The sequence below is a fragment of the Tamandua tetradactyla genome, chromosome 3 (genome assembly GCF_023851605.1).
Source record: "Tamandua tetradactyla isolate mTamTet1 chromosome 3, mTamTet1.pri, whole genome shotgun sequence".
Classification (NCBI taxonomy): Eukaryota; Metazoa; Chordata; class Mammalia; order Pilosa; family Myrmecophagidae; genus Tamandua; species Tamandua tetradactyla.
This window is the reverse complement of record NC_135329.1, coordinates 76547853-76619941: the sequence shown is the minus strand read 5'-3', so window position 1 is coordinate 76619941 and position 72089 is coordinate 76547853. Positions and strand designations below refer to the sequence as shown.

At 38.9% G+C, this 72089-nt stretch overlaps 2 protein-coding genes across 2 annotated transcripts; both read left to right on the top strand.

The window, feature by feature from the left end:
• Positions 1-27047: 27047 nt before the first annotated feature.
• On the top strand, positions 27048-27558 carry LOC143676164 (transmembrane protein 203-like). The gene has a single exon (XM_077151899.1). It carries the CDS (start codon positions 27048-27050, stop codon positions 27456-27458), a length of 411 nt encoding a protein of 136 aa, XP_077008014.1. The 3' UTR covers positions 27459-27558.
• Positions 27559-43473: 15915 nt separating this feature from the next.
• LOC143675656 (NEDD4-binding protein 2-like) lies at positions 43474-51829 on the top strand. The gene is given in 14 exon segments (XM_077151740.1): positions 43474-43728; positions 43888-44156; positions 44257-44803; positions 44805-45266; positions 45269-45361; positions 45364-45397; positions 45400-45694; positions 45696-46708; positions 46711-47082; positions 47085-47138; positions 47183-48147; positions 51376-51583; positions 51586-51756; positions 51759-51829. Coding segments are annotated over 14 exon segments (4809 nt in total).
• The last annotated feature ends 20260 nt before the right edge of the window (positions 51830-72089 follow it).

Here is a 72089-nt window from a genome sequence, read left to right as displayed (position 1 = left end):
ATGCATCTATGTGATGATGTTAAGAATTAATGATTGCATATGTAGAATGGTATGATCTCTAAATGTTGGGTTAATTTCTTTTTTCTGTTAATTGAAAAAAAAAAGAGAGAAGGGATAATTGGAGCTGAAGGGATACAGACTGTACAACGGGACTGGATATAAAAACTCAGAAATGGACAGCACAATACTACCTAATTGTAATGCAATTATGTTAAAACACTGAATGAAGCTGCATGTGAGGTATAGGTTTTTTGTTTTTTTTTTCTTTCTATTATTGTTTTAATTCTTATTCTGTTGTCTTTTTATTTCTTTTTCTAAATCGATGCAAATGTACTAAGAAATGATGAATATGCAACTATGTGATGTTATTAAGAATTACAGATTGTACATGTAGATTGGAATGATATCTATTGTTTTGTTAATTCTTTTTTTAATTAATAAAAAAAAACCACAATAAGATATCATCTCACACCCACCAGAATGGCCATTATCAACAAAACATAAAATGACAAGTGCTGGAGAGGATACGGAGAAAGAGGCACACTTATCCACTGTTGGTGGGAATGTCAAATGAACCAACCACTGTGGAAGGCAGTTTGGCAGTTCCTCAGAAAACTGAATATAGAATTGCCATATGACCCAGCAATACCTTTGCTAGGTATCTACTCAAAGGACTTAAGGGCAAAGACACAAACGGACATTTGCACACCAATGTTTATAGCAGCATTATTTACAATTGCAAAGAGATGGAAACAGCCAAAATGTCCATCAACAGACGAGTGGCTAAACAAACTGTGGTATATACATATGATGGAATACTATGCATCTTTAAGACAGAATAAACTTATGAAGCATGTAATAACATGGATGGACCTAGAGAACATTATGCTGAGTCAGACTAGTCAAAAACTAAAGGACAAATACTGTATGGTCCCACTGATGTGAACCGACATTAGAGAATAAACTTGGAATATGTCATTGATAACAGAGACCATCAGGAGATATAAATAGGGTAAGATAGTGGGTAATTGGAGCTGAAGGGATACAGACTGTGCAACAGGACTGGATATAAAAAACTCAAAAATGGACAACACAATACTACCTAATTGTAATGTAACTATGTTAAAACACTGAATGAAGCTGCATCTGAGCTATAGTTTTTTTGTTTTGTTTTTTTATATATATTTTTTGTAATTTTTATTTTTATTTTTTCTCTATATTATCATTTTATTTCTTTTTCTGTTGTCTTGCTATTTCTTTTTCTAAATCGATGCAAATGTACTGGGAAATTACGATCATGCACCTATGTAATGATATTAAGAATTACTGATTGCATATGTAGAATGGAATGATTTCTGAATGTTGTGTTAATTTTTTTTAATTAATAAAAAAGCATATTCTGCTTACAAGAGATTCACCTTAAATTCAAAGACATGAATAGTTGAAAGTGAAAGGATGGCAAAATATATAATAAGTAAGCAATAAGCAAAAGAGATCTAGCATAGCTATACTACTATCAGTTAGGATAGACTTTAAGTCTAAAATTGTTACAAGGGATAATAAGGTCATTCTATATGGATAAAGCGGTCAATTTAACATGAAATGAAACAATTATAAATATATCTGCACACAATAGGAAAGCTCCTAAATATATGAAGTATATATTAATGGATTTGAAGAAACAAATGTTTATACATTTCAAAACACCCACAATAAGAAAATAGAAGATTTGAAAGATACTCTTACCCAGCTAGACCACATATAGAACACTTCATCAAACAGCAACAGAATACACTTTCCTCTCTAGTGCTCATGGATGATTTTCCAGGATAGATCATAAGTTAGATCAATCCTCAGTAAACTCTAAAATATTGAATTATATAATCTATCTTTTCTATCTACAATGAAATCAAGCTAGAAATCAACAACCAAAGAAAATGGAAAATTCACAAATATACGTTAATTAAACAACATATTCTTAAACAACCAATGGGTCAAAGAATAAATCACAAGGGAATCAGTAAATATCTTGAGATGAAGAAAAATGAAAATATAACATGCTGAAACTAACAGGATGCAGCAAAGGGAGTGCTGAAAGGGAAATTTATAGCTCTAAATGCTTACATTGAAAAACAACCAAGGTCTCAAATCAGAAACCTAACCTCACAACTCAAGGAACTAGAAAAAGAAAAGCAAACTAACCCCAAAGCAAGATGAAGGAAAGGAATAAGAAAGATAAGAATGGCTAAAAATGAAAATAGAGAATTTACAAAATAAAAAATAGTTTCACCAAAACCAAAAGTTATTTCTTTAAAAAATGAATAAAATCAGCAAATCTTTAGCTACACTGACAAAGAACAAAACAGAGAAGATGCAAAAGCTAAAATGAGAAATGCAAAGGTGACATTACTACCAACACCACAGAAATATAAAGCACTAGAAGAGGAAACTATGAACAACTCTACAACAACAAATTGTAAGAGGATTCTATGAAAAACTGTACAACAACAAATTAGATATCCTAGATGATATGGACAAATTCTTGGAAACACAAACTACATAAACTGACTCAAAATGAAAAAGATCTCAATAAACCAATAACAAATAAAGATATTGATACAGCAATCAAAACCCCCTGATGAAGAAAAGCCCAGGCCCAGATGGCTTCATAGGGTAATTTCACCAAATTTCAAAAATAGTTAACTACTGAACCCCTTCCAAAAATTTGAAGAGGAGGGGATATTCTCTAACTCCTCCTATGAGGCAAAAAGCACTGTAGTAGTTAGGTTCAGGCATCAGCTTGGCAAGGTGATGTTGCCCAGTTGTTCTGTTGCTGTGGACTTAAATCATCAGCATGTGAATTCCATTTATGACTGATTATATCTCCAGTGGGCTAGGGAGTGTGCCTTCAGCAATGAGTGGCATTTAATTTATTTAACATTGGGTTTAAAAGAAAGAGGTCTCAGCACAGTCCAGCACAACTTAGCTCAGGGCTCAGAAATGGCTCAGACCCATATGTTTGGAGATACAGAAGGGAAGTGTCCAAGAGAAAGCTGTTTGAACCCAGAAGCCAGGAGACAGGGCCAGCAGACATCACTGTGTGTCTTCTCAAGTGACAGAGAAACTCAGATGAAAGCTAGCTGTCTTTTTTCCAAGTAACCATACATTTGTAACTAAATAAATCCCCTTCATAAAAGTCAGTCTGTCTCTGGTGTATTCCCTTCTGGCAGCCTTAAGAAACTAAAACAAGCACCCTCAAACCAAAGCCAGGTAAAGATACCACAGGTATAGAAAAGTACTGATTGTATGTTATGGATATAGTTGCACAAATCCTCTAAAAAAATCCAATATGTTAAAAGAATTATACACCATGATGAAGTGAGATTTATCCCAGATATGCAAGAGTGATTCAACATAAAGAAAACAATTAATGTAATATATACCACATTAACTGAATGAAGGGGAAAAAATCACCTCAACTAATGCTGGAGACACATCTCAGAAAAAACTTAGAAACCTAGGAAAGGAGGAAAACTTCCTCAACATGATAAAGTAGATATGTAAAAACCCAAATCCAATATCAATTTCATTGTTAAAAGACAGAAACCTTTCCCAAAAGATCAGGACCAAGACAAAGATGTCCTCTGTCACCACCATTATTCAACATTGTGCTGGAAGTCCTAGCTAGAGCTATTAGGCAAGAGAAGGAAGTAAAAGTAAAAGGCATGTAAATTGGAAATACATTGCAGAAGGCATGATCCTATATACAGAAAATCTGAAAAGGAAAATCCACAGTAACACTACCTGAACTAATAAACAGGTTCAGCACTGTGGTGGGATATAAGATCAACACCCAGGGGCGGGCCGCGGTGGCTCAGCGGGCAAGAGTGCTTGCCTGCCGTGCAGGAGGACCCCGGTTCGATTCCCGGCCCCAGCCCATGTAACAAACAAACAAACAAACAAAATATAATAAAACAAGAAAATGTTTAAAAATGTTTCCCTTTCTTCCTCCCTTCCTTCCTTCTCTGTCTTTCCTTCCTTTCCTCCCTCTCTCTTTAAAAAAAAAAAAAAAAAGATCAACACCCAGAAATCAATACTGTTTCTATATATTTGTCATTAACAGCCTGAGAGAGAAGAATTTTTTTTAAATTCTATTTACAATAGCAACTAAAAGAATCAAATGATGTAAAGCACTTGTACACAGAAAACTATAAAACATTACTAAAATAAATCAAAGGCCTAAGTAAATGGAAAGCTATTCTATGTTCATGGATTGAATACTAAATATTATTAAGATGCCAATTATTCCCAAAGTGATTTACAGATTCAACATAATCCTAATCCACTAATCAAACTTATATGGAAGCTGAATAGCCAAAGCCATTTTGAAAAAGAGGAACAAAGTTGGTGGACACACACTTCCTCAATCTTAAAACGTATTATGAAGACAGAACAATCAAAACAGCCCAGTGTTGGCAAGAATGCACATATAAACAAACGGAGTCAAACTGAGAGTTCAGAAATAAACCCTCACATTTATGGCCAACTGATTTTTCACAAGGGTGCCAAGTCTGCTCAATTGGGAAAGAATAGTCTTTTCAACACATGGTGGTGGGAAAATCGGATTAGATATGCAAATAAAGAAAGTGGATCCCAACCTTATACCATAAATCAACTCAAAGTGGATCAAAGACCTAATTATAAAAAACAGAACTTTAAAACTCCTAGAGGAAACCATAAGGAAGCATTTTTGGAATTTGCAAATGTATAGTTTCTAAGACTTTATACCCAAAGCATAAGCAACAAGAGAAAAAATAGATAAATGGGGCCTCATCAAAACTAAAAACCTGTATGCATTAAGGGACTTTATCAAGAAAGTTAAAAGATAATCTATACAATGAGAGAAAATATTTGGAAACCACATATCTTATATAGGTTTAAGTATATAAAGAAATCCTATAATTTAGCAATAAAAAGACAAAACCAAATTTACAAATAGGCAAAAGACTTGAACTGACATTTCTCCAAAGAAGATATACAAATGACAAAAAAAAAAACACATAAAGATATTCCACACAGTTAGCCACCAGGGAAATGCAAATCAAAACCACAATGAGATACCATTTCACACCCACTAGAATGACTGCTATTAAAAAAGGGTGGGGGAGGATTACAAGTTTGGAGAGGATGTGAGAAATATGAACACTCATTTATTTTTCATTTTTGGTGGAAATGTAAAATGGTGTACCCACTGTGGAAAACAATTTAGCAGTTCCTCAAAAAGTTAAGTATAGAATTACCATATGACCCAGCAATCCTGCTTCAAGGTATTTCCACAAAAGAATTGAAAGCAGGGGCTCTAACATATATTTGCACATCAATGTTCATAGGGAATTATTTACAAGTGCCAAAAGATGGAAGCAACCCAAGTGTCCACCAACCAATGAATGGGTAAATAAAATATGGTAATGCATACAATGGAATATTACTCAGCTGTAAAAAGGAATAAAGTCCTGATACATGCAACACATAAATTAATCTTGAGGACATTATAGTTGAGTGAAATAAGACAGACCCAAAGGACAAATAATTGTGTGACCATATTGGTATGAAATAATTAGAATAAGCAAATTGACACAGTCAAAAACTAGAATACATATTTCAAAGGATTAGGGTGGGGGTAGGGAATTGGGGGGTTAGTGCTTAAATTGTACAGAATTTCTATTTGGGTTGATGAAAAGTTTTGGTAATGCAAGGTGGTCATGGTAACACAGCAGCATTAATTTATATATTGAAATGTGGTTGAAAGGGGGAAATTTTACATTGTATATATGTTACTAGAATAATTTTTTAAATAGATACATAGGACTTGTCACAAGGAAACCCATTGTAAACCACGAATGAAGGTTAATAGCATAATTATGAAAATATCCTTTCATCAATTGTAACAAATATACCACACTAATGGAAGGTGTTGATAATAGGGCAGTACATGGGACCTCTACATTTTATGAATTGTTTTTCTGTAAACCTACAGTTTCTCTAATTTAAAAAAAGAGCAATTTCATGAACAACCTTATATCTGTAGGAATGGGGGAAAAACAGAAAGGAAGTAAAACATAAGTTTTTTTCTTATACCTATAAGGTTATTAATGAAATTCCTTAATTTTATCTAATTGATCAATTTCTTGAAAGGCATAAAATTCCAAAACTCACTCAAGAAGAAATAGATAGTTTGGATATTCTTATATCTATGAAAGAAATTAAATTTGTGGTTAAAACATTGCAATAAAGAAAGCACTGGTAAATTCTACCAAATGTTACAGGAAGAAATAAAAGCAACTTTACATAAACTCTCAAGAAAATTGATCAAGAGGGAATACTTCCCAAGCCATTTTCTGAGGTGAGAATAAGCTCATACACAAAAGCTAAACAAGGAAATTACAATGTAACAAAACTACAGGCCAAATCTCTCATGAAAAGAGATGCAAAAATCCTAAACAAAATTTCAGTAAAATGAATCCAGCAGTACTGAAAACAACAACAACAGCAATTGAATATACTAAGAGCACAGCATGGTTTATCACACATACAAAGCTAGTTCAACATTTAAACACTAACTCTGTAGTTTGCCATTTTAATAGATTTAAAAAGGAAAAACACCATATTATTATCCCAAAAGATGCAGTAAAAGCATTTGACAAATTAAAAGTCTACTAATGAAAAAAGCTTTCAGCAAACTAGGAGCAGAAGGAAACTCCCTAGAATTGATAAACGGCATCTACAAGAAACCTACAGTTGATTTCATACTTATTGAGTAATAAGTGAGTATTTTCTCCCTAAGATCAGGAAAGAGTCAAGAATGTCATCTTCCCTGCTCCTATTCAACATTGTACTGGTGATCTTAGCCAAGGCAATATATATATATCTGAAAAATAAATAAAAGCCAAACATACTAGAAGGAAAAAAGGACATAAGGATTTCTCTATTTACAGAAAACAGGATTCTCTATGCAGAAAATTCCAGAGAGTGCACAGAAAAAGTTAATAAATCTATTAAAAGAGCCTAGCAAGAGTCAGATAGTAAGTCAATGTACAAAGGTTTATTGTATTTCTCTGTTCTAGCAATAAAAAAATTGAACCTTGAAACTTTAAATAGGCCTATCTGCAATAGTACAAAAGGTCTAGAAAACAAGTTGAATTTTAAAATTTTAGATTTTGAAATAATTTCAGACTTACAAAATAGGACAAAGACCTTATGTGTATTTATTTCACCAAGATTACCCAAAAGTTTGCATCTTTCATAACTACAGTACAATGAAAATCAGAAAAATGATCTTGATATTGTTTTCAAATCTACAGACTTCATTCAAATTTTGCCAACTGAATGCTAATATAATTTCTCTTCCAAGTTCTAATCTAAGATATCTTGTCAGACTTAATTGCTATGTCTTCTTAGTTCACATGAATCTGGAATAATTCTTCAGACTTTGTCTTTCATAACCTTGATATTTTTGAAGGGTAATGATCAATTATTTGTAGAATGTCTCTCAAAATGAGTTTACCTACTATTTCCTCATTACTGAACTGAGTTTATACACTTTTTGTGAGATTACCACAGATGCGATGTAGTGACTTTCTCAGTTTCTCACAAACATGATGTCAGTTTGTCTCATTACTGTGATGCCTTCCAATGTTCTTCTTTATGAAGTTATTATTTTCCATTGTATCTTTTGCAGATACTTTGAAACTATGTAAATTGTGTTCCTCATCATGCATTTGCCACCTAGTTTTAGCACTCATTGATCATTCTTTCCTGAAACAATTCTTATTGTGGCATTTCTGTTTCTATCATTCCCACTTTAATTATTAGTTGCAATTCTACTGTGTTAAGTTTTCTGTCCCATTCAAATTTATTTATCCATTTATTTATTTATATCAGTAAGGACTCATGGATTCTTATTTAATTCTGTAGATTATAATGCATTTCATATATATGTATAAATTTTTTTATTTCCTTACTCAATATGCCCATATTTGGCCATTGGAAGGTCACTAAAGTTGGCTCCTGTATTATTTTGGCATATACCAGTCGTTTTCAGAACACTCCCTTACTTTCTGGCACCATAAGGTGTCCTATATTCATCATGCAAATTTCCTGCTCTTGTCACAGAATCAGCCATTTTTCGAGGGAGCTCATGTTTCTTTTGCTGGAGCGTGGTATTTAGAAACCAAGAGGTAGTTGAGAGATGATCTCATTCACACTGGAGTGTCATTGCTTCTAGAGTATTTCAGTAGACAGAGTAAGAAATGTATATTTATATGTATCAACAAATAGTTCCACACTGATTCCTCCACAGAAAGGGAAAAAAATCAGCCCTTCATGACACATGGAAACTGGCCTAGCACTCACAGAAAGACCATGTTATTCTCCTATTGAATATAAACAATGTCACAGACTACCAACATCAGACAAGGTCACAAGACCACATGAAAACAAAGACACAACAAAGCCACTGAGTAATTTTTTTCTAGGCACAGAAAAATAAGGTCACTGTGCCACCAACAAAACATGAAACATCCCTCACTTATAGCTAAACTCTATCAATGCTACTTGACTTCATCAATTACACATTTAGTCTCCCTCTAGTCTGCCATCATGTAGATGAAATTTACTGAGATACCAAATCACAGAATTATCCTGCTTTCTGACAGCATGCAATCTAGAGTGAACACCCACATCCTTAGACCTTTGCATGAATCACCCAACCAAAAGTCCAAGGTCTGCACAAGTTTCCATTTAACATCCTTCTGCTGAGACACACCACAGTTCCCTAGGATACATAATCTCACTCACAACAATGAGTAATAAACCAAACTTGTTAAATTAGTAGTCTTTGGTGGAAGGACATTTACAGCAAACCATTCCCTTATCTAACACCTTTCTTGGTTATATATCTCTTTATATTCACCATATATGTATTTAATTGCTAAATTCTAGAATACAGATAAAATGGTTTCAGAATTGCAAACCCACACGTTTGTGAAAAGCAGAACTAGTAACTAGAACTCAGTTTTTGTGTACAAGTCTTTTCGTCTCTAGCCTAGTTTATTTGGTTAAAAGACTGTCCCTCTGTTTCTTAGGTCCTTGCTTTATTTTTTCTCCCTCATTCCCCTCAATGTGATTTTGTTATCAATTTGAAGAATAATTTGTTTCTATTTGTTTTTCCATGTTAGTTTCCTTGTATTTGTGTCCATTTTAATTACTTATTTTTGAGGATATGAAACATTAATATTGTTCCAAAAGTCAAAACTAAACAAAAAGGCTAATTGAGGGTTTAATGCCCAAACCTTCTAGTTTATTCCAATTGCTCTTCCTTTCCACTCACTCCCACCTATTCACTCTACTATAAGGCCTTTATCATTATTTTATTTTAATTATTTATTATCTGATATATATTATATATTCATATACCATGTAATCATCCAAAGTGAACAACCAGTGTTTCACAATATCATCATATAGCTGTGAATTTATCACCACACTCTTTTCTTCTTTTTTGTGAAAAATAACATATACAAAAAAGCAATAAATTTCAAAGCACACTGCAACAATGAGTTGTAGAACAGATTTCAAAGTTTGGTATAGGTTACAATTTCACAATTTTAGGTTTTTACTTCTAGCTGCTCTAAGATACAGGAGACTAAAAGAAATATCAATAATTATATATTTATTTAATTATAATTTATAATTATATAATTTATAATTATATTGATTTATCAATATCAATAATTCAGCAATCATACTCATTTATTAAACTCTACCTTCTCTGTATAACTCCACCATCATCTTTCATCTTTCTTCCACTCTTTAGGGGTATTTGGGTTATGCCCATTCTAGTTTTTTCATGTTGGAAAGGGCTGTTGATAACATGGGATAGGGGGATGGAACTAGTTGATGTTATGAAGAGGCTGGCCTCTGTGCATTTCAGGACTTATCTGGGCAAGGGACCTATCTGTAGGTTTCTGGAGAATTACCTTAGTGCATGGATTTTTTATTAAACCCCTTTACTTGTGATTGGTTTGTTGAGATCTTCTGTTTCTTCTTGAGTCAGTGTAGCTTGTTCATGTGTTTCTAGGATTTTGTCAATTCCATCTAAGTTGTCTAGTTTGTTGGTGTAGTTGTTGATAGTACTCTCATGACTTTTTAAATTTCTTCAGGGTCTGTGGTAATGACCCCACCCTGATTTCTGACTTTATTTGCATCCTTTCTATTTCTTTCTTTTTCATCCTTGCTACTATTCCATTAATTTTAATTTTAATGATTTTCCCAAAGAACCAACTTTTGGTTTTATTGATTCTATTGTTCTTTTGTTCTCCCATTCATTTAACTCTGCCCTAATCTTTGTTATTTCTCTCCTATTTGCTGTTGTTTCTCAAGTTCCCCCAGGTGAACAGTTAAGACCTCGATTTTTGCTCTTTCTTCTTTTTTAATATAGGCATTTAGAGAAATAAATTTCTCCTCAGAACAAGCTTTGCCACATCACATAAGTTCAGATATGTTGTATCCTCATTTTCATCTGTCTCCAGATAGCTACTGATTTCTCTAGAAATTTCTTTTTTGAACTACTGTCTTTTTTAGAATGCATTATCTAATCTCCATATATATGTGAAAGTTCTCATTGTTTGGTAGTTATTGATATCCAGCTTCATTCCACTGTGATCACAGAAAGTGCTTTGAATAATTTCAGTGTTTTTAAATGTATAAAGACCTGTTTTGTGCCCCACTATATGATCTATCCTGGAAAATGTTCCATGAGCACTAGAAAAGAATATATATGCTGGTAATCTGAGGCCTAATGACTTATATATATCTGTAAGGTGAATTCATTTATCTATTTCCTTGCTGATCCTCTGTCTCATGGTTCTATCTATAGAGGAGAGTGGTGTATTGAAGTCTCCTACTATTATTGTTGAAATGTCTATCGCTCCCTTCAGTTTTGCCAATGTTTGTCTCATGTACTTTGGAGCTCCTTGATTGGGAGCATAAATATTTATGATGTTATTTTTTTTGAATTGTCCCTTTTATTAATATATAGTGTCCTTCTTTGTCTCTTATGATGTCTTTACATTTAAAGTCTATTTTGTCTGATATAAGTTTATTACTCTGCTTTCTTTTGGTAACAGATTGTGTGGAACATCTTTTTACATCCTTTGTTTTCAATCTATTTGTATCTTTGTGCCTAAGATGAGCCTGTTGTAAGCAGCATAGAGCTGGATAACATTTCTTAATCCATTTTGTCACTCTATATTTTTTACTTGGTAAGTTTAGTCCATTAACATTCAAAATTATTACTGTAAAGGTGTTTCTTGAGCCCACAATCTTATCATTTGGATTTTTTTGTCAGATCTGTATATTCTTTTCACTCTTCCTCTTTTTATCCTCTAAGTTACCCTTACTTGAATTCTTCAATTCTGTGCCCTCCTCCAGACCTCCCTCCTCTGTCTTTTCCTTTTCAAATGGCAGAACCTCATTTAGTATTTCTTGTAGGGCCAGTGTCTTATTGACAAATTTTTTCAGCATTTGTTTACCTATGAAAATTATAATCTCTCCCTCACTTTTGAGGGACAATTTGGCTGGGTACAGAATTCTTGGTTGGGAATCTTTCTCTTCCAGGATCTTAAATATATCATGCCACTGCCCTCTTGCCTCCATCGTGCCAGGTGAGTAATCCAAAGTCAGTCTTATGTGGTTTCCCTTGTATGTAGTAGGTTGTTTTTCTCTTGCTGCTTTCAGGATTTTTTTTTTTTGCTTCTCTTCAACATTTGACCAACTGATTAGTATGTGTCCTGTGGAAGGCCTATTTGGATTTATTTTATTTAGAGTTTGTTGGGCTTCTCTGATTTGCATATGTATGTCCTTTATAGGGGTTGGGAAGTTTCCCCCATTATATCCTCAACTAATTTTCTTAGCTCTTTACTCTTCTCTTCTCCTTCTGGAACACCAATGATTCTTATATTTGTGTACTTTGTTTTGTCCTTTACTTCCCTGAGAATGAATTCAAATTTTTCCATTTTTTTTTTTTTTTTTTTTGCCATTTACCCTCTGTGTGTTCAAAAACAGTTGTCCTGTCCTCTGGTTCACATTTTCTTTCTTCTGCCTCTGTAAATTTGCTGTTGTTGTTTCTAGTATATTTTTTATTTGGTCTACAGCATCTTTAATCTCTATGATATCTGCTATTTTTCTATTTATTCTTTCAATTTCCTCTGGCTCTTCTAGTGTCTTCATGATCTCCTTTATGTCATCCCATTGATTTTATTTAGTAGAGTTTCATGAACATTTTTTATTAGTTGTTCCAAAGTCTTTGTCTCCTCCAGTTCTTTAATTTGGTCACTAGGCTGGGCTATATATGTCTGCATCTTCAAAAGATTAGTGATCTTTTGTTTTATGTGAGGCATATAAATTTCTTGATAGAGTTGCTTTGGAGGTTGATTTCCTTTAGTAGTCTAAAGCTTTGATTTTGTGGAATGGATGTGGAGCAGGATGTGGGGAATTGGGTGGGGCACAACAATGCAGTGATGGGTTACAGTGCAAGTATAGGCACAGGTCAGGGATGCTACATTTGGGCCTATGAGCATGAGGTTTGGGGTGGGGTTGTGGATGTATGGTACAGGGTCTGTGGGAATGGGTTGCAGCTCAGGCAGACCTTGAAGTTCAGAAGCAGAATGCAGAGTGGAGGATACAGAGGTAGGACATGGTGGGAGGTGCATGGGTTGGGGGGCTGTGTGGATGCATGGGGGCTTGTGCACAGGCAGGATGTGGGTGGGTGTATGAGGCACACAGGTATGAGGGTGTGGGGTATGGGGCACAGGGAGAGCAGGGTGCAGGTGTCTTGTGCAGAGCAAGGGGTCCAGGGGGGCTGGATGCAGATGTGCAAGTGTGTAGGGGCAGGGCACAGGTCATGGGAGTTGCAGGATGTGGGTCAGTGGCAGGTGATGTCTGATGGGCAGGGCCATCACAGGGATACACACATGTAGAATTTTAGGGCAGGAGTGCATGTGTGCAGGGTGGGTGCTATATAACACAGATGTGCAGTACCTGCGAGGTGTGGGAACAGGGCACTTGTGCCAGGGGCTGGGGCAAGGGTGTACACATGTGTAGGTCAGGGGATTGGGGTGCAGAGGCCAAGAAGTTGGTATACAGATGCACACATGCACAGAGGTGGTGGGAATCATAGCAGGGCTGCTTGAAACATGGTGGGGGGAGGGTGATGTGGTTCAGGTCCATGAGCTGTGGAAAGGTAAGGGGCCAAGGAGCACATGTGAGAGTATCACATTCAAGGAATGCACCTTGGCTTCCTTCTTTGTCCCCATCTCCTTCTAAGGGCTCTGGGCTTCCATTTTAAAAGGGGCACATTAGGCTGCTTGCACTAGCTGGTTCTCTGCATCTCATTACATCTGTAATCAACTAAGGTGCTTCTCTCACCAATGAGATAATTCAATCAGTTGATGGCTTTTTAGGAGGAAAAAAGACTTTTTTTACTGCTTCTTCAGCCATCATTGAGATGCAGAGAACTTTTACAACCAGAGCCTCTTTATGTGGGATAGAAGACATCCCAGGTCACTTACACTCTGGAATCACCATCCTAGTCACCTTTCTGTCACTTCTCTAGCTGTTCCTTGGAGCAGGGATGAGCTCAACCTAACCTATTCCATCATCTTCTCAGAACTTTCTCTCATTGTTTTTTGTTTCATGTCTTCTGGGTTTCTGTCATGATGAATAACCTTACAAATATGTATTTATGTATTACTGTAGATGATTCTTCACTGTAAAGTCTTATAAGAGATTTAATGTCAAAGGCAAATAATTACATAGTTTTGTTAGATATTGTAATATCCCTCTGTATTGCTCTGGGTTGTATAGAGAAATAGAATCAACAGGAGATATTTGTAAATATGAGATTTATAATATGTCTCACATAACTGTGGGAATGGAAGAGTCCAAAATATACAGGACAGGCTGTGAAGCTGGCAGCTTTAATGAAGGGTCTCAACTAACTCTGCAGGAGAGACTCATTGGCTGAAGAAGCAGTAAAAAAGTCTCATTTCCTCCTAAAAAGCCATCAACTGACTGAATTATCTCATTGGTGAGAGAAGCACCTTAGTTGATTACAGATGCAATCAGCCACAGATGCAATCAACTGAGTGATGATTTAATACATCAACCTTCAGCTTATCAACCAGCCATGAAACATCTTTGCAGCCACAGTCAGGTTAGGGCTTGCCTAACCAGGCAATTGGGCAGTCATTTGGTCAAATTGACACCAGAACCTAACCATCACAGTTCACCCCTTGTCAACTTGGCAGCTATACATATCACCTTGAAACATGGTTAAGTTCCAAATAGAACACAATAACAGGCATTAATTATATTCAACTGTCCTGTGTACAACCAGAAACATACTAGATCTCTCCAGAATAGGGTGCAAGTCCATAGGTAATATTCACAATTAAACTTCATATACTATGACTTAAATATTATAACATGAACAACACAACTTATTTCATGATAAGAGGAAAACAATGTATTTGCTTATGTACAAATGCAAGCATAATCAGAACAAAACAAGGAGGAAAGTCATACAATCACAGTCCTCATTTCTGTTACTGGGCATGTGGTCACAGTTCATATTTATCACTACCTTCTTCTACTACCCATTCCATGTTCCCTTTACCATCAGCAAGCACTTCAGCTGGCCATGGTTCTTTGCCAGGTGAGTTGAACCAAACCTCTGTTTCTGAAGTTTCTGGGCCATTGGTAGTCCTGCCTAGAGTAGGTTGTTGCCATTTTCCATTGACTTTAATCACAGGGCATGGTAGTACTAAGAGATGGCCTACAAGAGCTCTTGTATTCCAGGAAAACTCTCCTTGACTTCCATAATGTAGTTGCAGACATATTGCCTCTTGATAGTAAGACAAGTAATCTCCTTTCATGCCTGTTGATTCAGTGGCATAAGAAGCCCAAAGTGGCCAGGTGGCAGTCAAAACTTCCAGTTCAATGGAACCATTACTGTGTCTCCTGGTAGGAGTGATAGTGAATGGTACTACTCCCATTTCCATCCCTTGACTCCTGGACTCATGAATCCTGGCTATGGGAGAAACACCACCATAGAGTGGACTATGATGAAGAGAATATGCAACATCCTGGAGAACATTGCCCCAGCCCTCAAGGTATTGCTACCTAGTTGACATGATAATTGGGTCTTCAGCAGGCCATTCCACCATTCTATCAACCCAGCTGCTTCTGTATGATGAGGAACATGGTAAGACCAGAGAATTCCATGAGCATGTACCCATTTTTGCACTTCATTTGCTGTGAAATGGGCTCTTTGATCAGAAGCAATGCTGTGTGGAATACCATGATAGTATATAAGCCATTCTGCTAAGTCCACGGATGGTAGTTTTTGTGGAAGCATTGCATGCAGGGGATGCAAACAAATATCTAGAGTATGTGTCTATCCGAGTTAAAACAAACTACTGCCCCTTCCATGATGGAAGTGGTCCAATGTAATCAATCTGCAATCAGGTAGTAGACTGATCACCTTGGGGAATAGTGCCATACTGGGGACTGAGAGTGGGTCTCTGCTGCTGGTAGATTGGGCATTCAGCAGTGGCCATGGCCAGGTCAGTTTTGGTGAGTGGAAATCCATGTGGCTGAGCCCATGCATAACTTCCATCCCATCCCTACAACCATGACCACTTTGTTCATGAGCCCATTGGGGAATGGCAGGAGTGGCTGAAGAAAGAGGATGACTTGAATCTACAAGACAGGTCATCCACATGGGACACACATATCTTCAGGTTCTTTGCCCTCTCAGAAAGGTCTATGTACAAACCTCTTCCCCAGATCTTTTTGTCACCAGTTTTCCAATCATGCTCTTTCCAAATCCCTGACCATCCAGCCAGACCATTAGTAACAGCCCATGAGCCAATATAGAAATGCACCTCTGACCAGTTCTCCTTCCAAGTAAAATAAACAACTAGGTGCACTGCTCAAAGTTTTGCCCACTGGAAGGGTTTCTCCTCACCACTGTCCTTTAAGGATGTCCCAGAAAGAGCTATAGTGCTGAAGTGGTCCACTTCCTGGTGGTAACTGCATATCATGCAGAACCATCTGTAAACCAGACCCGAGTTTTCTATTCTTCAGTCAGCTGACTATAAGGAACACCCCAAGAGACCATAGCTTTGGTCTGGGAAACAGAAGGTAATGTGGCAGGAGTTGTGGCCATGGACATTTGGCCCACTTCTTCATGTAACTTACTTGTGCCTTCAGGACTGACCCAGGCCCTATCTCTTATATAAATAACATTTCCATTTTATGATAGAGTGCTGCTGTGCATGTCCAACTTTATAGCTTAGTGAATCAGACAACACCCAGGTGATGATAGATGATTCAGGTCTATGGTAACAGACAACTCAGGTCTCATGGTAACTCGTTGTCCTGTGGCTAAGCATTCAGTCTCTAATAAGGCCCAGTAGCAGGCTGAAAGCTGTTTCTCAAAGAAGAGTAGTTATCTGCAGCAGATAGTAAGGCTTTGTTCCAAAATCCAAAGGGTCTGCATTGTGATTCCTCCTTTAGGGGCCTACCAAAGGTTCCCGACAGCATCCCTACTTGCTACGTGAAACTTCCAGCACCAGTAGAGCTCCTGGATTGTATGGCCCAAGTGGCAGAGCAGCTTGTACAGCAGACTGGATATGTCGCAGAGCCTCCTCTTGTTCAGGTTCCCACTCAAAGCCAGCAGCTTTCCTGGTCACTCAGTAAATGGGTGAGAGTGCACATCCAAATGAGGAATATGCTGTTCCCAAAATCCAAAAAGGCCAGCTAGGCATTGTGCCTCTTTTTTGGTCATAGAAGGGGACAAATGCAACAGTTTATCCTATACCTTAGAAGAGATACCTTGACATGCGCATACCTAGAAATTTCATTGAGGTGGAAGACCCCTGTATTTTTATTGGATTTGTCTCCCATCCCCTGGCATGCAAATGCCTTAACAACAAGTCTAGAGTAGTTGCTACTTCATGCTCACTAGGTCCAATCAGCATATCATCAATATAATGGACCAGTGTGATGTCTTATTGGAAGGAGAAATGATCAAAGTCCCTGAAGACAAGGTTGTGACATAGGAATGGAAAATTAATATTTCCCTGAGGCAGGACAGTGAAGTATACTGCTGGCCTTGCCAGCTGGTTGCAAACTGTTTCTGGTGGTCCTTACTGACAGTTATTGAGAAAAAAGCATATGCCAGATAAATAGCTGCATACCAGGTTCCAGGCGATAGGTTGATTTGCTCAAGCAATGATAACACATCTGGAGCAGCAGCTGCAATTAGAAGCATCACCTGGTTAAGTTTATGATGATCCACTGTCATCCTCCAAGTTCCATCTGTTTTCTTCACAGACAAAATAGAGATTGATGTGGATATGGTAGAAATCACCACCCCTGCATCCTTCAAGTCCTTAAGAGTGGCAGTAATCTTTGCAATCCCCTCAATAATATGGTATTGCTTCTGATTCACTATTTTGATAGGTAGGGGCAGTTCTAGTGACTTCCACTTGGCCTTTCCTACCATAACAGCCCTCACTCCATGAGTCAGAGGACCAATGTGAAGATTCTGACAGTTGCTAAGTATGTCAATTCTAATTATGTATTCTGAAACTGCAGAAATGACCACAGAATGGGTCCAGAACACACTGTGAGATGGGCCTGAGCTAAAATTCCATTGATTACCTGACCTCCATAAGCCCCTATTCTAACTGGTTGACCAGAGTGATCTTTTGGGTCTCCTGGAATTAGTACCACTTCTGAGCCAATATTTAATAATCCCTGAAATACCTGATCATTTTCTTTTCCCCAGTGCACAGTCAACTGTGCAAAATAGTGATGGCCATAGGTCTCCTTGAGGAAGGCTGAGAGGAAGGTTAACAGCATAAATTTTGGACAGTGTAAAAGGGTCGTTCCCCAAGGCCAGCTCTCCCCTTATTCGAGAGGTTCTGTGTCTGTAAACTGTCTCAAATCTGGGAATTGATTAAGGGGTCATGACTCTCTGCTTTTGTAATTCAGGTTAGACTTCTGTTGACTTGACCTAGAATTCTTCTGCTTATACAGCTCAAATAAGAATATAGTAGACTGCCCATATATTTTACTCCTAAGTAGTCCATGATCTACTTGCCAATGCCATAAGTCTCTGTGAGTCAGATTATTTTGACTGCTGCTTTCAGTCTACAGTCTATTATGGTGGCCACGCCCACCCTGTCTATGGTGTTTACCTATCACTATATGACTTCTGCCAACTAGGGATCCCATCATCCCCATTCTGTTTAAGGATTCCAACTCAGTGATAGCAGTTCCTGCAGTAATATTTGACCTACAGGGAAGGGCAACAACAGAGCTCTTCAGATATGATGAAGTTAGTCTCACAAATTTATTTCTCAAGGTTCTGGTGAAAGATGTGTCCTCTGGTCATTTCTGGGGCATGTGAACAGATCTTCCATGATAAATTCACTCTTAGAGATATTCCATATCTCTAAGCTTCTGGATTCCCTCATCTACATTATACCAGGGCAGTTCTGGCATTTTGACCTCAGGTAATACTGGCCACCTGTTGATCCATGTTTTAGCCAACTATCCAAACAAACTATTAATACCCTTTCTAACCCCTTGAGCTACAACATTGAATGCAAAATCTCTGCCTAGTGGGTTCATATCAATAAATTCAGCTTGATCCAACTTTAAATTCCTTCTACCATTATCCCACATCCTTAATATTCATTCACACACATATTCCCGATTTCTGTCTATACAGCTTGGAAAATGCATGCAGCTATTTTGGAGTAGAGCATACCCCCTCATGGGCCACACTTTGTACCTCACCTTTCAGGGCCTTTTTGGACTTTAATTATAGGTCTTGAAGAAAAGAGGGTGGATCAGGGTGGGTCATGAGAAGAAACAGAAGTGTCTTTCAAGCCAATTAACTCAGGGCATTTCATTGAAATTTCCTCTGGTGAAACAGGATTAGTTGCTCCAGACAGAAGAGTGAGGGCTGTTTCCCCAGGAGTGGTGGGTACAGGGTTAGCAGGCACTGAAGGGTTAATCTCATTAGGTAGAGACTGGAGACTGGGAAGCTGTTCCCTCAAGACAGACTGGAGGTTGGTAAGCTCTTTCCTCAGAGAAGTCCATTAGGGGTCTATCTAGCAAAGGCTCAGCAGATTCCAGGGATTCCATCTCCCCGTTACCATCATAAGCTTTCAGCTCATCCCTTTCCCTCATTGCTGTATGCAGCATATCTAACAACAACCAGCCAACATCATTATATTTCTTAATTCCACAAAACTTCATAAAGGTGTCAAAAGCACTCACACTCAGAGCCTTGCCTCATATTAACATATAATTAGCAGAATCTAATGGTGATATTTTGAGTATCTCTCTGGCTAACTCACACTATGGGCTGTCAGTGCTATCTTGATTTTTGGAAACACAGTCAGTGCCTGAGTCTAATCAGAGTAGAAAACCAATTATAAAAACACAGTTTGCAAAAAACCTATATAAAGAAAACTACAAAAAACTGCTAAAAGAAATCACAGAACACCTAAATAGATGGAAGGGCATACCGTGTTCATGGATTCGAAGACTAAATATAGTTAAGATGTCAATCCTACCTAAATTGATTTACAGATTCAATGCAATACCAATCAAAATCCCAACAACTTATTTTTCAGAAATAGAAAAACCAATAAGCAAATTTATCTGGAAGGGCAGGGTGCCCCGAATTGCTAAAAACATCTTGAGGAAAAAAAACGAAGCTGGAGGTCTTGCACTGCCTGACTTTAAGGCATATTATGAAGCCACAGTGGTCAAAACAGCATGGTATTGGCATAAAGATAGATATATCGACCAATGGAATTGAATAGAGTGCTCAGATATAGACCCTCTCATCTATGGACATTTGATCTTTGATAAGGCAGTCAAGCCAACTCACCTGGGACAGAACAGTCTCTTCAACAAATGGTGCCTAGAGAACTGGATATCCATATGCAAAAGAATGAAAGAAGACCCATATCTCACACCCTACACAAAAGTTAACTCAAAATGGATCAAAGAGCTAAACATTAGGTCTAAGACCATAAAACAGAGGAAAATGTAGGAAGATATCTTATGAATCTTACAATTGGAGGCAGTTTTATGGACCTTAAACCTAAAGAAAGAGCACTGAAGAAGGAAATAAATAAATGGGAACTCCTCAAAATTAAACACTTTTGTGCATCAAAGAACTTCATCAAGAAAGTAGAAAGACAGCCTGCACAATGGGAGACAGTATTTGGAAACGACATATCAGATAAAGGTCTAGTATCCAGAATTTATAATGAGATTGTTCAACTCAACAACAAAAAGACAGCCAACCCAATTACAAAATGAGAAAAAGACTTGAATAGACACCTCTCAGAGGAAGAAATACAAATGGCCAAAAGGCACATGAAGAGATGCTCAATGTCCCTGGCCATTAGAGAAATGCAAATCAAAACCACAATGAGATATCATCTCACATCCACCAGAATGGCCATTATCAACAAAACAGAAAATGACAAGTGCTGGAGAGGATGCGGTGAAAGAGGCACACTTATCCACTGTTGGTGGGAATGTCAAATGGTGCAACCACTGTGGAAGGCAGTTTGGAGGTTCCTCAAAAAGCTGAATATAGAATTGCCATATGACCCAGCACTACCATTGCTGGGAATCTACTCAAAGGAATTAAGGGCAAAAACTCAAATGGACATTTGCACACCAATGTTTATAGCAGCATTATTTACAATTGCAAAGAGATGGAAACAGCCAAAATGTCCATCAACAGACGAGTGGCTAAACAAACTGTGGTATATACATATGATGGAATATTATGCAGCTTTAAGGCAGGATAAACTTATGAAGCATGAAATAACATGGATGGACCTAGAGAACATTATGCTGAGTGAGTCTAGCCAAAAACTAAAAGACAAATACTGTATGGTCCCAATGATGTGAATCGACACTCGAGAATAAACTTGGAATATGTCATTGGTTACAGAGTTCAGCAGGAGTTAGAAACAGGGTAAGATAATGGGTAATTGGAGCTGATGGGATACAGACTGTCCAATACGACTAGATACAAAAACTCAAAAATGGACAGCACAATAATACCTAATTGTAAAGGAATCATGTTAAAACACTGAATGAAGCTGCATCCGAGCTATAGGTTTTTGTTTTGTTTTGTTTTTTTTGTTCTTACTATTATTACTTTTATTTTTTTTTCCCTATATTAACATTCTATATCTTTTTTGGTTATATTGCTAGTTCTTCTAAACTGATGCAAATGTACTAAGAAATGATGATCATGCATCTATGTGATGATGTTAAGAATTACTGATTGCATATGTAGAATGGTATGATTTCTAAAAAAAAAAAAAATGGACAGTACAATACTACCTAATTGTAATGTAATTATGTTAAAACACTGAATGAAGCTGCATCTGAGCTATAGTTGTTTTTTTCTTATATATTTTTGTATTTTTTATTTTTATTTTTATTTTTTCTCTATATTATCATTTTATTTCTTTTTCTGTTGTCCTGCTATTTCTTTTTCTAAATCGATGCATATGTACTGAGAAATGATGATCATACATCTATGTGATGATATTAAGAATTACTGATTGCATATGTAGAATGGAATGATTTCTAAATGTTGTTAGTTAATTTTTTTAATTAACAAAAAAAACAAATACTTTAATACTTTAATAAAATTTAAAATCAATAATCTAAAAAAAAAAAACCCAGTTTGAAGACTCTGTTTTTCAAGAACCACCCCATTTCTGGTACCACACTGTATTAGTCAGGGTTCTCTAGAGAAACAGAACAGGAGATATCTGCAAATATGAGATTTATAAAGGTGTCTCACACAACCATGGGAATAGAAGAGTTCAAAATCCATAGCACAGGCTGTGAAGCCAGCAGCTCCAATGAATGGTCTAGATAAACACCACAAGAGAGGTTCACTGGCTGAATAAGCTTCAGCTAACTGCATTATCTCAGTGGTGGGAGGTGGGCCTTGGTTAATAACAGATGTAATCAGTCACACATACAATCGACTGACTGATGATTTAATACACCAGCCTTCTGGTTCATCAATCAGCCATGAAGCATCCTCACAGCAATGGTCAGGCCAGTGCTTGCTTTGCAGACAACCAGAACCTAACCATCACATCCTCCGACCCCCAATATAATTGTATTTATTTACATTCCCATAAACAATATATAAGAATGCTGGTTTCTTCACAGCTTTGAGAACAGAATGTCGTTACACTTTTCAATTTTCAACAGTTTGGAAAGGTGATAAATGATATTTCAGAATAATTTAATTTTCATTTTTCTAATTATATCTGAAGTTAGATGTCTTTTTATGTTTAACAACCACTATAATCTTATTAGAATGATTTATTCATGGCTTTTACCTAATTTCTACTGTTTCTTTTTTAATTACCACCTGAATTTTTTAGAATCCATTATGTATAAAGATAGTGGCACTTTGTAATAATATTAAAACCATTTCCACTAAATTTGTCAATTGCCATTTGATTTTGCTTAGTATGTTTTCTTTAATGCATTTTTTAAATGATGTAGTCAAATGTATCTTTTTCTTCCCTTTATATCATCTTCAGTATTATGATTGTTAAGTTTGGGCCAGTGGTATCTGTCAGCCAGAAGTCAGGTGCAGGACTTGAAGGCCTGAACAGAAAGCACAGGGTAGAGAAGAGGGAGGGATCCAAATGAGAAGGTGCTGAGCAGGCAAAAACAGCAAATACCCATTACAGAAAAACTCATAGATGAGGAACAGCCATTATACTCCAGGGATCTCCAGCTCCCCTTTTCCTTCTTCACCCCACATCCATTCTTACTCCTGTGATTTAGTTCATTCTTCACCAATAAAGGTTTCTAAGACCAACGTCCCATTTATGTCAAATGGCAGATTATCCCTAGGGCAAAACTTTAGTGAGGAACAAAACCAAATCAGAATTTATATTAATGTTTTTATTACTTTGAGTGTTAAATAATGAAACAGCCAGTGAACCCAGAGCCTTTGATTTCTTCAAAAAACCTACTGGGGATTGAATCACACCCCCACAAAAGGCATGATCAGGTCCCAACCCCTAGTCCTGTGGGTGTGAACCCATTTGTAAATAGGACCTTTGAAGATGTTATTAACATGTGCTGAAACTGAATGAGAGTGGGTCTTATTCCAATATGGTTCATGTCTTTAAAAGCAAAGACAATTGGACACACATGAGAATGCATAGGAGAATTGAGAAGTGGGAAGTCCAAGAACACAGAAGAGAAAGGAAAAAGTGCTGCCACATGCACTGCCATGTGATGGTAAAGCCAAGGATTCCTAAAGATTGCCATCCACCCAGAAAAATATCTACTTGGAAGTAAGCAAGTCTTCTAGCCTCTGAAACGTGAGCCAATAAATTCCTGTTTTAGGCCAACCATTGTAAAGTATTTGTTTCAGCAGCTGAGACACTAATATACTACCCCTGAAAAGAAAGTGCCCTCAATTTTTAGTTGAGGCCCAATTTCTCTATCTTTTGCATAGTTTTATAATCACAAAAATTACATCCAGAAGAAAAAATGGTGCAACATCAATTTGATATCTGAAAGTAGAAAGATACATCAGACTTGTAATGGCTAATAGCAGTCTAAAAAGTAAAAGAGTATGTGTGTGTAAATAGCGGTCCTTTCAACGTTTCAACTTGTTAGTATTTCATTTCTCTCTTTAGATTAAAAGACTGCAAACCAAAAGCAAAAGAGAATGAGTGTTCTGTAAAGAAATGGCAGCTCAGAAGATATTGAAAACAAAATTCAAAATTATCATCAACAATATGCTCATTATAGCAAGTGAAAAGAAGTAATAGATTTGTTTTTACATTAAATCTTTCCAAATATCATAGAAAGGAGAATTAGGATGCATTACCTGGAATTTTAGCATAAAAATTAGATAGCAGGCTGATATTTTTCTCCTTTCATATAATTTTTCAATTTGCCTTTACTTAAATGTCAAAATTCTGCATGTGCATCCAATATTCTTTATTTAACTTAATGCAACGTTATATCTCTTCTATTCTATTTCTCTTTGCTGATCCAAGTCAACATATTTATCTATTTTCTATTTAAAAAAGAATTAAATTGGAAGGAAGGGGAGAAGGAAGGAAGTAAGGAAGGAGTGAAGCAAAGGTAAGGAAAGGAATTGAAAAATCAGAATTTTAAAGAAAATAAATGAAAACTAATCATTGAGTAACTATTCCATGCCTGGTATGTGTGTGTTCTATAATTCTTGCAGTAATGCTGTGCTTGTTTGAAATGATGTATGTACCCTAGAAAAACCATTTTAATCCTAATCTCATTTTGTAAAGGCAGCCATTTCTTCTAATCCCTATTCAGTGTTGTATGTTTGAAACTGTAGTTAGATCATCTCCCTGGAGATGTGATTTAATCAAGATGGTTATTAAACTGGATTAGATAGAGGCATGTCTCCATCCATTTGGGTGGGTCTTGATTATTTTATTGGAATCCTATAAAAGAGGAAATATTTTGGAGAAAGTGAGAGATTCAGAGAGAGCAGAGAATGCTGCGGCACCACAAAGCAGATTCCACCAGCCAGTGTCCTTTGGAGATGAAGAAGAAAAATCCCTCCTGGGGAGCTTCATGGAACAAGAAGCCAGGAAAGAAAGCTACCAAATGGTGTCATGTTCACCACATGTTCTTCCAGCTGAGAGAGAAGACCTGACTGTGTTCACCATGTGCCTTCTCACTTGAGAGAGAAACCCTGAACTTCATAGGCCTTCTTGAACCAAGATATCTTTCTCTGGATGCCTTAGATAGGACATTTCTATAGAATTGCTTTAATTGGGACATTTTCTCAGCCTTAGAACTGTAAAACTTGCAATTTATTAAATTCCCCTTTTAAAAAGTCATTCCAATTCTGGTATATTGCATTCTGGCAGCTAGCAAACTAAAAACAGATTTTGGTACCGGAGAAGTGAGGTGCTGCTGCAGTTTGTAAATACCAAACATGTTGGAATGGCTTTTTAAATGGGTAAGTGGAAGAGTTTGGAGGAGTTGTGAGGAGTTTGACAGAGAAGACCTAGGATATTTTGAAGAGACTGTTGGTAGAAATGTGGACTCTGACCAGGCTTTACACAAAGATGAGGGATGTATTATTACAGACTGGAAGGAAGGTGATCCTTGTTTTAAATTGGCAGATAATCTGGCAAAAATGACTAGTACCTTTGGCTGGAAGGCAGATTTTAAAAGCCATGAACTTGGATATTTAGCAGAAGAGATCTCCAAATTAAATGTAGAAAGTGCAGCCTGGTTCCTCCTCACAGCTTATAGAGAAATATGATATAGGAAAGAGATAAGCTGAGAACTGAACTCTTGGGTACAAAGAAACCAGAAGTTGATGTTCTGGAGAATTCTAGGCTTCCTGGAAGGGAGACTCCAGACAATAGTGCCCTACATGAGGACTTGACCAAATGTGGAAACAATCAGCCATTCCAGAGAAAGCCAAGATTGAAAATAATGTTATCGAGAAAGGATTTGTGGAAACTCCTTATGTCTGATGGGCATGATCCAAGGCTACTGCATAGAAAGCCAAAGAGAGTGCTGTGGGATCTGTATAAACACAGCTGCTGCCAGCCTAGGCTGGGGGGTTTGGAGAAGGGACACATTGGAGAAAAAATAACTTCAGAGGCAAAACCATGGAGGCTGTGGTCTGAAGTCAAGAAGCCTTAGGCTGAGAGAGTGGACCACTCAAGCCCATGGAGAGGGTGAGCTTACCCCAAAGGCAGAGGATGGGACTTCCACTTCATTGCAGTGGAAGAGTCATGCCATCTCAGGCCTTGTAGATGGTGAAGCACATTCCTTGGGGGATGGGGAGAACCTGGTTGCCACCATATGGAGGGGTTGAGCTTGTGCCCCAGAGAAGGCAGAGAGCCCAGGTGTGGCCCCAATGCTTGGAGTGGGTGGAGCCAAGAAAGAGGTGGGCTCCCCAATGTCTCCCTTGGTTGATTCAGAAAGAGGTGGGCCACTGCATAGGCCTTGAAAAGGGTGGGACTGCTACTTTCTAAAGCAAAAGGATAAATGATTCAGACTTTGAAATCCAATGGTGTTTGCCCTACAGGTTTTCAGAACTGTTTAGGTCTTGTGACTCCTGTGTTTCTTCCAATTTCTCCCTATGGAAATGAAAACAGGTATCCTGTGACTATCCCTCCTCTGCATGTTGGCACCAGATAAATTATTTTGAGATTCATAGGTCCACAGCCAGAAGAGAATTTTTGCCATTAAATACTGTTTAAGGTGATGTGTATAGTTGCCAAGTTGACAAGCAGTGGACATGTGGTTAGGTTCAGGTATCAACTTGGCCAGGTGAAAAGTGACTAGCTCTATTGCTATGGACAGGAGCCAATGGCATGTGAACCTCATCTATTGCTGATTACATCTGCAGTTGACTAGGAGGTGTGCCTGCTGCAATGAATGATGTTAGATTTAATTGACTGGGGCTTAAATGAGAGAATCAATGTAGCACAGCCAAAGCAGCTCAGCATACCTCATCTGAGCACTCACAGCTCAGCCCAAGCCTTTGGAGATGCAGAAAGGAATCACCCCAGGGAAAGTTATTAGAACCCAGAAGCCTGACGTCCTTGGACCGCGCCCAGTGGGGGCATGGCGTCCGCGCGAGGCGGGAGTTTGTGGGCGACCTGTGCTGGGTCCTGGGTCCGAGCAGGGGCTTTGGCGGTGCGGCGGGGCCAGGGGCTGGGGGCCGGAGCGGGCGGGTTCGCTCGTGGTCTCTCGTTCGTATCGGCAGCAGGCGCCGGTGAGGCCCACGGGGAGGGTAGGCGCAGCCCCGCGGCCGGAACGTTCGGCTGGACGGCGGCTCGGACCCCGGTCGGGGCTTTACCGGCGTGATGCTCTTCTCGCTCCGGGAGTTGGTGCAGTGGCTAGGCTTCGCCACCTTCGAGATCTTCGTGCACCTGCTGGCGCTGTTGGCGTTCTCCGTGCTGTTGGCACTGCGTGTGGACGGCCTGGCTCCTGGCCTCTCCTGGTGGAACGTGTTCGTGCCCTTCTTCGCCGCTGACGGGCTCAGCACCTATTTCACCACCATCGTGTCTGTGCGCCTCTTCCAGGACGGAGAGAAACGGCTGGCCGTACTCCGCCTCTTCTGGGTCCTCACGGTCCTTAGCCTCAAGTTCGTCTTTGAGATGCTGTTGTGCCAGAAGCTGGTGGAGCAGTCCCGGGAGCTCTGGTTCGGCCTCATCAGGTCTCCGGTTTTCATTCTTCTGCAGCTGCTCATGATCCGCGCCTGTCGGGTCAATTAGCCCCGCAGAACCTCGGGGAGGGCGCGCTGGACAGCTAGAATGCTGGACTCCGAGCCGAGGCCCACTTCCGCTGCTCCAGAGAAGAGACTGTCTGAAGGCAACACCCATTCTTGTCCTGCTGAGTGCCGAATTTTCTTTGTACTGATCACGTCAGAAATTGTTTCCACTACTGATCCTAAAATGTAGTTCTTGTTGTTTCATGATTTGAATTGCTAATCCTAAATTGACCTAAGAAGGGTCCCAGTCCACCCCACCCCCGACAGTTGGAAATTGCATCTTAGTAAAATGTACTGATGGAATCTGAATATTTTCTCTGGATCCTGGGAAAGTACTCTCTGTCCAAAGGCTGCAAAGCTGGGGGCAGTAAGTCCTCTGGGCAGACTTCGTTACATGCTTGAACTCTGAAAAATGTATATGAGCTTATATACCTTTTTCTCTGTGTTCTAGGGGAGGATGGCCCTTTCTCCATTCCAGCCCAGGTAGAGACAAGAAATAATGTCACATAAGGACATGAGAACCCAAGAGCTGGAAATCTGTCGCCAGGGGAAGGAACTGCTTACAAGGTGCCACTTGGCTTCCTAGCCCAGCAAAGATTGCAGTTTCCTGGACTTTTCCACTAAACCTGTAGCCGGCACTGTTGGCACACCTGAGGAGAATTTAGGCCTCCACAGGTTCTATGGGACCAGAGGAGGGGCAGGTGCTCTGAGGCTCACAAGCATTGAGACCTACCAATGGAAGCCTGCGAGTGGTCCCCCCACCCCCACCCTGCCCTACCCCTTGGCACTGACCCTGCCTGAGTCATGCTCTCCTGAGGGCTTTCATTAGATGCCAGTCAGGTGCCAAATGATAACATTTGCTGAGATGAAAATAAAATAAAAATGTTCTGCTGAAAAAAAAAAAAAAAAAAAAAGAACCCAGAAGCCTGGAAAGAAGACCAACAGAGATCACCCTGTGCCTTCCCATGTAGGAAAGAACCTCAGTTGAAAGTTAGCTCCTTTCCTCTGAAGAACTATATACTTTTAACCAAATAAATCCCCTTTATTTAAAAGCCAATCCATCTCTGGTGTGTTTTATTCTGGCAGCTAGCAAACTAGAACAAATGCCATGAGATACATATAATTACTTCCATTTTACAAATTAGAATACTGACAACAAGTGATGTTAATTAGCTTCCCTAAAGTCAGACAGCAAATAGCCCAGATCTCTGATTGCAAAATGATGCATCTAATTCAAAAGAGAGGATCTCTTTTCTTTTTTTTTTTTTTTGCATGGGTAGGCACCAGGAATCAAACCCGGGTCTCCCACATGGCAGGTGAGAACTCTGCCCACTGAGCCATTGTGGTTTGCCCAAGAGGATCTCTTAAATTCTATTTATAATTATTTTGCCTATGGAGGTGAATAAGTATGTCATCTAGTAGATTTATATAAGGCAAGCACTATTTTAAGCAGGAAATAATGTAATTCCATACTCAATAAGACTACCAACAGCCTAAATATGCTAGTTCACAATTGTATTATATGATTCTGGGTGCTCCATGCCACACCGATTGCCCATCGGCTATCATCATGGCTTTGATGGCCCATTTCATGCTGGGGGCCTCTGTGCCTGACCTCCATACACACTGCTGCATCTGTGGCCTTTCTGGTTCAGGGAAAAGTGGACAACACAGCTCAGACTGTGCACAGGCATAGGCCAGGAGTGTGGGGGACTCATTTCCCTGAGGGCAAGTTTCAGCTCAGAGGCCTGGGAGTCAGTGGAGTCAGAAGGTCCCAGGTGGAGTAAGCCCCACCCATGGAGGCAAACAACTCTTCTCACCATTTATGCCTCAGTTTCTCCATCCCCTAATTTCTGTTTTCCAAGATCTTCTTCAAAAATAAACTACCTGCAGCCAAATCCTGCTTTCAGGCTATTCCTTTGAAGAAGAGCATATGAAGTCATAAATGATATTACAGTATTTTGCAATAAGAAAAATCAACTCAGGAAATCTTAGCTGGTCTCCCTATCTCTAATTCTCCACCCTTCAAACCATTTTCATTGCTCTGCCTAGACCTCAGTACAAAAGAAGAAATCACAAAGGAAAAACATCACAATTCAAGTGTTTTAAATGGTTGCAGTCACGGTAGCCATAATTTTAAAAAAAACTGCTATGGACTAGGAAACATGGATGCCAAAAATGACCTTTACAAAGGGCTAAAATCTAAATGATTTGGAAAAAATTCAGATGGGTTACCAGTAAGGGTTTTAATCCAGAGAGAATTAAATGGACAAAATACATTTTTTTCTCCAAAAGCACTTATCCAGGAAATATTTTTGAGTATTCAATCCTGAGTTACCTTCTATTTTCCTTGCTGGTCCTTTGCCTTGACTTTCTTCCCTCTCCCACTTTCTCCATAACTGGCCTGACTCCCCAGCCCTCTGTCTTTGGTATTGCCTCAGTCTGCACAATCTCCCCAGATGACATCATCCATCTATCCAAATACTTTCAGTGTATATATATGGCAATATACCCTGTATAGAAATGACTTTAAAATCTTTAGTTTCAACCTGAACTTAATGAAAAGCCTCACCAACACGTACAACACAATGCACCTGAGGCCCCCATCTCCTACCTGAGCTCCAGCAGTCATGTAAATCTATCTCCTTCCAGTAATTTGTCACTCAAATCTCTCAACCTTAAGGCTGGCAGAAAGATCTCCCTAAAGGAGAAATCATAGTACATCTCTTATCTGCTTAAAACCCTTCAAGAGTTCTGCCATTGCCTCCTTGAGAAAATACACCTCTGAAGCTGAGTACATGAGGCTCTTCTTAATGACAGCATGCCCTTGGCCCTACATCTGGGCCCCCTTGCCCAGACCTCCAGTTACTCCCAAAGGCTGGCAGTGCACACAACTTCTCAGGCATCCATGTCATTGCACAAGCTCTCCCCTATGTCTGGAATTCCCTTTTGACATCCACTTCTTTGGTTAAAACATGCACATCTTTTAAGACTCAGTAACAACATCACTTATTTTATTAAAAAAATAAAGAATTAAATTTAAAAAAATCTTCCTGTCCATCAGGAATTTGCCATCAGCTGTACTCTCACTATACCCAGCTACTATAGCAACTGCTACCCATTATTGTCTGTATTTTATTGCATGTCTTTCTGTTGCCACTAAAATGTAAACTTCTTTAGGCAAGAGCTTACCTCTATGCTGTACTGCTGTTTAAAGAAAGGAACAAACCATATACGTAAAATCCCTCATTTCAGTGGTTCAAATAGTACAAAGACCTGGAAACTCTAGATAAGCATCAAGCAATAGACAGATCCATAGACACGTAACACATTCACCAAAATAATATAGCTATTAATATTGTAGCTTATGGAAATTATTCAACATAGAAAATGCACATAACATCAATTTTGGTATTAAATGGAAGATGACATTCTAACTGTTTGTGATTATCACTATGTAATTTACATCTCACTAGAGTGTCTATACAGAAATCACTAAAAATCAAGACATATTCTATATTTTAGTGGTGATATTTTGGACAATTTTCTTCTCTTTTCTTTATTTCCTGTGTGTTGTTTTTATGCCACTTGTGTAATAAACAAAAGCAGAGAAGAAAAAGTGCTGAGGAAAGCACCACAAAAAAAAACATTTCATCGGGGGAGGAGGAAATGACTTTTTGTTTGTATAGATGTAATCTTCCTTTTCTGGCACTTGTGAAGACATTTGTCAGGTGCCTAAAAAGTCAGTGTACCCAGGAAAATTACTTACTGCTCTCTAAAGCCACACATTAGATGGTAAATTGATTTGGCAACATTGGATATCTATAATGCCCTGAGTCAAATCCCCACAGCTCTATGTGACCAAAGCCATAAAGACAAATAAATGAATTGTGAACATTCTACTTATAAAACATGTCTGATCAAGAGCACACTTGAGCATCTATTCTATATTGATAAATTGGTCTTTCCTTCCTACCCTTATTACTGTCCAAAAAGCTTAGTGCCAAGAAAGCATTTTAGAGGTACTGGGTAGGAAGCCAATGAAAGGACCAGAAACATCCCTTTTGCATGTTTCTGCTGCCACAGCCATCCCAGCTCCTGCCTGGGCTGTGAGCTCAGACAGAGCCGGGAAAATTGTATCTCTGGCAGGCATCCTGTGGGGTATAACCCAGTACAATGTCTGGAGAGAATAGAAATCCAAAACTAACTCTGTGCCACTGACTTGGAATTGCTTTTCATAAACTCAGTAAAAGAATTAGAGCACTCTACTGTACCAATGAACAGAATTTGTTCATCAAATATTTGTCAAGAACCCACTGTGGACAAGGCTTTTTATTGGACATTGATTATTCAATTTAGTTGAAATGAAAGAGCATGAGTCAATAGCTGCCAAATATCACCTATATTTCCAAATTACTTCTTCATATGCAGGCAGAGAACTCTTCCTGAAATGTCATAGCTGTAATACTCTCAGTGAGTCACTCTCTACCCTAAGATAAATTCATTCTGGGCAAATGATCTAGCTTGTGCTTTTCATTCATATTGGACTCTGCAGAACTCAGAGATCCCATAAACAGGTGGGATTCTCCCCAAGCCCAGCTCTATTCTCTCACAGCCTGACTTATACAATGAACTTCCTCCTCTTTGAACAGGAGGTTGGCAGCTAAAAACACATGCATGTGCGCACACACACATTTGCACACATGCACACACACATACACACACATACATACATGCACACACACAGACCTGGAAGTAGTTTATTCTCTAAAAATACCTTTCAAAAATTTTTCCTTTTTTGTCTCCAGAACCATCTTCCTACATTTAACTATAGGGAATTTTTTATTTCTCACCAGAAACTTCAGAGGAGCAAATTTAAATACATTTGTTCTTTTTGTGCTTTCAATGAACATAAAGTGCTAATCATTACAATTCCTGCTCTAAAAGTCATTTATACCCTTAATGCCTCTCATTATGAATTCTTCCATTAGCCTCACTTTGTCCAGGACAAATATTTGCAAATCAGGATTGAGTCTGGTTTTCAGCCTTTTAGTCCTTTCTGGGCTCATTCCTTTTTAGGTTCTCCCCACACTTAATTGATGGAGAAAAATCCTTCAATCGAGAGTCAGAAAACCCAGGTGCTGATGCCACTTCTGATAAAAATTTGATATAAATCTTTTCACAATTGCCATCTGTGACCTCAGCTTTCTCACCTGCTAACTAAAAGTACAAGAGTAACAAGACTCCTAAATTTCCTTTAACTTGACTTTTGGTAAATCAGTATGTCAGGGAGGTGATGAAACTTCACATAAACTGTCAAAGCCCAATAACTTGGCTGCATACTAATTAACACTCCCAAATTTGCCTAACAAATACCAGGACCTCCATGTCCAAATTAGACTTCATGCAAGAAAAGGTAGTATTAAATTGGTTTCAACTCACATTCAGAGATACGACTTACTGTACATTCTTCCCAAAATGCAATTTTAAAAGCTACAGTGATACTGGAGCATTAAGATAGCACTTGGCACATTATAGATACTTCATAAATATTCATTTTTTTCTTTTTCTTTTGTTTGCTTGTTTGTTTTCTTTGTTAATTCTCCATAAATATTATTTGATGAGTGATAGACCCAAAAGAATAACAGGCAAAAGAATGTTGGGAAAAAGTGAAATAAAGCTTATGAGGAAGCCACATAGCAGGTAACTGTGTTATTTTCATTGATGATGAGAGATGTCACTCCCATTTCCAACCCTTGGTTCCTGGACCCATAGATCCTGGTTGTTGGAGAAATAGCACTACACAGCAGATGCTGATTCCAAGCATACACAGCTTCCTGGAGAACACTACCCCAGCCCTTTAAGGTATTGCCACCCAGTTGGCACCATAATTGAGTTTCAAAAGGCCATTCCACTGTTCTATCAATCCTGCTGCTTCTGGATGATGGGGAACATGGTAAGACCAGAGAATTCCATGAGCATGTGCCCATTCCCACACTTCATTTGCTGTGAAGAGTGTTCCTTGATCAGAAACAATTCTGTGTGGAATAATGCGGCAATGGATAAGACACTCTGTAAGCCCACAGATGGTAGTTTTGGCAGAAGCACTGCATGCAGGAAAAGTAAAACCAATTCCAGAGTATCTATTTTGGTTAGAACAAATTGCTGCCCCTTCCATGAAGGGAGTGGTCCAATGTTATCAACCTGCCACCATGTAGCCAAGCTGGTCACCTCAGGGAATGGTGCCATATTGGGGGCTGAGTGTGGGTCTCTGCTGCTGGCAGATTGGGCACTCAGCAGTGGCTGTAGCTAGGTCAGACTTGGTGAGTGAAAGTCCATGTTGCTGAGTCCATGCATAACCTCCATCCCTACCACCATGACCACTTTGTTCATGAGCCCATTGGGCAATGACAGGAGGTGCTGAGGAAAGAGGCTGACTGGTATCCACAGAACGGGTCATCCCCATTGTGTTTAAGGATTCAGTGACAGCAGTTCCCACAGTAATATCTGACCTACAGAGAAGTACAACTACAGAGCTCTTCAGGGATGATGGTACTAATCTCACAAGTTTATTTCTCACTGTTCTGATAAAAGGTGCATCCTCCAGACATTCCAGGGTTTAAGAGCAGGCTTTGCATGATAAGTCCACTCTAACATTCCCATCTCTCTAAGCCTCTGGATCCCCTCATCTACATTATACCAGGGCAGTTCTGGCATTTCAACCTCAAGTAACATCTGCTGCCTTTTGATCCATGTTTCAACAACCATCCAGACTGTCAATGCCTTTTCTAACCCCTTGAGCTATAACATTGAATGCAGAATCTCTGTTTAGTGGGCCCATATCAATAAATTCAGCCTGATTCAGCCTTATATTCCTCCCACCATTATTCCACACCCTTAAAATCCATTGCCACATATATTCCCCTGATTTATGTCTATATAAATTGGAAAACTCACACAGTTCTTTTGGAGTATAACTCCTCGTGTGTGATACTTTGTACTTCACTTTTAGGGGCCTGTTGGGAGTTTAGCCTAGTTATAGGTCTGGAAGAAATGAGGGGTGGTGGGGGTGGGTCATGAAAAGAATTAGAAATATCTTTCAAGCCATTTGCTTCAGGGCATTCATTTGCAGTTTCATCTGGTGAAACAGGATTAATCACTCTAGGGCTAATACCTTCAGGTGGAAGTTGGGTGGCCAACTCCTCAAGGCAGGCTGGAGGTGGGGCAGCTATGTCCTCAGGGCAGACTATTACAGGGTTATCTAAAGACTCAGCATGGGTTAGGGTTTCAATCTTGCCCCCAACATCATTATCAATCCAAGTGTCACCATCCCATTTTTCATGGTCCCTCTCCTTTCCAATCAATGCCCTCACTTTAATGGCAGACACTATGCAAGATTGAGATTTCAGTTTATGTTGTAAAGTTGCTACTCTAACAATAAGATTCTGAGTCTGATTTTCAGAGATCTCAAGTCTACAGCTACAGGAAATAAGACTTTCCTTCAAGACACTCAGAAATTTCTACATCTGTCAGATGGCGCTCAAGCTTCTCATTTGAAGCTTTAAGCCCATTCCTTTCACTACTTAATATATCCAGTGTATCTAACAACAACAGCCAGCCAACATCGTTATACCTGTTATTTCCACAAAACTCTATAAAAGTGTCAAAAACATTATCCCCCAGAGTCTGACTTCATACAAGTGAAGCATTAGAAGAATCGAATGGCGATATTTTGACTACCTCTTTTGCCAACTCACTCCATGGATTAGGAGTGTCATTCTGGTTATGAGAATCAGAGTTCTTGGTGCCTTTGAGTCCAGTCAGAGTAGAAAACCATTCATAAATACCCAGTTTTAAGATTCTGTTTCTTAAGAACCACTCCTGGTACCAAGTTGTATTAGTTAGGGTACTCTAGAGAAACAGAATCAGCAGGAAATATTTGTAACTATAAAATTTATAAAAGTGTCTCACATAACCATGGGAACATAGAGTCCAAAATCTGTAGAGCAGACTGTGAAGCTGATGATTCCAATGGAGGTTCTGGATGAAATCCACAGGAGAGGCTCACCAGCTGAAGCAGGAAGAGAGCCTCTCTCTTCTGAATCCCCATTTAATCAAGGCTTCCAGTGATTAGATTAAGCATCATTCATTGCAGAAGATACTCCCCTTGGTTGATTACAAATGGAATCAGCTGTGGATGCAGCCAATGTGATCATGATTTAATCCTATGAAATGTCCTCATAGCAACAGACAGGCCAGCACTTGCCTAACTAGACAAACAGGTACCACCACTTGACCAAGTTGACACATGAACCTTACCATGACAAAATGTTAAAAGATAAGACAGTAATGAGGAAAGATATTTTAAGTATATATATATATAATACATCTATTATCCAGAACATAAAAGAATAATGATAATAATAACTCCTGAAAATCAACATGATTCCAATTGAAAGAATGGGCAAAATATTTAAGATGCTCTTTGACTTGGAAATCCAAGTGGCTAGTCAACATAAAGTGTGGTCAACCATTTTAGTAATCACACAAGGTACCCACCAGGTTGGCCAAAGAAATGAAAATTTCTGATAACAAGAAGTGATACTGCTCCACTAAGTGGAGTAACAGGAACATTTATGCATGGCTGGTGAGTGTTTAAATTGGCACAACCACTATTGAAATAGCTGGCATCGTATGATAAAACTGAAGAAATATATGCCTACTTGTAGGGAATTCACCTAGAGAAACTCATGCACATGAGCATAAAAACATGTTGAAGAATGTGCCTAGTTGTGGTGTTTTTAATGGATTCAAAGTAACGTGATCAAAGAGCCATCAAAAGTAGAATCCATAAAATTGTATTATATTTATAAAATGAGATACCACAGCAATGTAAATGAATGAAAAATAGCTACATTCAATGACTTGAAACAATCAAATGTTGAGTAAAAATATTCAAGAAAAAAAATCACCTTATGGGGCAGGCAATGGTGGAACAGTGGCAGAGTTCTCACCTGCCATGCTGGAGACCTGGGTTTGATTCCCAGTACCTGCCCATGTTAAAAAAATAAAAATCAACCTATGAAGGAATACATATATTATGATTCTACCTAGAAAAATTTTAAAAACAGGCAAAAGTATGTTGTTTAGACCTTTATGTATAATCAGTGCAACTATATGATGAAGCAAGGAAATGATCATCAGTCAGAAAGTGTTTACCTCCAGGGCAGAGGGAGAAAATTATGATAAGGAATTACAATAGGGAGAGGTACTTACAGATTTGTCAATATTATTTATTAAACCTCAACATTTTGTATTTTTGAATGTGGCATATTTCTCAGGGATTGGAGCCTAGTCATACTTAAAAATTGTCAATCATTTCTACCTTCTCTCCCTGTCTCTCATGTCTGTAGCCTAACTCGCCGTTCTCCCTTCCCCCCTCGTCAGAAACCTCCCGTCTCAGTAACTTATCTCAAAACTACAAGCCTTCTTGTTATTCTGTCCTTGCCTCTAGCTATCTTCTGCCGCCCTTGCCTAGCAACTACCTTTTAGCTTGTGTAATTGGCTCTCCGAACCCCCTACCCTCTCCCCTACTCCCCCCCCCTTGTGCAACTGTATTTAACCTAAGCTCCCTGTAGCCTCGGGGTCTTTAGCGCACTTGAGCCGCTTCGGTACCTAAGCTTGTCCCATGTAACAATAAAGACGCTTTGTACTGATTAATTGGCCTCTGGCTCAAGTACTTTAGACCCCTCGCCACACTAGGCGAGCAGGCCCGGCTTACCACAGGTTATATCCCAGCGAGCTCGCCCCCCGAACCACCCGAAGTCTGGAGCCGAAACAGCCCGGCTGCGCAACCGGCTGAAGCTATCCCCGCAATTGGCGCCCGAACAGGGACAGAGGAGCAGCCGCCATCTCATTTGCACCCTCCAGACCTTCGGAGACACACTAGGACTATCCGAACCAGGGTAAGCACCAGACTCTCTCGCGAAATAAAGCCGTCCTAGTCCTTCTCTTAGAGAGTTCGCGGTTATCATCCCTCTCTTTGAGAACGCGGAGCAGTCCACCTAAATTCATCATGGGACAATCCCTATCGAAAAGTCAGGTCCCCCAAGTGAGAGCGCTGGCCGCTCTGCTAGATACTCATAAGTGTAAGGTTTCAGCCCGGCAGCTGCAAGTTTATTGGGATCTCCTGCTGCCGTTTAACCCCTGGCTACTAACCAGTCCACTTTGGGCCCCAGCTACCTATGATCGATTAATTGCCAGGGTCACAGATGAAATGGAGCATGAAGGCAAGCGTTTTCCTCCGGAGCTTCTCCCCACGCTAATCACCATTCGCTGTTGCCTTCAAGGCTCCTTGCCCCCCACTGATGGCCGGCCGAAACCAACTAAAAGCGTCACTACAGCAGCCGCCGCAGAGACGCAGTCCGGCTCTAAGTCGGAGCCCGACTCCGACGCTGAGTCCCTCCTCGAACAGCTTGAGGAACGCCTCGAAAGGCACCCGCCCCTACAGGACTATGGCGGAGAGCCTCAAGGCGGATAAACTAACTCCACCCTTCCGCCTTCTTCCCCATCATCCAACCCGGAAAAGGGCCGTAGCCTTTATCCCGCCCTCCCGGAGGAAGTGGAGGCGGGACGTCCTGTCCCCTCCTCCTTACCCTCCGGCCCTCCCCCGGCTGCCTATCATCCTTCCCTTAGCAACACCAACCCCTTCTTCCCGAAAGCGCAGCCGCAGTTTTACGCACCCCCGCCACCACCTTACACGGGGCCATGCACAAAACTATCGCCATCTCGTTCACCCCGGCCGCCCTGTTACAATCCCACAGGTGGCAACCCCCCCTCGGGTCCAGGGCAGCTCTAGCCCTCGGTCCAGCTGCTGCCGCCGACACAGGCAGTGCTCTTCCCCATTGATCTCACCCCATCCCCGCAGCGCCCATTCCCGTGAGTTCCCCACAGTGAGGAAGATATAAAGCGACTGCGCAAAGCAGGCAAAGAGGATGGGCTTACCGGTCCCTATGCTACCCAGCAACAGTTGCTCCAAAGAATTAGAGCCTCTTCAAAAGAATCCTACTTGCCATAATTTTCCTGTGCATCATCGTGTTTTAACCTGCTCATTTTCTTCCTCTAGGTGCTAACCTGCTTATTAAACTGTTTTTTCTAGCACACCCCTCTGGAATTTTCACCTGGCGACTCTTCCCTGTAACACTTTTAATTTTCTCCACAGCCACTTCTGCAAAACCTTCTGAAAGCGAAGTGTGGGCCGCAATTTAATATCCCCCAGGATTACTGTTTCTCACTCCTAATTCCTCCACATTTCCACAACCTTTTGTTAATAATTGCTTACTAAATCTCCCGTGCGATCCCAATGTCCTCCCCGCTAGTGCGTTTCTCAACCTATCATCATTCCCCAATTTCTCCCCCCCTCCTGAAGCCCTAGCAATTAACCTTACCTTTTTGCAGAATTCGTCAATGCAAGCCACCCCCGAAGTCTCCCAGCCAAACAACAAACTAATCTTTCAGGGCAAGCAGAAAACGGGCTCCCGTGTTCTCCTCAATAGCCTAATTGCATCCACCTTATCTACTCCCGAACCATAAGCGCAGGTATACTCCGTGAGAACAAGCCAAAAGCCCTCCTTTTCACAGAACCTTAGCCAACTAGAGAAACTGCACCCGGATACAACCGAACTCGCCCGCACCCGCCGGTGCAGCCCCCAGTTCCCCTCTGCTCACCTGGCAGCTTTACACCCTCGACTTCCTTTACAGAAATCCCGTGGCTCCCGTGTCATTCTCCCCCTCGAACTCACAACTCCTCCAAATATAACTTCTTCGTTCCCTATAACCCCCCCCTTCTTAATGGTACCAGCAGTTTCACCCACCTCTCTCTCTGTGGAAACCTCAGCTGCCTAGACCTACGCCCCTTCCTTGGAGCAACCGAATCCCAATGATGCCTGGTCACCTTCAACAGCACCCAGCAGCCCCCAACTGAGGGTAACAAGGTTACCGGTCCGGACTACTATGCATTTAATGTTTTAGGTGGCAAAACCCTCACTTCCACGGTCTTTTTAAGTCCTCCATTCTATTTCTTTACCTGCTCAAACTATAGTCGCCCGGACACATGTCACCTACTTAACTACCTTAATGCCTCTTTCTCAGTAGTTTTCATAGTACTTCAACCTAGACTCCTGTAGATCCCGCTCAACGCAACCAGGTAGGTTGCTCCTGCACTGCCCATGGACAGCTCCGTCACTCAGCTCAGCCCACACGCGAAGCGAGACTTTGGAATCACCGCCGCCCTCTCTGCAGCCATCATCGCCTCTGTAGCAGCAGCCGTCACCGCAGCCGTCACCCTCACCCAAACATCTACCACCGCTGAAGTGCCGTGCAGACCGGACTCAACACCCTTACTCCCCAAGCCATATCTGCCCTGCGGCAATAAATAGACTTACTAGCTTTATATGCCAAAGCACTGTATGAGGCAGCCGCCTCTACTTTTGATAGACGTTACCCCTTCTCCCGCCTCTGTATCACACCTGTCCTCGTCTATACCTCTTGGCCCCGTCTCACCCTGCGTGAGTGGACATTCTCTGCCTATAATAAATCTCTCTGGAACTAGGCGCACAGCCTACTAACTCAACTTCTAAACATAAAAAGATTGTCTGTACCCAAACTCTCTAGCTCTATCCTTACAAACCTCCTCCACAAGTTTCTTCCTTCTGTCAACTCTCTAATCTTATCTTCTACGGCATTATGCTAATAATCCTCATCTGCATCTTCTTCCTATTCTAGTACCTTTTCTCAAAAATACCTCACCATAAACAACAAACTCAACTCCTACTCCTAGCTGCTCTTAAGCTCCAAAATCCCTTTGCCGATACAAACAATCGTCGGCAAACACAAGTTTGGCTGGCTAGTGTCGCTCACCCCCAGGACTGATCACCCTGGGGCCTGGGTCTTGCCCTCAAGACTGATCACCTTGAGGAGCCTGCCCCATACTGCTGTAACACTGGCCCAGCAAGCTTTGTGCCTCCGTCACTCCTCTGTCCTGTATATTCCCCTACGGGGGCTGCACGTTACCAGAGCACGTGCATCTGGAGCCGGCTAGCTACCAGATGGGTACCGCTGGGTGCAAGGCGAAGCACTGCAGAAGACGGGCCACTCAAACAGGCCTCCTCTGGCTCTTCTGGGGCATATGAGATTTGCATAAGGGTCGGCTCAGCACATACCCTTCCCCTGAAACGCTGAGCCCCACGCACAAGGGGAATCTCATCCCTACCCCTCCCAGCAAAGGTTAATGCCCACCACCTGTCACGCAGGTGAGCCTTTAAAAGAAAAAGGAGAGGAATTGTGGCATATTTCTCAGGGATTGGAGCCTAGTCATACTTAAAAATTGTCAATCATTTCTACCTTCTCTCCCTGTCTCTCATGTCTGTAGCCTAACTCGCCGTTCTCCCTTCCCCCCTCGTCAGAAACCTCCCGTCTCAGTAGCTTATCTCAAAACTACAAGCCTTCTTGTTATTCTGTCCTTGCCTCTAGCTATCTTCTGCCGCCCTTGCCTAGCAACTACCTTTTAGCTTGTGTAATTGGCTCTCCGAACCCCCTACCCTCTCCCCTACTCCCCCCCCCCCCTTGTGCAACTGTATTTAACCTAAGCTCCCTGTAGCCTCGGGGTCTTTAGCGCACTTGAGCCGCTTCGGTACCTAAGCTTGTCCCATGTAACAATAAAGACGCTTTGTACTGATTAATTGGCCTCTGGCTCAAGTCCTTTAGACCCCTCGCCACACTAGGCGAGCAGGCCCGGCTTACCACAGGTTATATCCCAGCGAGCTCGCCCCCCGAACCACCCGAAGTCTGGAGCCGAAACAGCCCGGCTGCGCAACCGGCTGAAGCTATCCCCGCATTTGAACCTTTGCATATTAATTTCATAATTTTAAAATTGTGAAAAAGAGAGAAAGTCTAGAAAGATGAAAATGTTGCACAAGAAGGGAAATTTAACAATGATAGAAAATTTGGGTCTGCTGTAAATAATATTTACGCAATCATAATAATGCATATGGAAATTATTATTTCTTAAAATATGTGTGATGTTTGTAATTTTTTGAGAACAGAAATAGTTTAAAAGAAACTAATCCTTGCCTAGAATAACAGAAATTCAACAGAATACATTTAAAGTTCGTCTAGGAAAAAAATCCCTGGATATTCACTTCATTTAGACGTATGAGGGCACTAAGCAGAAGAAACACCTGGACAAATGAAAGGGTATGTGTAAAGGGGGAAGAGTAGGCCATTTTTTATCATTAGACTTTTGGTACCATTTGGTTTCTCAGCCATATGCACATTATCTTGTTGGAAAAAAATATTTTAAAAATATCTAATACTAGGTTATCCATTTTGTACAAGGAACTTTCTTTTTAAAAAAAGCACACAATATGCCAAACACACATTTATTCCTCATAAAATGCAAGGCCTCTTGGAGGGGATGGCCAACATAATTGACCTGAGAGGCCCACAGAAACACACCCCCACTGCCACCACCAAGTTCATAATCATACAATCATGGGATTGGTGGACACTTGCCAGTCCCAATTTTGACCAAGCTCTTCCTCCTCTCAGAACTTTGTAGTGACAAAGGTTTGACCAGCTCAGACACACAGGAATCCTTTTAATGATATTGTTACCCTCTGAACATCCTGGGATATTGCCTAGATTCTGGCTTTTGTCATTTAACTCAATGTCAGTAATTTCCCTTTGTTCCCACCCACATGTAGATGCTTGGGGATATACTCAGGTTAACTCCTGGATTCTTTGCAAAATTAACCTTTCTGGTCATATGCATATTTGTTTCTATTCAGATCCTTTGCCATACCACTAGATAGTAAAAGATCCATGGTTCACCATGAGCTTGGTCTTAGGCACTTACCAAAGGTGCTAACTGGTCCAAACTACATGGGACTTGTTTCAATGGAGGTAGGAAAAGAGAACTTGGAAGACCAAACTCAGTGCTTCAAAAGCACAATATTCTGTATTTGAATTTTGAAAAAGCTGCAGAAACTACAGGGTTGTTCTCTGTTGTCTCTTTCAATATCTTCACTATCTTCAGGATGGCCATGAAAGTTGGCAGAGCTTTGTAGAAATAGGACCACTTTATGACACTCCTGTCTTTCTGCCTACATTGGCTAGAAGGCATTATGGAACCACCTACACTTCTCACCTACCTGTACACTCTGTAACCTGTCTGCTATATCTATCTATATATCACTGAGCAGAAATTCACATCCCTCTAGATGTAAAAAAAAAAAAAAAATGCAGCCAAGCTATAGTAGAGCAAAATTTAGTATCTGGGCGCTGGAGCCAGACTGCTAGGTTTACAACTGGCCAAGTGGCCTTTGACAAGTTACCTAAACGTTTTAAGCTACACTTTTCTTATCCATACCCCCTTTGCCATACAGTTTATGGGAGGACAAAATGTGATATTACATATAAGGTTCTCAGTGGAGTGTTCAGCACATAGCAGGGTCTTAATGTTACCTAGATCTATCATTAGTGAAAGGCTCTCACCATGTACAGACACTGCTTTCCACAGATTCTTCAAAGCAACTGAACCAAACCTAAAAAGGGTTAACATATAATCTGCTTCACTTACATTATGGAGACTAAATGTAATCCTGTATTTTTTAAATCATACCTTTACAGAGAACAAGAAAATAAAGAAAAAAGGAAAGAAAATAGAGAACTTTAAGGACAGGTAAAATGTGATCTTACCTGCACTAAGTCAGAAGCCTTTGTTTGTGTCACTCAACAATGCCCATGCTTTCAGACTGTCTTAAGCAAATCACTGGAATTATTTGGAACACTGGGGCCATTCAAAGGAAAAATAGTTTGATGTTCATCTTAAAGGGATGTTATGAAAACAAAATGAAGTGAAATATATAGCATATATCAGAATATCCAATGTTTTTAAAATACATAGTAGAAATATTCTGAAAGCCACTCATTGAAGATTAGGCAAATAAAATAAAATAAGAATGCTATTTCAGAAGGGAAGATACAAAAGGGTGCTCTTCCACAGCCGGACGGAGAGCGGCAGTGTCTTCCCACCCGGCGCTCTGGCCGAGCGTCTCCCCACCCCACCCCACCCCCGCCCCCTGCGGGCACCACTGCTCACCAACCCAGCACAGCCCCAGAGAGTGCAGTGGTGGTGGAGTGAAAGGGTGACGGCCCGGGCTTCAACGTCCTCCGACCGCTGCAGGAGCAGGGGAAGATTAAATGAGATAATGCATGTATCTGGCACATGATATTTTTATTTTATTTGTGAGAAAGAGATGGACCTGAGTATTCCAGGTACTAAAAACGTCCTATTACTGCTGGAATATGCAAGATATATAACCCTGTTTTCTTTGAGGTATGTTTTAAATATCAAACATCTTAAATAAAAAAAGGGAAGCATTTTAGTTTTTGGAATCAGAACACCAAGGAGAAGGAAAAATCTTAGGGGGAGTCCTTTTCAGAAGACTACAGACTCTAAGGAAGTTGTCGTGTCCGGTATTGCTAGTCATGAGGAGTCAACCACTGCTATTCCTTCCATGTATGAGACAAAAATTGATCAGGAAGAACTCTTCACCAATATATCAGAGATGTTTTCTGATCTGGATCCTGATGTAGTATATTAGATGCTTTCTGAATGTGATTTCAAAGGGAACAATAATTGGGTGCTTAATAGGTGCCAGGCCTTGTGCACAGCACTTTTTCGTGGATTATCTCATTTAATCCTCACAACAACCCTTTGAGTTGAAAATGCCATGAATTTTTTTATTAGAATTATCTGCTGCTAATGCCAAAACAGAGGAATCATCTTTAAAAAGCTTAATTGCTTCTGGGACCCAAGAAAGTGCAATAGGAGATGATATAATGGAAAAGTGTCCTTTTGATGGAGATAGGGAGGATTCAAAAATGGATTCATTTTTGAACATGCAGCTAACTGAATACTTGGATTCCTTAATACAGAATGCTTTTGAGAAAGTGAATTATTCTCCTGATGATGAAGTACACTCATTTTTGCCTTTGCAGGATGTTAATAATTTTAGTGACTCTGGTGAATTTATAAATTCAGATTCAAATAGTATGACTTCCATTCTTTCTACACAAAATTTGGATTTGCAAAATGAAAATTTAGAGAACTCTGCCTCTACATTAAGTGCATATCCCTTAATTTCACACTCAGTTTTGAATGAGTCTAAAAGTTTTATAGGGGATAACACATTGGCATTGGAAGATGACTATCCTGATGATTGTCTTCTCAGTTCTTCTTTAAATGTGCCAGATGACTCTATCATGGGTTGTAGCAATCATGATGAAAGAAAGACAGAAGGAACCTTTAGAATCTGAATGTACTGAGGCTCAATTCTTTGAAGTCCCTGTAGATTTGGATGCTAGTACACCTCAGTCTCCTTTAAATCTTTCTGCACAAAACCCAGGGCTCGATTTACTTGCTGCAGGTGGGGGTCAGAAATCTACTTTGGCCCCTGATGTGCTTGTACCTTCTGAGGGGTTCAATTTCAAACCATGCAAATATACTGAACTGCCACCAAAGGGGAAGGATATGAATTACTGCCCGGTACTTACCCCTTTTCCTTTACTACTGTCTCCTCCTCCACCTCCACCGATGTGGAATCCAATGATTTCTGCTTTTGACCTCTTTCAAAGAAACCATGGCTTTGTAACTCCTGTCATGACCACAGCTACACGCTGGAGACCTGTCAGCTATACATTTCCACCTTCTGTTATTTCTCACACTTTTGCAGCAAAGGCATGGAGAAACAAAAAGAGGGAAGTAGTGCTTATCAAGTACAAGAAACTCCAGTTTCTTAGACTGTAAGAAAGAAGACATCTTATGTTGGACTAGTTCTTGTCCCTGATCCTTCTCAGGACTTCCAGGATCAGGGAAATCCTTTTGGCAAGGATTTTGCAAGGGGATAATCTGGCTGGAATCGTTCTTAGTACTGATGATTATTTTTACATAAATGGACAGTACCAGTTTGATATAAAGTACTTAGGAGAAGCACATGAATGGAACCAGAATCGCACAAAAGAAGCATTTGAGAAGAAGGTATCTGCTATAATAATAGATAATACAAACCTACAGGCATGGGAAATGAAGCCATATGTTGCTTTGTCTCAAAAATGTAAATATAAAGTCCCTTTCCAGAAACAAGATATATGGTGGAAGTTCAAACCAAAGGAACTTGCAAGGAGTAAGCAAAGAAAAAATAACAAGAATGTTGGAAAACTATCAGCATTTTGTTTCAGTGCCAATGATCATGGGCTCTTCAGTTCAAGAGAAAGCTGAATGTATTGAGTTTTGTGCATCTTCTTATGGCAGATTTACCAGTCCAAAAGACAATGAAGATATTACCTCTAAAAAGGAAGAAAACATTTTATCCTCATCTTTGAAACACCTAGAGTTAACTGAAGAGAAGAAACTCAAACTGATTAATGAAACTATGTCACCCGAGAATACTGCTTATCTTTGTAATGCAGATTTAAACAAAGGAGAAAATGAAATAGCTGATATGAATCATAGCATTCAGAGTGCTTTCATTCAGGAAGCTCTAGAAATGTATTTTTCTGACTCTGAAAGCAAAGTACAAGTAACAGACAAAAGTGAAAAAGAAGAGCAAGTAGAAATGGCTTCTGAAAAACAGTGCAGCAAAACTGATGCATATAGTTCTGTAGAGAGAGTATCACCAAATTTTTGCTATGGTGAAAATAATCAAGAATACTGCAGACTCACAAAGACTATGTCTGCTCAAGATGAAAAATCTTTATCTGGTGAAATGTTGGAAGAAAGATCAACTGTAAAGAAAAAAGCCTTTGGGAAACAAAAAAGCAGATCAACTTTGGGAAAGTTCCCGAGACAGGAGCTATCAAATTTTGTTGGTGACTGGTCAGTTGATAAGACTATTGGTCAGAGGACAAAAAGGAACTGAAGAATGGAAAAAACTGCATCTATACAAAGTGACAAGAAGTATAATCCCCTTCATTTACATGGAGTATTAGATAATAGCGTATCTGTGAATATAGATAGTATGCAGCAACAAGGATGTCCACATGAAAGTATAGAGGATGGCAAGAAGTCAAATTGTGAAGATACTTTAGAATTCCTCAATAGCTGTAAATATGGTACTTATGAAAATACTGAAAAAAATACATCAAACTCATTCAGCATTGTGGGTAACTGGCCTTTGTCTGATCGTTTAGCTCAGAGCACAGATCAAGAATGCCAAAGGCTGGATTAAATGAACCAGACTTAGAATTTGGGACTAATGACAGTATGAAGGAAATATCCTTACACACAACACATGAGGCCTGTTGGGGCACAAGCCCTGAAGAACCAAAGACATTGGACAGCTCAACTCGAGGATGTTCTGAAATGCTACCCAATGAAATGCCTCATGATGATAAGTCTTGTCAGAGTACAAAGATTCATGGACAAGATGCACTATCTCTTACTTTTACCAAAAGTGCTATTTCTAGGGTAGTAGAACCACAAATTATAACTGAATTTCCAGAGGATAAATCTACAAGAGTCTCTGGAACAGGAGTAGGCATGTGTACCCAGACCGCATCACAGGATTTTCTCTCTCATGGAAAGTAGAAGAGAATAAAATTACTGTTTCAGATTCTGTCAGAATTAACAGAAGATTAGACAGGAAAATTAATCTTCTATTAATCTTCTATTAAGAGGAAGATTAGATGGATTTAAGCACAAAGCTTTAAATATTAACACCAAATCAGAGGCTAAAGAAGCAATTCCATATAGGGTAATGTATGATAAAAGCACATATGTTGAAGAAAGTGACCTTACCAGTGCTGATGAATCTAAAAGTCTTAACATTTTATGTAAATTATTTGGATCCTTTTCATCAGAAGCCCTAAAAGACCTATATGAGTGGTGTAACAAAGATATTATTTGGGCCACAAACCTTTTGTTGGATTCTGAAACTAAGTTATGTGAGGATACTGAATCTGAGAATTTTCAAAAATCATATGCTGAATCGCAAATTTTGCCAAGTTCTCAAAGTTTGAATTTGAAGGAAATTATTAGTCAAAGAGAGACTTCAGAGGATTCTAATTCTCCTGTTCCAGAATTTAGCCAGGCACTTGGTATCAGTAATATAGACCCACAGCCTGTCTGTGATGCAGTAAATGGAGATTTAGAGCAAGCAGGAATAAGAGCTATAACTCCTGAAAGACCTGGGTTAATAACAAGTGTATTTCCTAATGCTACTGTAGATCTCAAGAATACTAATGAACCACTTCCTAATAGTCAGGCAGAGCTTTCAGGTTTGTACAGCATGAAGCAGTCTTTCCCAGGTACTCTAAAAGCTGCCACCCCTACAGACCTGAGTGAAATGGAGAAGAATCTAGTTGCCACAGAAATTGGTGACAACGTACATTCTTCTGTGAATGTGTCTGATATTTTAAACTCTGTTTTGAGTATTTCAGATCTTCAATCAAATGAAGAAATTCATTTTACTGGCCCTTTTGAAGTAAGGAAAAATGCAAATCTTCCAAAGGATAATGCAAAATTTCATATAAATACAGAAGAATTTATGAATGAAGATGAATAGGAAATGGAGAAAATTCTAATGGCAGGGAGTAATTTGTCAGCAGGAGTTAGTGAAGAATATAAAACTGACATGCTGAGAGAAGATGGCGGCTTAGTAAGACGCGCAGGTCTTAGTTCCTCCTCCAGAAAAGCAACTAAAGAAACAGAAACAATATGAAACAGCTCCCGGAGTCACGGCAGAGACCAAAAAGACAGCGTACCCCATTCTGGAACAGCTGAACGGGCAGGAAGAATCTGCTGCGGTGAGATACCCGAGGGGCGCGCGTTTTCCCGGCCAGGGCGGCTGGCAACTGGGGTCCCCTCCACGCACGTGGCTCCCCGGTCTGACTGGGAACGTTGGATAGTGGGGCCCTCCCGTCACGCTTGGCGTTTCGGGCCAGCTGGGCAATTAGGACCGGAACTCCCCCAAGCCGCGGCGGCCAGCGACCCCCGCCTCCACGCGCGGTTTCCCGGGCCGACTGCCGTGCAGACAGACGAGCACCACGAGCGCCACGAGTGCCACCTACTGGGCAGGAAAAGAAAAACAGAGCCCAGAGATTTCACAGAAAAAGCTTTCAACCAGCTGGGTCCCACACCCAGGGAAATCTGATCAAATGCCCAGACACCAGCAGACAATAATGGATAACGCTCGGAAAACTGAAGATATGGCCCAGTCAAAGGAACAAACCAATAGTTCAAATGAGATACAGGAGCTGAGACAACTAATGCTGAATATACGAACAGAAATGGAAAAACTCTTCAAAAACAAAATCAATAAATTGAGGGAGGACATGAAGAAGACATGGGCTGAACAAAAAGAAGAAATAGAAAATCTGAAAAAACAAATCACAGAACTTATGGGAGTGAAGGACAAAGAAGAAAAAATGGAAAAAACAATGGATACCTACAATGGTAGATCTAAAGAGACAGAAGCTACAATTAGTGAATTGGAGGATGGAACATCTGAATTCCAAAAAGAAACAGAAACTATAGGGAAAAGAATGGAAAAACTTGAGCAGGGGATCAGGGAACTGAAGGACAATATGAAGTGCACAAATATACGTGGTGTGGGTGTCCCAGAAGGAGAAGAGAAGGGAAAAGGAGGAGAAAAACTAATGGAAGAAATTATCACTGAAAATTTCCCAACTCTTATGAAAGACCTAAATTTGCAGATCCAAGAAGTGCAGTGCACCCCAAAGAGAATAGACCCAAATAGGCGTTCTCCAAGACACTTACTAGTTAGAATGTCAGAGGTCAAAGAGAAAGAGAGGATCTTGAAAGCAGCAAGAGAAAAACAATCTGTCACATACAAGGGAAACCCAATAAGACTTTGTGTAGATTTCTCAGCAGAAACCATGGAAGCTAGAAGACAGTGGGATGATATATTTAAATTACTAAAAGAGAAAAACTGCCAACCAAGACTCCTATATCCATCAAAATTGTCCTTCAAAAATGAAGGAGAAATTAAAACATTTATAGACAAAAAGTCACTGAGAGAATTTGTGACCAAGAGACCAGCTCTGCAAGAAATACTAAAGGGAGCACTAGAGTCAGATACGAAAAGATAGAAGAGAGAGGTATGGAGTAAAGTGTAGAAAGAAGGAAAATCAGATATGATATATATAATACAAAAGCCAAAATGGTAGAGGAAAATATTATCCAAACAGTAATAATACTAAAAGTTAATGGACTGAATTTCCCAATCAAAAGACATAGAATGGCAGAACGGATTACGACCCAGCAATACCACTGCTAGGTATCTACTCAAAGGACTTAAGGGCAAAGACACAGATGGACATTTGCATACCAGTGTTTATAGCAGCATTATCTACAATTGCAAAGAGATGGAAACAGCCAAAATGTTCATCAACAGACGAGTGGCTAAACAAACTGTGGCGTATACCTACGATGGAATATTATGCAGCTTTAAGACAGAATAAACTTATGAAGCATGTAATAACATGGATGGACCTAGAGAACATTATGCTGAGTGAGTCTAGCCCAAAACTAAAGGACAAATGCTGTAAGGTCCCACTGATGTGAACCGACATTCGAGAATCAGCTTGGAATATATCATTGGTAACAGAGACCAGCAGGAGTTAGAAACAGGGTAAGATAATGGGTAATTGGAGCTGAAGGGATACAGACTGTGCAACAGGACTAGATACAAAAGCTCAAAAATGGACAGCACAATAATACCTAAGTGTAATGTAACTAGGTTGGAACACTGAATGAAGCTGCACCTGAAATATGGTTTTTTGTTTGTTTGTTTGTGTGTTTGTATCTTTTGTTTTTGTTTTTTTCTTTTTCCTTTTTATATATATATATTATTAGTATTATTATTTTAATTCTCTTCTCTATATTAACACTATATTTTTTTCTGCTGTTTTGCTAGTTCTTTTCCTAAATCGATGCAAATGTACTAAGAAATGATGATCATACATCTATGTGATGATACTAAGAATTACTGAGTGCATTTGTAGAATGGAATGATTTCTAAATTTTGTGTTAATTTCTTTTCTTTTTTGATTAATAAAAAAATTAAAAAAAAAAAAAAGAAAAGCCAATGTCTATGACATGGGAAGGCAAGAGGCTGGCGTCTGTTGGTCCTTGTTTCCAGTTCCATTGCTTCCGTCTTTGGATACCAATGGTTTCTTCTCTAAGTGTGTGTGGGCCTTGACATAGCTCCTCTGAGACACAACTCTGGATTCTGCCTTGCTTAACATCTCAAACGTCTGGTGACATCTGCTAGGCTCTGCATCACCAAATATCTGTGACTAGGCATCTGCTCTCTCTGTCGGTTCTTTCGGCTCTGAAGCAACTTCTCCAAGCGTCTGCATCTAGGGTTTCTCAAAAATGTTCCCCCTTTTAAAGGACTCTGGTAAACTAATCAAGACTCATCTTGAATGGGTGAAGTTACATCTCCACCTAATCAAAGGCCACACCCACAATTGGGTGTGTCACATCTCCACGGTAGTAATCTAATAGAAAAGTCACACCCACAATTGAGTGGGTCAGTCTTCATGGAAACAATCTAATCAAAGGTTTCGACTCTATAATATTGAATCAGGATTAAAAGACATGGCTTTTCTGGGATATGTAACAACTTCAGATCATCACAGAAGTGTTCCTGCTTCTTCAGTTTTCTGGAAACATTGGTGTAGCATCAGCATTTTTTCTTCCTTAAATGTTTAGCAGAATTTCCCAGTAAAGCTACCTGCACATGGAGTTTTATTTGTAGGGGAAAATTTTTAAGTACAAATTAAGTTATTTTAATAAACATAGAGCTACTTAAGTTATCAAAAAAAAAAAAACTGACATGCTGAACCCTACACCAGTGATGGCCAAATCTCTGACCATAGACTGTCTGGAATTGGCATTACCCCCTGAACGGGCTTTTCAGCTCAATGAATTATTTGGCCCTGTTGGTACCGATTCAGGATCTCTAAGAGTTGAGGATCGTGTGGTTCATATAGATCTGAATCTGGCTAAAGTGATTCATGAGAAATGGAAGGAATTTGTAATAGAATGATAAAGCAAGAAGAAGTCTCCTGTGGCAAGCATATCCAAGATTCTCCCCTGGTTGGGCATATTAGTCTCAATAATCCTGAACAAAAATCATCTCACAGAATAGGCAGAAAATTACTGAAGACTTTAGCAGGGCCTGAAATGCTACCCTTATTTGATCAATGGAATGCTAAAATGAAAAAGTATCACTCAGAGAAATAATGTCAGAAGAAATTGCCTTACAGGAAAAATTTGATTTGATATGAAGTACATGAATATTAAGCCATTGTCTCTCACTCTATTTGACAACTTTATCATTTTCATTTAATTCTGCATCTCTTAGTCTGGAATCTGCTTTAACCTGATTGAAGTCAATGTTAAAATGTAAAAATGTTTTAAATATACTTTCAAAGCTGGAGGGTTTTGCTTCTGGAAAACTAGTTGATATTTATGTAATAATAAGCCATCTCTGTTAATCAACATTGTTTTAGATTTAAATTTGCAAATTGAGCTGTGTCTTTCCTAGTTTCTACTATTTGACTCTGTAATTTTTAAATTTCTAGAGATTAAATTATTTCTATTTTACATAAAATAGTAATAACAAATGTCTGTCTTGCTATTAAAACCTTGAAACAAAATAATATGAATGTGAATTAAAGTACCCTTTCTTTTCTAAACTTCTCAAACAAGTTCAAATAAAAACTTAACTTTACTTTGAAAAAAAAAGGGAAGGTATGTATATTTTCTAGGTCACTGAAGAGACCCTGCTGGGTTTCTGTGGTTTATCATATCCAAGGAATTAGAAAACTGTCTGTTCTCTTGAGCTGTATGGAAGCATCACTTTGGTGATAACACTATGCAAACTTGATCTAAACTAGGTATGCCACACTAATTGCCACAGTTGTAAGCTTTTGATATTCCATACAAAATGATTATTGCCTTGCTTGCTTCCATAATTATGTGTTTTCCATATTGTAATCTGAGAGATTACTTAGTAAAATTGTACATTAAATCAAACCTAGCGCATTTGTCCTCCAAGGAAAACAAACAACAAAGGACTCAAGAGATACCTATGGACCCAGAAGTAGTAACAAGAGAATCTGAAGCAAAATGGCTTTGCCTTTCAGTAAATGACTAGCCCGGCACAGTGAGTCTTTGGAGTCCTTAAAATTTAATGATGCTTTCTGGGTTTCTAATCTGCTCTCAATGCTTATTGTGGTGTGCACTGGACATAGTGCATAAACCATAAAGAATCTGGAAATAGCTGTAGGTTGAGACTATCAAATTACTTTATTTTAATGAGTCATCTCCTTATTAAGAGTTGAGATTAATAATAATTAGAATCTGGTTCATCATATATGTAAAAAATTAAAAATGAAGTTCTATGCTGGATCAAATAATGAACATCCTAGTCACTGCTAAACTAGATATATAATATTTAGTTAGAAAACTTAGTATTTGCCAGTCAGTAAATTAGCTGATGCTACTTTCTAGTCAGATTATTAAAATATTCTGAATATATTATTCCTATTTACTAAATTACTATGTCATTGAAATATTGCTTGAATGTATCATTTAAAAAAAATTCTTCTCATAAAAATTTTCAGGAGCGAATCCAGTCAATTGAAGTGCCTATGTTTATTACTCACTATGTGGAAAGGTGGCAATCATTGCACTTTGTATCAGGCAATGCTTGTTAGACATTCACCAACTGTTGAGGTTTCCTGTTGCTGGCAGTGACAGATGTTAGGGTTCCCTTGGCTAAGTCAGTCCCATCTCCAAATCCAAATCCTCACCACCTCAATTAGATTCCCAAGAGATAAGACTCAGGATCCATACAGTCAAAGTTACAATCATTATCACTTATAGGTCTCCTGTTCTAAATATTCATCTTCAACCCTACACATCCAGACTAAACAGTAGAATTCAAAGAGCTCTAAGACTTCACCCAATGACAGTTAAGCAGCCCTCCTTGTTTCCTTACCCTGAGACATCACATTGAACCAGCTTAGCCCTCCACTAAGCTCTGAATGACAAAAGACACACTCCGATCCTTATTTATCACTACAACAAGAATACAGGGTAAAAAACATAAGAGCAAGGAGAAAGAAAAGGCTCACCCTTTCCTGTCTTCCTCCAGAATAGTGACCTCCAACATATGTCCTTCCTGGAGGGAAGCCACTAAAAATTACAAGACATCAAAATGATGGCTTCAAAGAAGTTATGCAGAGAACTTGGTAAGCATAGAAGAGAGGGATACCTCATGTAGATTCTGTCATTAGTTATTCATGCATTGGTTAATAGCACCTTCTGCAAGATGGCAGAAAGAACAAGACATTTAATGAGGGCAAAAAATATCTAAAAATAATGCATAGATGTTTTAGCTGAGTTTCAACTTTTTGAGTTTCTTCTGTCTTATTGCATTCTTAGCCTCAGAAAGTTTCACTGAAAAAATATTTGCTTTATCATTATGTCGTTTCATTCACCTGCAACCTATATTCTTCAGAGAGATTGAGGACAAATATCATAAAAGATTCTATTTGCCACAATTCCCAAAATGCAGTCTATTCCTTGTGGATCAACATAAGTTCTCATGAACTAACTTTAATAGAATATTTTGATACATTGCAGACCTGAGTTTTGGCTATACTAGGATCTAAGTTAAGAATCAAAATACATTCAGAAAGGGGTGGGCCATGGTGGCTCAGTGGCAGAGTTCTTGCTGGCCATGCCAGAGACCCAGGTTTGATTCCTGGTGCCTGCCTATGCAAAACATATATGTATATATTCAGGAAAAAATGATGTAGTGCTACCAGACAATACAAGAACATTTCTGAAGTTGCTTAGATGCAAAATTTTTATTTTTTTAAGTGAGTATCTTGGGCTCACGATAATGAGTATGTCAGAATAAGATTTGGAACACAATTCACAATGGCAAATACAACTGCTGACTGCTTTTGGCTTTGCATAATTCTACTGGAAAAATCATTTGTCCTAGAAGCTGTCAGAGTTTTCTGAAGTGTGGGCATATGAGACTTTTGGATAATGCTGTGTACATACAACCCTGCTGCTCCTTCTTACTCTCAAGCTGCATGCACCCCCAGACCACCAGCGCTGAGCCCAGGGAGCCCAGAAACAACTACCAAGAGTGCCTCAAGCTCAATGACAACAATGTATGGTATTATTTACTTATTACATGCTTTCCTGTACTCTACAGATACAAGTGCAGCCCTCTCCCAGAGAGATCACCAGCACCTCACAACCAGAAGTATTTCATCCAGTCTCAGAGGGAAACTGGACATTCACTTTTCTTCTTTCTCCTTCCATCCCTCTCTCAGAGGTCCAGTCAATTCTTTGCTGGTTCATGTCCTTTTTGTTAGTAGAGACAAAGAAAATGAAATAAAACTAAGCCAGAATCAGTCTCATTTTAGCTACTTGCTAACCACTCTAATAAGGTCTGATAATAGAAAAGACAGAAATTACTGCCTAAATGAACATGCTTAATTCCTCTGGAGTTCATTGGCCATGTAACCCAGATGCCTAAGTAATGCGATCCTAAGCTGGATAGAAAACCTCAGTGCTGCAGAATTCTCAGGGGCTGGCTAGATGGGTGCTCTGATGATCACTTGAATCTTCTTCTTGGTAAACAGACACCCTAAGGTTTTTATAGTCCCAGCATGTAATACCATGCTACATAACTGAGCTCAGAAGTACCCACAGTTGGGAGGAAGGAGTTTGTGATAAATTTCTGAAATGAAAGTTGATTTTAAAAACGTTTAAATACCTTCATATTTTTTTTTCACATTTTTCATGCTCCAACACCTACTCAGTGTTGTGTGTAGAGGGAGAAGCATTGCTAAAAATAAAATAAATAAAACAAAATTTAGATAGGTAAAGTTTACACTAGTCATAGCTCTAAAAGAATACCTCTTCTCCTATCTTGTGCAGCTTACTACCTTCAGACCCATCGTGACCTAAGGAAAAATTATGAGGAATCTAAAGCAGGTAAAAAATGTTGGTACACTGGTCACCGTTGTGCTAAACTGTGCCAACTCTGCATCTTCATGGGTTAAAAAGTTATTTTAAAGGCATGCCATAGAGAACATGGTAGAAAGCAAGTGAAATTGGTTAGGGAAGTAAGAACACTTTTGTGAAGAAGATAAATCAGGAAACTTATCAAGTTTACTCAATTCTTTCTCCCGGGAGTGTTTCCTTTCCTAAGTATTGTTATTGCCTGAGCTCACAATTTCATATCTCTGCTTCCTTCTGCTTTGCTACCACCATCAAAATCTAACTGATAATAACATTCTTCTTGCTAACTGGAAAAAAATCATTTAAATTAAGAACCAGAGATATATCAATTTTGTTGATGGAAATTCTCCTACTAAATAATGATGTCAATAACTACCACTGAAACTCAGCCCAGAACCACTTTGGGAGTGTTTTTTTTCCATGTTAATACTGCAGAGTGTCTTGACAGATATTTAATTCCTTGTGCTGAAACAATCCCTCATCCATGCCTCTGTAACACCAACACTGAAAATTAAATACCAATTTCTAGTTCATTTCAGCTGTCCTCCAATGTACATGGGCTGGAGGGGGCCTGAGGCTTTGCTCCCACAGCTAAGAGACCTCCTAGCACAACCCTAACTAGCAATCTCACCCAGCTGCTCTGCACCTGAAGACAATTACCAGCCAACAGAGGCACAGGAAAGATTCCATCTCCTTAGGCAGAAGGTGCTTTTCTTACTCATGGGAGGACAGGAAGTCAATTTGAGGTCTGCTGCTATTGGAAGAGTCAATAAACAAACAAAACAAAACAAAAGTGGGACCAAAACAAATACCCATATAAGACTCAAATTCACATTTTCTTTTATCTGCTTAAAAGAAGGGGAACTGGGGGTGAGAGAGAAAGGACACTTGAACCCCAAGGATGAGATTGTAGTGATTCCAAGGTCTGGGTTGGAAGAGAGGGAACAGTATGTTCAAAGTGATAGTGAAAACAGAGAACAAGAAAAATATAAGAAGTTGGAGGATGTCCAATTTGGCAGAGGCCAAAAGGAAGAAGAGACATGTAGCAAGAGAGGAGGTTTGAAAAGAACTGAACTGGTTGTCCTTGTTAAGATGATGGATGTTTACCCTAATGGCAATGACAGGAAGCCATGGGGGTGTTAAGAGAATGATAAAATTGGGCCAATTTTCTAGGAGGTTCATTCAGGCTGTAGAATGGAGGGATATTGAACAAGAGCAAATCAGGAGGTGAGCAGAAATGTTAAGAGAATATTGCAGTCACCTCTTCTTTCTTCACCCTCTCAATCCTGATAAGAAAGATTTGGATAGTATGGGAATACAGAAAAATCATACCAGAGAGACACTCAGTGTTAACAAAGGAAAAATTTGTTTTTCTTGTCTGTGATCTGAAGCATTTGAAATACTTAAAACTTTCTCCTATGACCCAGAAAGGATCCACAGTCACTCAGACAGGCTGCAATTGGGAAGCATTATCAAAATCTCAAGGACTTTAAGGTACTTGAGACATGGGGCTGGGGGAGTCAAGGAACCAAAGGTATGCTTGTAGGGGGTGGGGGCAGGAGCAAGGAACAAAGGGACACTTAGGAGTGGATGGGTGGGGTTGGAAACCAAAGGAATGGTTGGGGGATGAAAAAAGAGGAAAGAGTATCAGAAGCAGAAGCAGATTTCAGATCAGTATGTTCTGAATAAAGGGGGGAGAGGGGAGGAGAAGAGAGAACCCTGAGAAGCACCCATTTTCTAGGGTTTGGCAGGAGAGAGAAAAATGTGCTAAGGGCCAAAGAAATAGGCAACAGGGAGAAGTAGTTGGAAAGCAAGGTAAGCTAAAACCTCAAAAATGGATGAAAAAACTCAAAAGGTAAGATAGATTGCCTGATCAGTGTCTGACTAGCCATAACACTGGGAAAAATAATTTTTATAATATCCAGTCACATTTCCAAAGTTGCAATAAATGATTTGCCTAAATCCCTGAACATTCCACCCCTGCCTAGAATTTGCATTCATTGAATCAAGGACCAGGGGTTTTTGATGATTCAGCAGCCTCATATCCTGAGAGGTCTCCAGTTTTGTCATTCTTGGATACTATGAAAAGAAGCAAGGGCAACCGAGTCCCACAATGATTTTTGGCTTCTGGAGAGACCACAGTTTGCAAAAGCATAAAACAAAACATGTAAACACATACCAAATTGGGAAGGTTCAAAGCAGTTTTTTAATTTGTACCCTAATATTTAGAGCATCATTATAAAGCATAGTCTTTTAAAAGGTTTCCTTCCAATTATCTCTAATAAAATAGGAGACTATTTATTCTGTCATCATTTACATCATGACTGTCTTTATGGCTGCCCTGCTGTTATAATGGACTACCCCAGACTACCACTTGCTATGAAGGTGCATGGAGAGAGAGTGATTTACATTGAAACATACTGGGTTGGGGTCACATATGATTCTGTTTTCTATATACATGGATTTTTCTTCCCTCTCGCCAACTTGCAATTTTGTCTACATAAAGAGAAGGATCTTGGTGATCCATGGGTGATGCTGTATTTACATTGTAAGTACCAGGAAGCATCTGGATCATTGGCTGAAACCTGCTTTTTCCCATCTTGTTGCTGGTTGCTAGGCAGACACAACTCCTGCCTGTTTTGAAGCAAAACTAATGAGTTGTGTTTTCTTCATTTCTCTGTGCAAGTATGTATGATCCTAACACTAAGGAAACTGGAGCATTGTTTGAAGGGAAAGGAAAATTTATTATTATTATTCTCTAGTTTTGTCCATTTTACCATTCTCCTGCTGCTAGTCATGATATCACTATAAGACACTATTCCTTCTGTGTCAGTAGAGTGTTTGGGTTCTTCACAATAAATGTATGAGAAAGAAGGACAGGTATTACTCACTTACTGATATAAAATCTTATACTCAGAGAAGCTAAGTGATCAGCCTAAAAGTACAGAGCCATTTAGTGGCTGAATTAAAATTACAAACACAGGAAAATCAGAAGACATCCACCTACAATTTCTTCCCCTTCCTGACCCCCACCACGACAAATCCCAGATTTCACGAAAGGATGAGTATAGAGGATATTTCTGATGATTTGTTTACTTTTCAATTAACTAAGGAAAGAGAGTTCTATATATGTTTACATTAAGACCAACAATTAAATTTTTTTTGTATGCTTTATGGCAGGGTCACATTTCATTATTTTTCCATGTGAGTATCCTGTTATTGCAGCACAACCAACAATTTACTTTTATACTGATACTATTGATATTAGCAAAATATAATAGACCCAGATTTGCTTCCCACCCTCTTTCTTTTGGTACTGAAGCACTGACTGCCCAGCTCCTGGGAGTATAGGTGCCTGACAGATCTCAGCTGAGTGCTTCTCTAGGAATTGCCCTAGCCTGAAGAGAGCTATGTCACCCAAAAGCTCCCTCCCTCCTGGGGCCAGTGGGTAGTCAATGACCAGTCTGTGGAAGTGTATGAGTACTCATCACTCTTGGTCTGCTGTGGTTCAACTCTAAAGAACCAACACAGCTCCACAGTTCCCTGTGGAATCAATGAATTTTTTTTTTGACAGCATCATGCTTCAACTTCCCTCTCTGCACAATCCTTCTTTCTTCAGTCTCCCACAGCTGTTGACCCTAAAAACACACCCCAATAAATTCCTACATGTATATCTCCTTCTCAGAGGCTGTTTTCTGGGGACCAGTGTACAATAATTGGTGCCAGAAGTTACTCAATGAAACTGTCTCTCAAATGGAATTTTGCAACTGAATTACCTGCTGATAAGCTAGCAAGGAAAACTTCATCACTGGTGGTGAATGGAATACCAGTAGCTCCCGGTATGCAGTAATAAGGCAATTGTTCCCATTTTGATAATGAATTGAGATGGGATAGTGATAAAAGGAAATGCACTGTTAGGTGCAATATCTCTGGCTTTAACAAATAAAGCAAATGGTAATTACAGAGACTATGGAATTGGGTGGCTGTTGCTAGGGGTAATCAATTGCACTGGGTGATGAACCTGGTCTTCTACTTTGTGTGGAAAGAGAAGTGCCCTATTAGAAAATATACAGATTCAGGGACAGTGGAGAAATTTTTGCACTACATGGGTAAAGACCTGTGAGGACACAAATTAGAAAATTATAAACAAGAAAGTCTAGGAACCTATGATGGGCCTGTGAGAGTGGGCATGAAGAGTGAAGATCTGTGATCTCATGTTAGAACCCATCAAAGAACATCTACATCAAAAGAGACATTATATGACCAAGAAGTAGCCTAAAATACTTAGTCTCTATCTCAAACACCTGGTGCTGGCACAATAGATAAGCTCATGAACATAAAAGTCATATTGCCAAGGATGGAGGCTATGTTGGGGCCCAACCATGAGCTCCCACTCACTAAGGCTTATCTAGTGACAGTTGCTTCCAAATATCCAACATGCCAAGGACAGAGACAAAATCTGAGCTCCTCCTATGGTACCATTCCTCAAGAAGACAATCCAGTCTCTTCTTAAGAAACTAATCAAATTGGAAGATTTTTATCCTGGAAGGGGAAGCAACTCAACTTGACAAGATTTAACAAGCATTCTGTGTATGGGTTTTTCTTTTCTGCCTACAGTGCCCAGGCTAGTATCACTCTCCAAGGGCTTACACAGTGTTTGATCCACTGACATGGTATCCCACATACTTTATAGTGATCACATCACCATGGGACCTATTGCCTATCACTAATTATGCCACCTGGAAGATGCTAGCCTGATAGAATAATGCAATGGCCTGATGAAAGGCACAGCTGAGATGTCAACTTGAAAATGATATCCTCTGAGAACGGGGCTTCATCCTCTAGAATACCTTATAACTTAAATCAGTGACCTTTTTATGGTGCTGTGTTCTCAGTAGGTAGAATTTATGGGTCCAAGTATCAAGGGGTGGAAACAGAAGTAGCCCAGGTACCTCTGTTTTCAACCACCCCCTTGAAGAATTTCAACTGTGTGTGTACAGGTTTAGAACCCCTGGTTTCCAATGTGAATACTTCTATGCCAGGAGATACAGCAAGAGTGCCATTGAACTTTAAACTCTGACTGCTACCCATTCACATTATACTTATTATACTGAAAGACCAGAAGGAAGGGAAAGGAGTCACATCCTGGCAAGTGAACTGGCCTGATCATCAGGAAGTAGGGCTGCTGCTATACAATAAGGACATGGAACCATATGTTGGCATGCAAATGTCTTCTTGGGTGTCTTTTGGTACTCTCTGGCACATGGTGCTTTCCCACCCATCCGGCACCCTTGAGGATTAGCAAAACTTTGTCAAATATATTCATGGCAGCTCCTTGGCCACAAAGTCCCTGGTAGAATAACCTCTAAGGTGCAAATCTGTTAGTTGTGCAGCTTCCAATAAACCCACAAAATGAGTTACTCTCATACCCTTAAAAGGTATTGCTCTAGATGAGCGTTCTAAAATATAAATTTATTTAAATGTGGTAGGATAGTTTATCGACAGTGAAATTATTAAAGTAATTATTCTTGTTTTTAATGTCTGGAGATATGCTCTCATCAGTGCTACCCAAATTATATTTGTACTAAACAGATGTTCTACAGGAGAAAAAAGAATTCCCATGGTCAAATATGTTTGTGATTTATTCCCCTCTAGGATATTCTCCAATACGAATTAGCTCTAGAGAGGATCTGTAGTAAAAAGTAAGCAAAAAACCATTCAATTATTTTAACCCAGGTATCTGCCAACTAATTTCTCCCACCGAGTTTTTACATATAGCCATTGAGCATCTGGAGAGATTTATTTTCTGAAGCATGTTCTTTGGAAAACTGGATGACAGAACAGCACTCACAGTGAAAGGAAGGAGATTTTTTCCCTACTCAAATAACTAAATTCACCTTTCTTTATAAAAAAAAATTATATTCCCTCAAATTCAAAACCTTAATCTTCAGTTTCTAAGAGTTTTGTGATTTTAGATGAAGGATTGTGTTCGCAGGTTTGTTGGAAGCATCTATCTATACTAAGCCAAAAGCAAGGAGAGAGCTGAGAGAACGGAAACAGAGGGCTCTGGGCAGCAGTCCTGCTGGAGGATTGATCCACCTTGAGGAGACACCAGTTCTGAACTGGGCCCTGATTTCCTCAGGCAGAAAATGGAAGATCAGCACTGTTCCACCAGGTAATACTAGACCAACTCTAAACATTCTGTGAAAGAACAGAATTCCCTTAGTGTAGCTGAAATTTCTCTTGCATTGGTAACAAAATGGCCACTCTAATTTCTTTCCTGAATTTCCTGGTTTGCTCATTAGACTGTATCAAACACATAAATTGACTTGAAGACATAAGGGGAAAAAAGATAAAATTTAGTATTTTCATCGATTTTCAAATTTTAGTCACCAATTTTTAATTCAAGGGCAGAATGAATTTTCTTTCTCCTATTTATTCCTGGTTTACATTTGAAGGTACAGTATTTTTAAAGTAATACTCCTACAAAGAACGAAGGAATGAAAATTACTTATATCTTCTTGCAACCTTGAAAACAAAGATTTAAAAATAGTCAAAGTATAAAGAGAGATAATTCTTTCTCCAGGGACTTGCAGAAATTGAACAAAGAGTATACTATATACTTTTTCTTTAAAATGAAATAATTGCATAGAACTACCTAGAGATTTAAGAAAACTTTTCTTTTTTTCTAAAAGAGGAACAGCTATAGAGAATGTATAATGAAAGTAAAAAAAAAGCACAATGAACTGTAAAGGCCACTGTTTTTCAATTAAAGAAGCTTCTTTAAACTTAACTTTTAAATACATCATTGGAATCATTTGCTATTGCACTGGTATAATGAACTGAATATTTTAGCCTATTGTATGTCTCCTGTAAAGTTGCACAAAGCAGCCCATATTTCAAAACACATATCTCCAAGACAAAATGTTAAATTCTAACAATACTTGCAAAATTAACCCAATAGCAGTTTTACAGGAAATTAATATGATACAGTTACCTACATACATTGCATTCTGTATATTTTCTTTTCTTTTTAAAATTCTGTTTATCTTGATGACTTTTGAAATAATCAACAAATACAATAAAATGTACTCAGTAAGCTTTGCATTAAGTGAACATTACTGCAAACAATGATGATGGAAATATTCTCTTAGAAATCCCCAGTGGCCATGTGCAATGGGTGTATTATTGGCAAGAGTTGAGTGAAATGTAATAGCGTAGACTTCTTGAGAGCAGAAAGTATCCTAATCGCAGATTTATTCACTACAACAGCTCAATAGGGTGAACTATGTTTACTGCGTGCTAATAAATACTTGATGGATTGAACTAAAATTATGCTTAAGAAACTCATTCCCAGAACACAACTGACTCTCCTAGCACCCTGCTTTGGGATGGCAGGCAGGCAAGAGTGGGGGGTGCCCTTTATTATGAAAGGCAATTAACTATATCAAATATTAGCTTGAAAGGCAGATATTCTGAATCAAAAAATCAAGGAAACAAAATTAATGTTAACATCAGACATGCCACTTCCTAAGGATCTTAACAAGTATTCATTTTAACTGCTACTAGTCACTTGAAAGAGTTGTTAATTTACCAGGCAAAGTAGCACAGCAGTGGTTGGAATTGTAGCAAGATTTAGCCAAGTTTTTAAGGATGGAATAGAAATGATTTGTGCTTTTAATGAGATAAGCTTCTCTGGTTTAAGTAACTATATCCCCAATGACTAATTAAATTAAATTTAATTAATTTATTTCATTTGAAATAAATTATTCAATTGAATTGAAATGAATCTTAATCCATTGAGACCAAAGTCAAACTGAGGCACAGCCAATTTAGCTTACAAACTGAGATTCTTGTTATGTCTTTGAAAATGAAAAGTTCCCTACAAAATTATACTGGCAACTGTGGCCTGTTTATTAAAGTGAAAATGTATCCACAAGACTGAGCAAATTCCAGACCCATTTGAGTGCCATAACCCTCTGAGCAAATGGATACATATCCTACCACTGAGGTAAACTGCCAAACCTCCCAGAAATAACTATTCTTCTTGCTCAGTGGGGACTGGAGGGAGGATGGTCAGCATCTTCTAAACAATATAACCATGGCCTTTCTAACTGATACAGGAAACATGGGGTATAAAGGAGTTAGTCTTTGGACAATAATAGTTTATCATATCTATTCAAATACTTCAATTTTCCCATGAGTAATAGAACAAAGTGCCCAATGGCTTAACTGCATGGTATAATTCTATTGCTAGAAAGACCTTAAACAAAACTTTTCTGAGGTTTATATTTTCATTGATTCCTAGTCTGTGATAAATGTGCCAATCATATAACAGGTCCTTTGGTAAAATCAGGACTGGAGAATTCACAGCTGAGACATTAGGAATAAAGAGATTTTGGGGAAAGTCCTCACATTGGCTCCCACTCTGCCCATCCTGGTACACTATACTTCAGCTCATAACAAACATGGTACAGAGGAGCCATTGTTAAACAGCGAAGACAATAAGCTAACCATAACACCAAAGCAGGCAGGCCTCTCAAAGGGGGGAAAGTCTCCAGAAATTTCAGATACTCCACCCTATGACTTCTATTAGAGACCATGTGAAAGCTTAGGATATTTGAGAATCACTGGGTTACAAAAATGGATTGTTTATTGAGATTTGTCTCAGCAGAAAGAAATTTACACAAAGTTTAAGGACTACCATGTGCCAGAAATCTAGACACTATGGCTATTGCATAAGAGGATAAATTTACAGAGGAGAAAGGCTACATCAAAGTCAACAAGTGGATCAATTAGGCTTCCCCTGGCAGCTGTAGGATAGGACCATTAAATTTTACTTAACAATGGTGAATACCTATATAGGCCTACTATTGGCTTGCCAATGTGTATTACAAAGGATTTGCCAAAGAAACAGAATCAACATGATATATATGCAAATATTATGGGATTTTTTACAGTAATTGACCCATGTAACTATGAGGATGGGCAAGTTCAAATTCAGTAGGGCATGCTTAAAGCTGGAAACTCCAATGAAGGTTTCTTATGAATTCCCCAAGAGAAACAGGTTGACTGAATTTCAAGTGGAAATTCTTCCTTCTTATTGCTGAAATCATCACTTCTCCTTCTAAAGCTTTCAACTGCTTGGGTGAGAATACTCTCTTTGTTGAAAGCAAACTCCTTAGATGATTTTAGATGGAATCAGCCATAGATGCAGTCAATTTGTTGATAATTTAAGTCCATGAAATTCACCACAGTTACAATCAGGTCAGTGTTTGCATCACCAACATATAGACACCATAGCATAGCCTAGTTGACGTGGAAACTTAGCCATCTCACTATATAAAACACCAACCTCTGTTAATGTCACTGCAGTTTTAACAAAAGCACTTTTGCACAAGTGCCACAAGTTGAACAATCAGACCAAGGCTTTAAATCATTGCAACGCAAATACAACAATGCATTTTCACAAAATAATATCACTTACAATTTTTTCATGTCTTTGTGTCCCACAGCTATCAAGATATTGATACAATGAGCTTTAAAACAAAGACTATCATGAAAACATGGGGATACTGGTACACTAAATGGGCAAAAATATTTCCACTAGTCTTTTCACATTCAGTTCTCAGTCTTATTATATCATTGCAGCATGAATAAATGAGACATCCATTCTCTACTGCTGTTCTCATCCACACCTGACACAACACAATTAAAAGTTTCACAATAATGGGAGCCATGACATTACCACCCAGAGCAAAAGAATATCATAACTGAAGCTTTCACTTTCCCCTTCTCTCCTAGAAAATTCGGAACTTAGCTATATCTCTCTCAATCCTAACAAGGACCTAACTTGGAACACTGATCCTGGGACCATCCTCACCCTGAAAATGTCATCATGTAGTGAATCCATGATCCAGAGAGGCCACCACCAGTATTAACAGAAAGAGGCATCCTCAGCTGTTTTCCACCTTTTTTACTCCATTAAAGTCATTGTAGAATAAAACTGGACCTTCTTCTGATGTCCAATAAGTGGAAATAATCATTCCAGGACTGGTCAACAACATTAGAGTGATAACCAGAAGAAAATTAGATCTCCCACTTCTGGCAACACAGGACCTCTGACTTTAACTTCTGCATTGTTGCTGTGCCTCTTCATTACCTGAGAAATTCCTACAATTGTCAGTAAATTAACAGGCATTAATATAATAGATTTCCAATTAGTCTGCATTTCCATTCCTTGTTCTGCTTCCCATTTTGCCCAATGCCCATATATTTTCTTACCAACACACAGTTGCTATCATGCCTACACCAGTGGTCCTTAAAATTCTTTGCATAATGTCTCCCTGATGAAAACCAAGGATTCTTTTCCCAGAAAAAAGCACATGTACACAAAGAGATAATTTTTTTCTTATGATTTGAGAACTGTGGAGTACTTGCCCTGTATAAAGGCAATAGCTGTTACTTGACTCTAATGAACAGATTACAGGCAGAAATGGGGCACAGTTTTGCCCATTTTTTTTCAAAGAATGCAGAAATCTGTTTTTTAATGTGAAATATCCTGATTTTAAAAACTTTTCAAATAATTTAAAAAGGTAAACATTTTATGTGGATCAAATAAAACACATCTTTGAGAAAACACAGCTTAGGGGGTGGATAAAGAGCTTGAATTTTCACCTTTCAGGCTTCTAATACATTTCAGTTGCTGACTATGTTCCCTCTGAATTCTCAGGAGCATCAGCATAGACACAACAGAATATTACAACTACCCAGCTATCGAGCACATGGGCAGTTCCTTCAACCCATTCATTTTGATGTGGAGAACTAAAATCTAAAGAACTGAAGTAGCTTTCCCAATGTCAGATGGAAAATTGGTGGCAAAGATGAAACAAAAATCCAAGTCTCCTAATTTTCAGCAACATGTCTCCTTCCTCTCCCTGTATCTTATGATTTTCTTCACTCTTTCTCCAATAAGTCCCCGGTCAGAAAATTCCAAACATTCAAATTCAAAACAAAATTTTCTCATTTCTGGGCCTGCCTTTCCTATGGGCACACTCTACATTGTTCTTCTTCTTTATTTATAAAACATTGTACATAATATTAAATTATATATTTTATAATGTATTATATTAAATTTATTATATATAAACAATGTTAGTCTTTTAACAATATGAAGAGAAAGCATGAAATAAAGGATTCTGTATACATATAGGACAATACCTGCCTCATGTTCCCATTGCTATGAACAACATACTTCCCCTTCCAAAATTCTTGGCCTGAAACGTGGTTACTCCCTCCTGGGCACTGTTTAAATTAAAAAGGAAGATTGCTATTCCTGACAGCTGTGTAAAACAACACCCAACATGTCAGAATTGATCCATTCTCTTACATACTCTGTCATTTTCACCTGGCAGTTTGAACTTGGCTTCTCAAATGTGAACCTGTTTGTAAAATATAGGTAGCTGATAGTTGCCCAAAATAAAGAGAGAAAAATAGCATTCTTACTCCAATTATAAATGATTCTGTTTCCCTAAATTCAAGATTTCCCCCTTATAATGCAAATCACTCTATGCACAACCACCTATCTGGACCAATCTAGGTTACTCCCTTTTGTCTTTTACAATATCTATGAAACTCCTACAGTCCAACTTGTTACCTTAAAAATAAGGTAAAATCTCAGATCCTTCAATGATAGGGTCTTGATAATTAGCCCTGGTCAGTATCTTTTTGAACTCCTAAAACCCTTGGCACAAACTTTAATCTAACACATGCCATATGATTTAAAAAGGACTCAGGACCTCATTCTTATAAGGAAAATTATTTAAGTTCATACATACCTTCTACAAAGGTGCTCAGAACATTTTAATTGAATTACCTATGATAAACATAAAAGTGATATGCTTTATGACCATGAACATATGAACATTTTCTTTTCTTTTTTTTTTTTTTTTGCAAGGCACCAGGAATCAAACCCAGGTTTCCAGCATGGCAAGCAAGAACTCTGCCTGTTGAGCTACCATGGCCTGCCCTGAACATAAGTTTTTAATCAGACAAACTAGATTTTAATTCCTTATTCTTCCAATATTAGCTGTGTGAATTTTGGAATGTTGCTTCAGTTTCTTATCTGTGAAATACAGTAATGCTTCTTATACTATAATGCTGTTGTAGAAATTAAATCCAATATTTCTGAAGCATATTAGTAGGAAATTTTGTTGTGAAATTCGTGTATCAGGATGTTATTTACAAAATGTTTCTTGTTACTACAGACCTACCTGAGATAGAAAAATAGAGTGTCATACTTTCTTTATTTTTCTTCTTCATCCCAAGTTTCAGGAAGATGTTTAGGTCTTTATTCTGAGGTCTAGGTTATCCTTATCCCAAGAGGGTATTTTTAAAATTTATTTTAGAAGGCACAGAGTAAAGACCCTAACAGACATAGAAGCCTATGGTGAAGGAATATAGACTTGAGAATAAAAGATGAAAATATTGAGGGATTCTGGATTTCCTGGAATGTGGTAATGTGAATGGAGGAGACTTGAACTAAATCAAGGCCATGACCTTAAGGCAGTTGAATGTTGGAAGGTATAAATGTGACAGTGACAATGAAGAAGAGACTGTGTCACCTTGGTCTCTTAGTGATGGCCCCTCTGGCAGATTTGTACTTTAGGAGTGTAACACCAAAGGAATAGCCTGGCCTTAAATGACCAGTTGGGCCTAGACAAAGAGCAATTTCCAAAGTTGAAAAGCAAATATCCTTCAAATTTCCATGCATGGTACAAGGGAGAAGGATTTTTTATGGAAAGTATCTGGTATAGACAACTTTGGAAGTGAAGCTATTGAGTTTGATTTATTGTGATTTGGGGACATTTTTAGACATGGTACTTTCTTTATGAAGGTCATCATAGAACAATCTAAATCTGCCTAGCAAAGTGCCTGGCAAATAGCATGAGATCAATAAGTTGGAGTCTTTATACAATTTTTCTCATTATTATGCTGGTCAACATAGGCCATTCTTTTTTAAATCTCCCAATTCTATGATACATGCATACTTTATTTCTGGAATTCTGGAATTATAAATATTCTAAATGGTCACCAATAACAGCTTCTTATTCAAGGTAGCAACTACTTTTACAGCTTCTCTGACAGATAGCTTTGTACTGTCTGTTAGTGTTCAGTGACAGGAACTTCACACTTTTTAATAAATATTCTTTGTGATATTCCCAACCAATTGCTTTGTCTTTAAAGTTAGCATGTTTTTCAGATTGGAAGAACATCAAATTCCCAGATAAAGATCATGTTCGTGACTATGTCTTGTCCAGAAAGGATTATACATAGACAAAACAAAAAATAAAATATGTAGTAATGATGCATATTTACTTACATATTAAATGACTTGTAAACTGAATCCAATATGTAAGATTATCTGTTCTTAATGTTAATATTCACATATGCATGTGAATTTTTATATACAAATAATTTGAAATTCTCTCTAAATGTAAGTTTTACTGTAAGCATCAAGAAAGTCTAAAGAATTGTACAATAAAACAATATAGAATATCATTGTATTTTTTTTGACAATACAACTAGTTTTTATTGCATGAGCATGGTATTTGAATAGTGCTTTTACAGCCATATACACTTCAATTATATTAACTATTTGCTTTAAAAGAAAATATTAATACATGCAGAATATTTTGTCATGCAAGTTGTGGGAGTTGCATAATCATCACATAACCATTCTAGAAATCAAGACGTACATTATTTACATAATAACTACATTTCTGTAAATAGAAATGTTTTTAAGAAAAAAAATCAAAATGTTTTTTAAGAGAAATCACAAGTTGTGGTTTCTTTTCTAACATAGACCTAACTTCTCAGCAAGCATGTCTATATTTGTACCTTGAAAAATAGGCATTGCTTTATACAGGGCATTAAATCCTACTGTGTCTAATAATAGCTTCTACTTTGGTTGAGTTTGACATCATGTTAAGCTGGCCATAAACATTGGTGACACTAAAGACATCATTGCTCATCTGTGATCCAGAGTCAGTCCATTCGGACCTCAGGAATCCTATCAGGGCCCAGCAAGAGAGGCTGGTAAGGTAGTGGTTATAGCACTCTGACTCTGAGTTCCTCTTTGTTCAGAGGATGAAGCTACTTCATGCTTTTTGCTGCTTGCTCTCTCCTGTTTCTGGAGGAAGTTTTGTCTTTTGCCACAGCTGAACAAATAGTTCAAGCATAGACATGTGATGAACATGACCTGTCATGCTCAGGAGAGGAACCAGCCTCCCTGCAGTGAGGAGGGGACAATGCACTGCATCCAGCATTGTGGAGTAGATCTGGCCCAACTCAGAGGGCAGGTTTTCCAGACAAGTCTACCTGAGATCAGAGAGGGTATGAGGCTGCATGCCCAGCATGTTGAAACTGACACATCAAAACCTAGAATAAAATGATGGCAGGTTACATGGATCCTAAGCACCATATCTGCAGTGGTCATAGAGAAACAGCCATCATGTTAAGTTTTTTCACAGGTAGCCAGAGCTGAGAAACATTTTAATAGGTATTTCCTTCATGCTCATTTCTCTGAACACAACTTTGAGGCAAACCCCCAAAATTGGAGCCCTGTATCTCCATGGTCATTCCTGGAGTCACAGTCAGGAGAAAGAGAGAAAACTGTTTTTCTGAATGTGAAATACTGATGGAACAGGCAGTGCAGCATCCTGCCAGTGGCTTTTCTGAGGCTGGCACAGGGGACTGGGGGAGAGGATGAGCCTATTTCCATGCTTATGAAAGACCTGAGGTCAGAGCTTCATGTATAGCAGTCAGGTGGATTAAAAGTTCTGAGTAGTGCCTTCCTCAAAATATAAGGTTTGGAATATGAGGTGTCATTACAGTGACAAAAAAGCTAAAAAGCTTGTGAATGAACAAAAAAAATCAGTTTAATGAAAAAATACCATTGTATCTTACAGTTCATATTTGATGTAATTTTATACAAATTTTGGTAGTAATGAAGGCTAGAGAGTAATAAAAGAGAGGAAAATCAAAAGTGTAAGAAAAGTATATAATTAAAAACTTCTAAATTAGCTCCTGAAAAGTTTCCTATGACTTGAATGAAATTCAATCTGAATCTGGCTCAAGAATTCATGGTAACATATTGGCATGTGGAGCCAAAGTAACATGGAGTAAAAAGGCTAACCTCCTAGAGATATCAGAAACAAAGCCTATCTACCCCATGGTCAAATGTTGAAAGAACATTAGAAGAAGTGTATGTGTGAAGGACCATTAGTTAGGAACTTTTGGAGTCCTCCAGACCAAAGCCTTGGTCTCATCCACAGCTGTGTTCCCTGCTCCAAGAATATGTTCCAATATATCTATTGAATGAATAATGAAAAGGATAGAGGAAAGAAAGTTGGATCAATGTTGGTATAGAATGAGAAGCAGAGGACATTCCTCAGTGTAACTGAGAGAAAAATCATAAAAGACTTTAGCTAGGTTTTTGAAAATGGAGATTTTGCATGCAGTTATTGAAGGAAATGGTATTAAAGAAACCAAATTTAGAATGAGAAAATTCATAAATATGGTAAAGAACAAAATTAAATTTAGTAAGCCACACAATTTTAAGTTCAGCTACAAAAGTACATCTGTAAACCAAGATGTAGGGATTTTTATGTGGCAGAAGGTCCAGGTAGTAAGCAGTCATTTTGTTTTCATCTTCATTTTAATCCAACCAGTGTCCATTTATCTTATTCTTTCCAAAACTTTACAATCAATAGAAATTCTGTACAAATTAAGTGTCAGCTTTCTATTCTCTACCCCTATTCCATCCCCTGGTAATCTACATTCTGGAGTCCAACTCTATGAGCCTGGTTATTATATTTAGTTTATATCAAATAAATAAATATAAAATTTATATCAAATAATATTTGTCCTTTTGTATCTGATGTATTTCACCCAATTAATATCCTCAAGTTTCATCCATACTGTCACATGGATCAAGACTTCATTCAGTTTTATGGCTGAATAATATTTCATTGTATATGAATACTGCATTTTATTCATATGATCATTTTTAATTCTTTATTATTTTGTCACTGTTGGTGCTGCTGCTCTTTCCTTTCTGGCAACAGAATGTTAACTGTATCTCAGATTTTAAAGAAGCCAAACACATAATTTGGTTATTGTCAGATTTCAATGCATCTGGACATTGTTTACACTATAGAAAGTAAACAATGTGCCTCTGCTATGCATTGAATTTCCTTTTGACCATCACTCTTTTAAATTAATCCAGTTGAGCAAGTTTCCAAAACAGTACATTGGAAATGAACTTTAGCCTTCATCTCTCTGGGAAATTTTCGTATTACCATTACTAAATGCTGCAACTTCATAGGATACATTGGGGTCTTTCACTAAGTATGAATTTGGAGGCCCCATCTCTGATTTAACTTCAATCAGTAACATTTCTAGGCTTATTAATGGCTATTTAAAAATCATTAA

What these genes read in the sequence shown, in the direction of transcription:
- LOC143676164 (XM_077151899.1), top strand. Translation starts at nt 27,048, where the DNA reads ATGCTCTTCTCGCTCCGGGAGTTGGTGCAGTGGCTAGGCTTCGCCACC.